Genomic DNA, 66,429 nt, shown 5'->3' on the forward strand with positions numbered 1-66,429 from the left:
ATATCAATCATCAGATAGAGTCTACCAAGCTCAATTGGTCAGCAAGGCAAAAGATAGAGTCTACTAAGCTTAGAAGGTTAGAAAAGAAGATTTACAATGTCTATCAAGCATTCTCAGGCTTTACCTTGTGTAGATAGTGGTTACCAAGATTTCAAGATTAGCAAAGGAAATTTAATTATTACCGAGCTCACTCAGTCATCAAAAGAAAATAGTGCGGGAAACAGTTCTTATGGAGCTCTCATGGACAGTGAAGGAAATTTAGTTCTTACCGAGTTAACTCGGCAGCCAAAAGATTTTGCAGACTTTGCAATGTTAACCGAGTTAAGATGGTTAACTCAGGAAATTATTTCTGGACGTAATGCTTACCGAGCAAGGTCGGCCAATGTTGGATTTCATTGTTTTGTGAAATAAAGTGTATTTTTTTAATGTAATATTTGTAGCTGACTAATGTATGGTTTATTGGTAAAATGTAACGTGTGAATGAGCCGACTTGATAATCTAAATGGTATATATAAGAGGTCAAGTTGTGAATTCTAAGTGTGTAATGGATTTGATGTGATATGAATGTGAAGGAGGACTGATTATTGTGAAAGCGAAGTTTGAAGAATGATCAAAGATCATTGAGGAGCAGCAAAACTATATTTGATCAAGGAGGATCTAATGGTGCAGAATAGAGATATGTAATTAGCAAATTTAGTTGCGTCTTATTCAGGTCAATTCATTGTTACTTTCTAATCATTGTAGCATTGATTTCAAATCTCTTAATAGAGTTGGTTTAACAACCATTTTGTAAATCCTCTAACGAGGTAACAGTTCAATTGAATTGTTCTAAAGACCTCTAGCAAGGCCACTCCTAAAAAGGTGATTAAATCCTCTAATAGGGTCACACCTAATAGTGTGTATTGTAACCTTTAATAGGGTTGGCTCCTAACAAGGCTCACTTCAGAAGAGTGAAAATTGGTAGCTAGTTACTTGGTGGTTTTTCCCATATTTGGTTTCCATGTTAAATCAGGTGTCTCTTGTGCTCATGTTATTTACTTTTTGCATGCATGCTAATAATTATGAATGCTAAAGATCAGCAATAAGTTAATCTACCGAGTTACAACATTTTTTTGTTTACTAAGTGACAACAGTAACTAGTTATTTAAGACATCTAAGGGATTGGGATTTATTTTTGAGGTAACCAATTCACTCCCCCCCCCTTCAGTTACCTCATTCATAATTCCAACACTTGTGATGGTTTTGGCTTTAACTATCATTGGGTTGTTTAGGCTCCGCCATATCCGCATGTTGAACAATTATTTCCTCTTCACTATTCTTCCTAGGCAGACTATTGATACCACCATTGTTTGTAACCTCATTTATCTCCTCCATGTCTTTGCACAGAAGAACATTCTCCATCAAATCTCTTTGGTGTTTGCTTCCTTCAATTTCATTTGAATGCTTGGGCTTTTCAATAGGAATCACATGAGTTGCATGCCACTGCTCTTCATTTGTTAATGGATAGGTGACCTTCTCATCCTTTACTAACTTGATCAGAGAGGTTAATTAACGACCTCCAAAATACATATTTTGGAGCTTAACCTTAACCTTTGAGACTAAAAGTTAAGGTTAATTATGGGGAAGAGAATACATGTTTTGATCCCCAAAACTTAACCTCTTTTTAGAAGGTTAAAATTTTGCAAGCTTATCTTAACCTTTTGATGGAGAGGTTAATGGTTAAGCTTTCGAAGTGAAATACGTGTTTTTGACAATTAATCTTAACCTTTTTAGAGGTTAATGGTTAATGATCAAGTTGAAAATATGTATGTTGGCTCCTTTCATTAACCTGTGAGAACTTTTGACTCAGGGACCAGATTTTAAAAAGTTGAAGTGTTGGACGGAGTTGGTGATTAGTTGGAGGATTCGGAGGGTGAAATTTTTCAAAAACATTGAGGGAAAGTGGCCATTCTAATGCTTAAAATGAGGCATGTTTTAAAAATAACCTTAGTATCAAAAAAGGTAGGAATTGGGGCAATTTTGATATCTGGGTAACACCTTAACTTTCTAATTTCACTAAATCATTTTATTAAACATTGGCTATAGTTGCAAGGATTGAAATTAGATGAGAGAGTGATGTGAGAAAAAACTTAATAGATCAAGGATTTGAATGAACAAGAAGGTGATTTCTTAGTCCAAAATGCCCCAGTTAAGAATATTAACTCTTCCTTTAAATAGAAACCCTCATATGTCTTTGTATGTGCTTTTAATGCTCAATCCCTCAAAAATCTTTTCAAATTCTATAGCATAGAAAATTGCAGATGCAACTGTATCAAGACTATGTTGAAAGCACAATTCTATGTAGTTTTTGTAATTTGAAGTTTGTTTACATTTCTATATTTTTATGTTTGGTGTGTTCATGAAATTTATGTTTGGTCTTGTCTATAAAAAAATTGGGTATGCTATTTTAATTTGCCTTCTCTTGCCACAGTTTTTTTGAACCACTGATGGATTATGGTTGTTTTTCTTTTAACAACATGGTTTCAAACTCTATACCTGATTAAAAATTCCATTAAAAGAAAAAGCTCTGAGTCTGTTTTGAATGGTGGAGGGTGTGTTGTAGAGTAAGGTGATGGCTATGGCGGAGATTAATGAGGGGGTATTGGTCGCCATGATTTACAAACTTCTATGACTAGTTTTGTGGTGTTCTTATATATGTAATCAATGGTTATGTATTCTTCTTATAAATGATAATTTATTAAATACTATATTTGTAAAAGCACTCTATCTTAATATTTAGAGTATATAAATATACATTATTACTTATTCTAGTTGGAATTAATTATTTAAATAATAAATATAGTTGTGAATTTAAAATTTAGAATGTTATTATTTTCAATTTAAATTTTTTTTCTAAGTTAGCCAAATTGTAAATTGTAAACTATTTACTTAATAATTAATTTTAAAATACAAAACTTCACATTTTAAAATAGATAATTATTGAATATAAAAACTTCCATTTCTAAATGTAGAATGTGTTTGAAAATTTAATTTAAAGATATTAAAAATTTATTTAAAGACATTTCTACATTATGCACAATATCATTATAATAAAATACATATTTTATGATAAAAATATATTTGAAATAAAATAAGATTATAGTTTCCTTTCAATATTTCTTATTTGCAAATTTTATGTCATTTTGCCCCACACAAATAATTTTATCTCCAAAGTGTACCTCAATGATTTTTAGGTAAAGAAGGTTTCTTGACACAACCAGTGAGGATAGTTAGAATTCATATACATAACAGAAATCATAAATTAGATAATAGAATAGAATAAAAATTTGGATAAAATTATTGTTAATAATGACTCTACTCATAAATCATAATCAATTTAGTAGTACAAAATATTTCAATAAAACATAAATTTTAAAAGATTTTTTTTAAATAATAAGTAAAAATTATATTTTTAAAATGAAAATTATTAAAATTGGAAATCAAAGTTTATTATAAAGATAACATTTTCTTTACCTTTAATTTTTTTGATTAATTTATTAAAATCAAATCAATAAGTAAACTATTTTTCAGACAGAAATAACAATTACATTCAAAAATAAATAATATCAAAAAGTAATAGATCACACATAAAGCAATACAAGACACCAAGATTTAACGTGATTCACCCAATCTCTGGGCTACATCCACTAAATAGCAAGTCCAAATAATAGATCACACATAAAAGAATACAAGACACCAAGATTTAACGTGATTCACCCAATCCTTGGGCTACGTCCATCAAACAGCAAGTCCAATATTATTACAATCTAGTGATTACAACCTAATTACAATCTATAATCCCTTACAGCTCAATACTGCCACAAGAACCAATTTTTGCATCACCTTATGAAAAAACAATCCCTAACCCTAAGCCCTTTTATACAAGTAATTTTACCGCTTTAGGGTTATAATTAATAATTACATGCCATCTCAAAATCCCAATAAAATAGGACCCAAAAAAATTGCTAAAGAATTTATGAAGTATGTATAGTACTTCCCTGATCAGTCACCACAAACTAACAACTTATAATCACAATACACTTATTAAAAATTATTTACTTCTAAATAATTTAGATACTAATTTGTTTAATTTTTTTTTTTTAAATTATTACTATATATTATTGAAAAATTACAAAATCTTTCACTAGCATAATATTGTAATGCAGGGACTCAAGCTCTTGTTTTAAATTGTCAACATATAGAAATTTGGTAATATTCATATAAGTCTTTGTTTTCAGCATATTTTAATGTTTATTCATATTATTATTAAAATTAAAATTTGGAGTGATCAAGTGTTTGACAATGCATTGAAACTTCAGCATATTTTGATTTTTATTCATATTATTATTAAAATTAAAATTTGGAGTGATCAAGTGTTTGACAATGCATTGAAACTTGGTCATTTGATGAAGAGTATTTCAATGGAGGCAATAAGTTTCCCCATGTCAAACCCTCCAACGATTGATTTAATGGATTTTATTACTTCTTAAAATCCCATTATACATTTGAAAAAGTTTTTTTATAATAAATATGGTGTAAATGAATAAAAAGTGTTACCTTTATTGCATGGTGTAAAGGAACAAGAGTTGTAGAGCAGCCAAGTTCCTGCCAAAGATTGGTAAAAGAGTTTTTGTTTTGCTCCATTTTCTTTTGGAGAAATAAAGGAAAGGAAATATAACAATTCAATTTCAAATGCTAAGTTTCATAAGGCTCTTTGTTTGTTTCACCACAAGCCAAGCCATTTAGATTTGTTGATAAGAAAAGAATCTTAGGATAAGAAGAATAACCACGACAAAATTATTGATGCAAACAACTATCGAACATCAAATTAATCTTTTTTAAGCCTGAGAAACATAGCCAGTGTGTGGAGAGCATGGTCAACTCATGTAATTAGCTTATAGACATAGACTTGCACTTGAGACATGAAAGCTATACTCAAAATGCTAGCACTAATAATAGATCCTTATGATGTCTCTTTTCATGCTATACAATGTCTTGGTTGTGGTGTAAGACTAGATTGATCTTCTTATGTAAATAGATTATAGAGAAAGATTGTTGAATATGGGACATAATTGTGTGCCCATTATTTAGATGATGTAGGCATATTTTTACATATGAAACATGGAAGTTACAATAAAAACACTAGTTCTTATTAAAATAGCTCGACTTAAGAAGATGTTACTTGAGGCAAAGTCACATTGATGCCATGGGATGTCCTAATTACAATGCTAACTAAACTAAAGTTTGCAAGCAAACTCTATTTTGAGTTTACAAAAAAAAAATTCATTAAATGTCAATGATATAAGCCCCGGAACAATATTTTAGAAATGACATAGTGGACTCAAACTAATCCCATGATGTAAGTTACTTTAGAAATTACTTGCATTAAACATGAGATAAACTTCACTATGCAACTTGACACTAAATTTTGGCAAGCTTTAGATACTATGTTTGTGTCAAAATATTGTTTATGATTTTAAGATCACAAAAGTGGAGGAATCAAACCTTAGCTTTAAGTTCAACAATAAACATATCAACCACCACTGAAGATTGGACATAATAGGTGTCAAAATGGAGAGCACCCAAAGCCTACAACAAATTGAGGAGAAAAGCATCTCTCCTAGGACAGTGTATCCATATTGAAGAAACCTTACCTTGTTTGGTCAGAGAAACCTGCACATCTGAAGTTGCACAACAATTTATATGGAATCCTTGAAGGTTGTAAAAAAATTTATTCTCTAGTCTTGGATATTTACAAGGTGGCTTTGTGTCTGTTGAGGTCCAACTAAGTTCCCCATCTAAAAATTGCATTTTGTTTATTTTTCCATCACGTCTTCCTACTTTTTTATCCACACACAATGACTTTAGTGAATTTGTATTTCTGGTACCAATTTTTATTTCCATTTGTTGGAAGTTTGCAGCTCCTCTACATGCTTCTTAAGTTGTAGATATTCTGTGGCATCTTCTAAGATCAATGTCTTGTCCATCTACATTCATATGTTTTGACATAATAAGTACGTGCAAAAGGTAATACAACAATTCTTGAATCTTTAGAGAAGGGTTTTGACATACTTAAGCAAATGGATTTTCAAATCCTTGACACACAAGTACATTCTAGAAACCTAGTGCAAGGTATAAGGTGTTCAGAGTTTGTGTATCCTAGTTATGAATTCATATCCAAGTGAAAGAGTTATCTCACTTCAAAAAAGAAAACCAAAAAAACTTCAAAATTCAGATGTGTAAAAAACACTCCAAAACTATAGATTCTTAAAAAATGCTCTTCAAAGCCTGCAATGATGAGACTTCTTGATGAGTTCGAAAATAAAATATTGTTTTAAACTTTTAAGTAAAATTTTTAGTGAAAAATCTATAATGCAAGTAAACTATTTTTTTTCAAGATGGTTTGAACTTTCAAATGTCAAAATTTAGTTTATAGTCATATTTCCTTCAAACATAACAAAAGTTCTGCCAATGAAGAATACAATTTATGGTTTTTGTTGAAAATCTAATTGAAAAGATCATTATTGAAGAATGAAGAAGATTGATTGCAAAGAAGGATATTGTTGATAAAGAATGTTTTCAATCATTGTATTGTCACTGATGTCAAACCTATTGGAATGAAAATTGCTTATAAGATCCAAGTACTATCAATTAGTTGATTGATGAAGAGGAATTAATCAACAAGATGTAACAAAAGCACCTAAGAGAAAGGTTGAGTTATGGTTTTGTAATGAAGTGCAAGGATCAATTAAGACAATGGTAAATGATGTATTGATAATATACTTGAAGATACAAAGGTTGGCCACACTTAGAAACTTCAGAAGCATAAGTTGCAACAAGGTTGTTTGCAAAGCTTAATTAAGTTCATTAGTGAGTGTCGAGCAAGCTAGTTCATGCTAAGTAGATTTTCAGTTAGTGTCGATCAAATGCAAAATCTAGTGTGTATTGAGTGATACAGAAGGAGTCGAGCAAAGTAACAAGTGTCAAGTATCAGAACAACTTAGTGGATGTCGAGTGAATCCACAATAGGTGCCGAGCATCAGTAAAACGTAGTTGGTGTCGAGTAACATAGTATGTGTCGAGCACCAAAATTTCAATAGTGTCAAGCTACTGCATTATTTGAAAAGTCAAAGATTCACCAAAATTGAGCTGACAAGTTTTTTATCTTGAATTTTGTGTACCAGATGGAAGATAAAGATGATGAACTGGAGGCACAAAATTTTAGGTAAATCATTTTTGGGTGAATTCAAGAGGATTCTTCATGGTGTTTCTAGAAGAAACAAGATATGGGTTAGATTCATTGAATCCTACCTAATCCATTGAAACTAAAATTAAAGGAAGGAAGAATCGAGTGGTAAAAGAATTTTCTAGACTCCTATTTAAGGAGTCACAGGCCAAGAAGTTAGAGTTGCTGGAGTGTCAAAATGTGAAGTTGGTGAAAGATGTCAAGGAGAAAGTATTAAGAAGGAAGAATAGAGCTCAAACACTCTGCTTCGATAAAGTTGTCATATAGGAGATTGCACTGGTACATCGAGCATGAAGACTCAAGGAGATGAAGCTTGAAAGGAGAACAAGCTGTCATAGCTATAGAGACTGAAAGCCTGTAGTGCCTACCCTCGTTCACATCTTTTTTGGACATTGTTGTTGTTATTATTAGACTATGATAGACTAGTTTTATGTTGATGGATTAGTGGTATTGTTTTGAGACTATCAGACATTATGTTATAGATTCAGTGGATATATGATGAGATCATTTAGACTTTATATTTCATGTATGCATGATGATCATTACATTGCTTTCAATTATTGTTGATGATTAGTCAGATGATTTATTATTTCATGTGCTTTATTATGGATACTTACCCCATACTTGCATGTGTATGGTGTGTGTGTGTTCTTATTGTATGGCGTTTCTGATATGGTTAAGGAAGGGAGTCGTAGTCACCTGCTTAGTCGGGATCTACATGATGCACCACTTCCTACCATTGTCTGTTTAGCTTAGCATTATATATATTGTATGTACATGCATAGTTTTTTTTGCAGGTTGCAGGTACTGGGTATCGACTTCCCTGAATTTGCCAGGATGAGCGTACCCTATTATACTATCTCAATGATAAGAGAAGGGAGATAAATTCTCAAGTCCAAATCCCAAACCCTTAAACCAATTGTCCTAGTAAGGTAGGACAAGTATCTGGATATTTTACCCACCGAATGTGTCGGATGACATAATTCGTGATTTTTAACCCTTTAGACTAATTTTGTGTGAATTGCTCTATGATGGATTTTCGTATTTTATTTTGGAGGTCTATGGTGAATTTTCAATTAATTAAGTCTTAATAAATGGATTTAATTAATAAATTAATTATTTGAGAAAATTAATATAAAATATCATGATCTTTGATATTTTGATTATAATTAATTAAATGTGAATTAATTGAGGAAAAAAGAATTAAATAAAAGAAAATTAGAAATTAAAATTAATAATAATAATAAAATAATAATAAAGTAATAAATAAATAATAATAATAAAAGTTATAAAAATTAAAATGAAAGTTATAAATATTTAAATAGAAATTAAATAAAAAGTAAATTGGAGTTATAAGCTTGCATGGGAATTAACGCACCTTTTCATTTCTTATATGTCAACAACACGGGGGTTAGTGCATCAATTAAGCACATGGTGTCTACAACCCTATGGCTCATCTAGAAGGTTGGAAAAGACCCATGCTTAGTTGGTGAGACCTTCTAACTGTTTCTAGAAGCATTCTAGATGTTTCCTGAGAGCTCTTTATATTTAGGCATTCCTAGAAGCTTAGACATAGCGTTGGAGAACAATTGGAGCATTGAAGGACTCGAGAACTCTGAAGAAGGGAGGAGCTTGCTCTGCGGGTTTTTCTGAGGAAGAGCGAATTAGCATCAGAATTCAGGTAGATTCTTGTGATTTTACTTATGCTATGTCCGCATCTTGCATTCCCTGTCTTCTTCGTGTCTTCCATATTTCTTTTGAGAATTTTCTTATTTTAATTGTATGCATTCTCAATATGGGTAGTTAAATTTATTTGAGAACTTTATATGCATAGATCTGAAAAGAACACGGGGCTAGGGTTTAGATTCATAGTCAAACCCATTAGATTAATTAATGGAAAAAGTTTGAGATCAAGGATTATAGGAAAATTCTGAGAATTGGAATTTATATTTTGTGTATATAAATGTTTATATTTTTAAATCTGCATACATATATATATATATATATATATATATATATATATATATACAATTATATATATGTGTGTGTGTGTGTGTGTCTATATGCTGTGATATTTGTACGTATATATATATATATACACACACACACACACAAACATATATATATACATATATATACTTATATATATATATATATATATATATATATATATATATATATATATATATATATATAATTAAAAGTCGAATGACATATATTTCGCAGCGAGCGAATGTTTTAAAAATCACATCGCAATTCATCTCTGAGAAAAGCATTTTTAAAATGCTATTGAAAAACAATATTAAACATGTCTTTGGGCATGTATATGACCCGTACCCTGTACATCGGGTAGTGACATCATACCTGCGATCGCAAGTACTGCGACTGCTGTCGCAGGCCTGCAATGGCAGGCATGGTGGCCGCACGACTTTTATAGCCGACAGTGACTATTATTAAACAGTAGTATGAGATTAAAATTTTAATATGACATCAATCGAAATTTTGTAATTCGATTTTATATTTCTTTTTTTTTTTTAAATGCAACAATTTTATATACATATATATATACATATATATATATATATATATATATATATATATATATATATATATATATATATATATATATATATATATATATATATATATATGTAAGTATGTAAATATTTTAATTAATAAATTTAAATTATTATTATTTGATAAAGATATATATATTAAAGGTTCATCTTTTATAACGATGAATTATTTTATAATATTATAATTTAATTATAAGATTTAATTAATTGTTCTAAATTATTAAAGAAAGAATATGCAATTTAATTAATAATTTGGTGGGGGACGTTTTCAAACAAAGATTATAATTGAAAGATGGATTTTAAGGGAAACTTTTATTCGTCTAAAATAATACATGTATAAAATGTTCCTCCATTTATTCTCTAAACTTGGAAACATAAACTAAGACCTCTACATTTAAATTCAAGTTTGTAAATTTAGCAAAACCAAAACATGTGTTTGTATTGGATATTCTTTATGCTATTGTTTTGGGTTTTGGGTTGACTAGTGTTGACCATTATAGGACATCTACCAGAGGCTTGGGGGTTATGTGATTGTGATGTCATGATGATGTTTTAATCTCGATCTTTATAAACCCAACCATGGTTATGTGATGGAATGCTCTATGTATTGGTTGTAATTACTGATTGTTATAGTTGAGATTCTTATGTATGAGACACTTGACTTAACCATTTTTGGTCATCGATCAGTTATCCTTGGTTATTTTCTAGTTGCCATGATGGGACTGAAATATGGATTTATTCTTGATGATGTCATGTTGTGACATGTTTTGACTCAACCATTTTGGAGTCTTGGATCAGTATGATTGAGATATATTTTGGTTATTGAGAACCATTGGATACTTTTGATTATCAGTGAAACTTCAATTGCCAATAGAGAGCTGTTGTGTTCATGATTTTTTATGGATATTTGCTCATGGAGATTTGATGCTTTTATGCATATTTGATGATTTCATTATGGATTATCTTTTCTGATTTTGAGATTTATGATTCCATGAGCTTAGGGTAGGATATCTGCATGTAGTTCAAAAAGTGGCGTGCAATGGGGGTTGGGGCCCTAAGAGGCTGCCAGGGTAACTCATTGTAAGTTCGATTAATAAGTGATAACATTCACACCTAATACTAAATAAATGAACCTAAAAAGATAAGTTTTTTGGTTCTCGCCCATGCCTTGAATGCTTGTATAGACTAGGATGGGAGTAGAGAGAACGCATGGTTGCGACCTTGCATTCCATAGTATGCCTCGTCAGTATGAGAGGATACTAGTGGCCGCATGAGATCAGTATGGACCCGTGGAGTTTAGCTAATTTCCAGGGTAACTTGTACGTGATAAATGCGATGACACTTTCCCACTTGCATAGTAGGTTCCTACATGTCTTTGTGTGGCTCTGGGATTAGATGTTAGTTTTTGTGCTTGGAACCTTTGAGTTAGTATACTTTTAGGATTCCTAGACTTGCTGAGATTTATGTTATGTGTTTTGGATAGCCTGTTTGGGACTTGAGATTATCTCCTCAACACGATGGGAGTGGACCACTTAGGTACCACGTGGTCGGGTGGTAGTGTTTTTCCACTCTTATCATTTGAGATTCATTGAGACATCATGGTTGATGTGTCCTTCGTGATGGTGGATATGTATCCTTTCATTAATCATTAGCATATGTTAGATGATGTTATCTTATGCTTCTATTTGCATGTTAGTTTACTTTCTGCATATGATATAGTATATGTTAGGAGTGACATTCCTACTATGTTAATACCAATGATCTCTTTGGTGATTTGGAATGTTACGCATGAAGGGATGGCTAGGGCCCACGATGGTCTAATGATGCTATTAACGGTTGGGAGGAACTGTACACTTAGTTTGTTATGTTTGATCTTTATGATGGATGTATATATGATGATGTATCATGGATTAAATAGAATGATGTACCTTATTCTACATATGTATATTCTTTTGAGCTTTTCATACCCTGTGACATGTACAATGGATGATTGAGCATTTGAAAATGTAATGTATAAACATTGGACTTATCATTATTATTTCATGTGGATGTTGTACTAGATGGATTCATTAATGTTAGTTGTTTAAATGTAATTCAACGTTAAGGGATCTTTAAAGAATGTAACCAGTTGTGTATGTTATGTTTACTTTTAGATGGACATTGCTATTGCTTCCATTATGGTTCATGAGTTATATGTGATATTTACTTTCGTGTTTTAAAAAAAAATGCTACCAAACTTAGTGAAATTCTAGGTTAATTCTTTGGATCCCTTGGCGGGGCATTACATTTGGTATCAGAGCCTGAGTTTCTACATTTGGAGCTCTGGGTATATTTTGGAACAACTAAAACTTTAAACTATTAAGTGTAATTTTTCAAACTTGAAACTAGGTGAACCAAAACAGAACTTGAACTGTTACTTGTATATTTTTCATACTTCAACACTTAATTTTCAAAACTGAAAATTTTACTTAAACCTAAACATAGAATTGAACTTAGTCTATTGCAAACATGTGCCTTTGATTGTAATAGTACTTTGTACTGTTGTAGGATGGTATCTGGGACTAGGTCTTCTGTTAGAGGTCATGGTAGAGGCCGTGGTAGAGGCCGTGGTCATGGCAGAGCTATCAGTGTCCATGAGTTTTCCCATGAGGGATCGGCTCATGTAGAGAGCAGGGAAGAGCACACTAGTAGGTAGCAAGAAGAGAGTCGTAGAGAGGACCAAGATGAGTCTGAAGAGGTTGGTTTGAGATAGATGATGCAGACTATTTTAGAACGTCTACCTCTTGTTCAAGAATAGCCCAAAGTGCATCAGACAGAACAAGAGCATAGACCCAAGTCTAGGAGTCCTTGAAAGGATCGTCAAAGGTCTATTATGTCCACTTAGATGAAGGATCTTTCAAGATCCAAGGTCAGGCCTTTCAATGGGCAAGGTTCTGGTTATGTGGCCGAGCAGTGGCTTATTTCCCTTGACAAGATTTTTGCCATGCAAGATTTTGACAGCAATGTTAAGGCAAGATTTGCGATCACTAATTTAGAGAATTTGGGGCCACTTGGTGGACAATTGAGGAGAAGAAGCTAGGAATCGATATGAGCAGTGTTACGTGGGAACTATTCTTGGAAAGTTTTTGTGAACGATTCCTACCAGAGGAATAGAAACAGCAAAGGGAAAATGAATTTCATAATCTCAGATAGTACACTATGTCAGTGACCGAGTATGAGCGTAAGTTTTATGAGCTCATGTCTTTTTTAGGGTTCAATGAAAATTTAGCTCAGTTGACACAACATTTTATTAGGGGTTTGAATAACCGTATAATTGGGGGTGTCAAGGTATTTGAGCCAAAAACCCTCAAGAATGCGATACATCAAGCAATCCTTGTTGAGAAAAGTGTCAACCTTGGTCAAGGAGGTTTTGTAGGAGTGCCAGCAACATTAGGATCTAAAGGCAATTACAATTCAGGTGGTAACAAGAAGCCTTCTTTCTCTAAGGAGAAACAGTATCAGCAACAGTCTCAGTAGACACAGCAACAGAAGGGATTGAATTCTCAGGCTCAAGGTGGTGGCAAAGGTTCTAATTCCAAGAGCAACCGTAATGCTCAATGCAATAAACAAAATCAGCCCAACCAGCCAGCTCAGAGTAGCCAGTCTTTTGTTAGCAAGAACAGTCGTCAGCAATCAAATGTACCACCTATGGGTAGAGGATCTGGCAAAAATATAGAATGTTTTTCATGTGGTCAAATTGGACATTATGCAGCTCAGTGTCCACAATGAGCACCTCACTTTTTAGGACCTAGACCTACAATTTCAAAGCCTACAGTTGGTGATGCAGGTAGAGCCCATAGATTTTTTGCAGTAGTTGATCACTGTCAGGCAGATCATCAGGGAATAGTGGTTGAGACCACAGGTGCTATTAGAGGTATATCTCTTTCAGTATTGTTTGATTCCAGAGCTATAGATTCATTTATTTCACCATCTATAGTTTCTAAGTGTAAGCTGGATGCGGTGAAGCAAGATCATGGTTGGCAAGTGGAACTAGCCTCAGGCATTAAGGTCTCCACAGATTTTGTAGTTCATAAGTGTGGGCTTAGCTTAGGAAGCTTTGATACTACAGTGGATCTTCGAGTCATACCCCTTGGTTCCTATGATGTGGTTTTAGGCATGGACTGGCTTGGATCTCATAGAGCTAGTATAGATTGCAGGAAGAAGACTATTATGTGCCAAGATGACCAAGGGAATGAAGTGAAGATAGTTGGGATACCAAGGCCTATATCTCTACGGATGATTTATGCTATGCAATTGAAGCGAAGTTTTCGTAAGGGATGTCAGATATTTGTTGTTATGGTAAATGATCTTGATGATGAAGATCTTGTGAGGAAGACTTTAGATCACCCAATTTTACAGGAGTACGCAGATGTCTTTCCAAGGGAGGTTCCAGGCATGCCTCCGAAGAGGGACATTGATTTTAGCATTGATCTTATTCCTGGAGTAGATCCTATCTCTAAAGCTCCTTATCACATGACTACACAAGAATTGGGTGAGCTACGTCTTCAGCTTGAGGAAATTTTGGCCAAAGGGAGCACTCAACCTAGCATATCACCATGGGGAGCTTTAGTGCTCTTTGTGAGGAAGAAAGATGGTTCTTTACACCTTTGTATCGACTATAGACAATTGAATAAGGTGACGATTAAGAACAGGTATCCTTTGCCTAGGATTGATGACTTATTTGATCAGATCAAGGAAGCTACAGTATTCTCCAAGATTGACCTTAAGTCAAGATACCACTAACTTCGCATCAAGGAGGCTGATATTCACAAGACCGCTTTTCAAATGCGCTATGGGCATTATGAGTTCACAGTGGTACCTTTTGGGTTGACTAATGCTCCATCAATTTTCATGAGTTTGATGAATGGTGTGTTTCGATCTTATCTGGACAGGTTTGTATTTGTGTTTCTTGATGACATATTGATATATTCTAAGACTCAAAAGGAGCATGAGGAACACATGCGATTGGTATTGCAGTGTTTGAGAGACAATCAGCTTTATGCCAATGTAGCTAAGTGTGAATTCTTCAAATTGAAGATTCAGTATTTAGGGCATGTTATTTCAGGTGATGGTATTTCAGTGGATCCTACAAAGATTCAGGCGATAATAGATTGGCCGACACCGACTAATGTGTCAGAGATTCATAGTTTCATGGGCCTAGCTAGTTATTATCACAGATTTGTCAAGAACTTCTCTAGGATAGCACATCCTATCACTTCTCTTCAGAGGAAAGGAAAGAAGTTCGCATGGACAGAGAAATGTGAGGAAGCTTTTCAGAAGCTCAAGGAACTTTTGACCAGTGCACCGATTTTAACCGTACCTAATCCAGAAGGTGATTTCATGGTGTGTACAGATGCTTCTCTTGAAGGGATTGGGGCAGTGTTGATGCAGAATGGACGAGTGATTGCGTATGAATCACGTAAGCACAAAGATCATGAGTTAAATTATCCTACGCATGATCTTGAGTTAGCAGCAGTAGTTCATGCTTTGACAAGGTGGAGACATTTCTTGTTGGGGCACAGATTTGAGCTACATAGCGATCATCGTAATCTTCAGTACATTTTCACTCAGCCTAATTTGAATGCTCACCAAAGGCGATGGATGGAGTTTCTATGCGAGTATGATTTTGAGATTAAGTACATTCAGGGGAAGGAGAATGTGGTGGCGGATGCTTTGAGTCGCAGGAGACATGTGGTATTATCTATGACTCTTAGTGTGGATTTGAGGAGTCGAATTCTTCAGGCACTTTCTACGGATTCTTGGTATCAGGAAGTGTGCAGAGAGATTGATTCAGGAAGACCTTTGGAAGGTAAGTTTGCAGGTTACGTTCGAGAATCAGATGGTCTTTTAAGACATTTGGGGAGGATTTATGTGCCATTACTGGATGAGCTTCGCACCTTGATTCTAGCAGAAGCCCATCGTACACCTTACTTAGCACATCCAGGTGTCAAGAAGATGCATGCTGATTTAAGACGTTTGTTCTTTTGGTCTGGGATGAAGCGAGATATTGTTGATTTTGTGGCTCAATGTCTTGAGTGTTACAAAGTTAAGGTAGCACATCAGCACTCGGCAAGACTTTTGCAGCCAAATCTCATTCCTTCTTGGAAGTGGGATATCATCTCCATGGATTTCATTGTAGGATTACCTATGACTATTCGTCGTCATGATGCTATCATGGTCACCATTGATTGGTTGACTAAGGTGGCGCATTTCTCACCGATCAGGTCTTTCTACACAACAGCTTCTGTAGCTAATCTCTTCATGCGTGACATTGTGAGATTACATGGTATTCCTAGAAAGATCATTTCTGATAGGGATCCTGTATTCACATCCACATTTTGGACACGCTGCAGCATGAGCTTGGAGCGCAATTAAACTTCAGTTCAGCATATCATCCGGAGACTAATGGTCAGACAGAGAGGGTGAATCAGGTTTTGGAGGATATGTTACAGATGTCTGTGATGGATAGGCAGACACATTGGGAGGACTATCTCTACCTAGTGGAGTTTGCTTACAACAACGGGTATCATAGTTCTATTGGCATGGCACCATTTCAGGCATTATATGGACGTCCTTGTCGTACACCCTTGAGTTGGGACAGCCTTGAGGATCACATCTTGTTGGGTCCTAAGATGCTTCATGATATGGAGCAACAGGTAGTGCGTATCCATGAGCACCTGACTACGGTACAGGATAGACAGAAGAAGTATGTTGATGCTCATAGGACTGATAAGTAGTTTGTTGTGGGTGATAAGGTTTTCTTGAGAGTGCGTCCGCGAAAGATTCTGATCCGATATGGAAAGGGTTCTAAGTTAGCACCTTGCTTTGTGGGACCATTCGAGATTCTAGAGAGGATTGGCCCGGTTGCTTACTGCCTTGCTCTATCGCCCAGCCTAGCTCGCATTCATGATGTCTTTCGCGTTTCAGTGCTTCGACAGTATATTCTTGATATTGTACATGTTCTTGATTGGAATGCATTGCAGGTAGAGGACGGACACCTGGCTTTGGAGCCGGTTCTTATTTTGGAGCAGCGGGAGTTGACCCTCAGGGGTCGAACCATTGAGCAGGTAAGCATCCAATGGAACCCTACTGATGATTCTTTAGCTACTTGGGAGGATGCAGCTAGATTAAGGGAGTTATATCCCTACTTGTTTGTAGGCTTCCAGGAGTAAGCCTAATCCAAGGAGGGGTGGATGTAGTGCCTACCCTCGTTCACATCTTTTCTGGACATTATTGTTGTTATTATTAGACTATGATAGACTAGTTTTATGTTAATGGATTAGTGGTATTATTTTGAGACTATCAGACATTATGTTATGGATTCAGTGGATATATGATGAGACCATTTAGACTTTACATTTCATGTATGCATGATGATCATTACATTGCTTTTAGTTATTGTTGTTGATTAGTTAGATGGTTTATTATTTCATGTGCTTTATTATGGATACTTACCCCATACTTGCATGTGTATGGTGTGTGTGTTTTCTTATTGTATGGCGTCTCTGATATGGTTAAGGAAGGGAGTCATAGTCATCTTCTTAGTCAGGATCTACACGATGTACCACTTCCTATCATTGTCTATTTAGCTTAGCATTATATATATTGTATGTACATGCATAATTTTTTCTGCAGGTTGCAGGTACCGGGTATCGACTTCCCTAAATTTTTCAGAATGAGCGTACCCTATTATACTATCTCAATGATAAGAGAAGGGAGATAAATTCTCAAGTCCAAATCCCAAACCCTTAAACCAATTGTCCTAGTAAGGTAGGACAAGTATCTAGATATTTTACCCACTGAATGTGTCAGATGACATAATTCGTGATTTTTAACCCTTTAGACTAATTTTGTGTGAATTGCTCTATGATGGGTTTTCATATTTTATCTTGGAGGTCTATGGTGAATTTTCTATTAATTAAGTCTTAATAAATAGATTTAATTAATAAATTAATTATTTGAGAAAATTAATATAAAATATCATGATCTTTGATATTTTGATTATAATTAATTAAATGTGAATTAATTGAGGAAAAAAGAATTAAATAAAAGAAAATTAGAAATTAAAATTAATAATCATAATAAAATAATAATAAAGTAATAAATAAATAATAATAATAAAAGTTATAAAAATTAAAATGAAAGTTATAAATATTTAAATAGAAATTAAATAAAAAGTAAATTGGAGTTATAAGCTTGCATGGGAATTAACGCACCTTTTCATTTCTTATATGTCAACAACACGGGGGTTAGCGCATCAATTAAGCACATGGTGTCTACAACCCTATGGCTCATCTAGAAGGTTGGAAAAGACCCATGCTTAGTTGGTGACACCTTCTAGCTATTTCTAGAAGCATTCTAGATGTTTCCTGAGAGCTCTTTATATTTAGGCATTCCTAGAAGCTTAGACATAGCGTTGGAGAGCAATTGGAGAATTGAAAGACTCGAGAACTCTGAAGAAGGGAGGAGCTTGCTCTGCGGGTTTTTCTGAGGAAGAGCGAATTAGCATCAGAATTCAGGTAGATTCTTGTGATTTTACTTATGCTATGTCTGCATCTTGCATTCCCTGTCTTCTTCGTGTCTTCCATATGTCTTCTAAGGATTTTCCTATTTTAATTGTATACATTCTCAATATGGGTAGTTAAATTTATTTGAGAATTTTATATGCATAGATCTGAAAAGAACACGGGGCTAGGGTTTAGATTCATAGTCAAACCCTTTAGATTAATTAATGGAAAAAGTTTGAGATCAAGGATTATAGGAAAATTCTGAGAATTGGAATTTATATTTTTTGTATATAAATGTTTATATTTTTAAATCTACATGCATGTGTGTGTGTGTGTGTGTGTGTGTGTGTGTTGTGATATTTGATTAAACTTTACACACACAAACACACACACACACACACACACACACACACACACACACACACACACACACACACACACACACACACACAAACATATACATATATATACTTTTTTTATATATATATATATATATAAAATTAAAAGTCGAATGACATATTTCGCAGCGAGCGAGTGTTTTAAAAATCGCATCGTGATTCATCTCTGAGAAAAGCGTTTTAAAAATGCTATTGAAAAATAATATTAAACATGTCTTTGGGCGGGTATATGACCCGTACCCTGTACGTCAGGCAGCAACATCATACCTACGGTCGCAGGTACTGTGACTAGTGTCACAGGCCTGCGACAGTAGGCATGGTGGCCGCACGGCTTTTATAGCCGGCGGTGACTGTTATTAAACAGTAGTATGAGATTAAAGTTTTAGTATGACATCAATCGAAATTTTGTAATTCGATTTTATATTTCATTTTTTTATAAAATGCAACAATTATATATATATATATATATATATATATATATATATATATATATATATATATATATATATATATATATATATATATATATATATATATATATATATATATAAGTATGTAAATATGTTAATTAATAAATTTAAATTATTATTATTTGATAAAGATATATATATTAAAGGTTCATCTTTTATAACGATGACTTATTTTATAATATTATAATTTAATTATAACATTTAATTAATTGCTCTAAATTATTAAAGAAAGAATATGCAATTTAATTAATAATTTGGTGGGGGACGTTTTCAAACAAAGATTATAATTGAAAGATGGATTTTAAGGGAAACTTTTATTCATCTAAAATAATACATGTATAAAATGTTCCTCCATATATAAACTTGGAAACATAAACTGAGACCTCTACATTTAAATTCAAGTTTGTAAATTTAGCAAAATCAAAACATGTGTTTGTATTGGGTATTCTTTATGCTATTGTTTTGGGTTTTGGGTTGACTAGTGTTGACCAGTATAGGATGTCTACCAGAGGCTTGGGGGTTATGTGATTGTGATGTCATGATGATGTTTTAATCTCGATCTTTATAAACCCAACCATGGTTATGTGATGGAATGCTCTATGTATTGGTTGTAATTACTGATTGTTATAGTTGAGATTCTTATGTATGAGACACTTGACTTAACCATTTTTAGTCATCGATCAGTTATCCTTGGTTATTTTCTAGTCGCTATGATGGGACTGAAATATGGATTTATTCTTGATGATGTCATGTTGTGACATGTTTTGACTCAACCATTTTGGAGTTTTCAATCAGTATGATTGAGATATATTTTGGTTATTGAGAACCATTGGATACTTTTGATTATCAGTGAAACTTCAGTTGTCAATAGAGAGTTGTTGTGTTCATGATTTTCTATGGATATTTGCTCATGGAGATTTGATGCTTTTATGCATATTTGATGATTTCATTATGGATTATCTTTTGTGATTTTGAGATTTATGATTCCATGAGTTTAGGGTAGGATATCTGCATGTAGTGTCGGGAAGTGGCTTGCAATGGGGGTCAGGGCCCTAAGAGGCTGCCAGGGTAACTCATTGTAAGTTGGATTAATAAGTGATAACATTCACACCTAATACTAACTGAATGAACCTAAAAAGATAAGTGTTTTGGTTCTCGCCCATGCCTTGAGTGCTTGTATAGACTAGGATGGGAGTAGAGAGAACGCATGGTTGCGACCTTGCATTCCATAGTATGTCTCATCAGTATGAGAGGATACTAGTGGCCGCATGAGATCGGTATGGACCCGTGGAGTTTAGCTAACTGCCAGGGTAACTTGTACGTGATAAATGCGATGACACTTTCTTGCTTGCATAGTAGGTTCCTACATGTCTTTGTGTGCCTCTGGGATTAGCCTTTGAGTTAGTATACTTTTAGGATTCCTGGACTTGCAGAGATTTATGTTATGTGTTTTGGATAGCCTGTTTGGGACTTGAGATTATCTCCTCACCACGGTGGGAGTGGACCACTTAGGTACCACGCGGTCAGGTGGTAGTGTTTTTCCACTCTTATCATTTGAGATTCATTGAGACATCGTGGCTGATGCGTCCTTCGTGATGGTGGATATGTATCTTTTCATTGATGATTAGCATATGTTAGATGATGTTATCTTATGCTTATATTTGCATGTTAGTTTACTTCCTGCATATGATATAGTATATGTTAGGAGTGACATTCCTACTATGTTAATACCGATGATCTCTTCGGTGATTTGGAATGTTACACACAGAGAGATGGCTAGGGCCCACGATGGTCTAATGATGCTATTAACGGTTGGGAGGAACCGTGCACTTAGTTTGTTATGTTTGATCTTTATGATGGATGTATATATGATGATGTATCATGGATTAGAATAGGATGATGTACCTTATTCTACATATGTATATTCTTTTGAGCTTTTCATACCCTGTGACATGTACAGTGGATGATTGAGCATTTGAAAATATAATGTATAAACATTGGACTTATTATTATTATTTCATGTGGATGTTGTACTAGATGGATTCATTAATGTTAGTTGTTTAGATGTAATTCAACGTTAAGGGATCTTTAAAGAATGTAACCAGTTGTGTATCTTATGTTTACTTTTAGATGGACATTGCTATTGCTTCCGTTATGGTGCATGAGCTATATGTGGTATTTACTTTCGTGTTAAAAAAAAATGCTACCAAACTTAGTGAAATTCTAAGTTAATTCTTTGGATCCCTTGGCGGGGCATTACAAAGCCAAGCAAATTGTGAAGAGCTGAACAGAGATCTAATATCTGAAAATTAAGTTGTGAGTTGTATCATGTCAAAAGCCCTTGTTGTTACTCTTTAACAATTGTGCAAGCTAGGGTAAAATCCTATGGACTTAGGTTGGTTTAACAGCCATTTGTAAATCCTTTAATAGGGTGGCATTCCAAGTGAATGTTCTAAAGTCCTCTAACCAAGCCCACTTCTAACAAGGTGGTTAAATCCTTTAACTAGGTCACATTTAACAGTGTGTTATAGCCTTTAATAGGGCAGGCCTTTCACAGGGCATCACTTCAGAAGAATGAGAATTGAGTAGCATGTTACTGGTGGTTTTTCTCAAACTTGGGTTTCCACGTAAATCACTGTGTTATGTGTTGATATTTCATGTGTTATGCTTGCATGTTGATTTATTGTAACTTGCTAAGTAGGAAATTTTAAGCTTGGATGAATGAATAGTTTGATGCGCTCACTTTACTTGATGAAAAAGTTTTAATTGGACATAAAGACCTAGAATAATTTATTCACCCACCCCCCCCGCCCTCCCCCTCCCCCTCCCAAGTTATTCTCAAGCATTTCTAACAGTCTTGGACATAATTTGACAAAAGGGTCTTTACCTTGGTTACAAAGGGAACTAGAAATTGGAGAGTAAAAGACTTCCCATTTTATTTTTCTCTCCGCTTCTACTCGGTAAGTACATGACTAATACCTAGATCATCCTACAAATTTTGTGACTGACTACTTTGCTATTGATGTCATCTTTCATGATAGCAAGGAGAATTTTGTCTTTGTATCTATTATGAAAATAATGAATTCCAAGCAAGACCTTTTTCTTTGTATCTATTTTGAAAATAACAGATTTCAAGTAAGACCTTTTCCAGTAGGCTCTGGAGCGGATGGCTTAAACATCACACACTAAGCTTCATTCAAACACTAAAAGTGTTAAATAGTCAAAGTTGGCTTTTTTTTCCAAGCGTAATTTTCTCCTTAGTGTGTTCTAGAGGGCAATCACTGCTTTTCCATTTGGCAAAACAACCTTGACAAACAACAAGTTGTGGGTGCCCAATTTTTGTTGGTTTTAGATTAATTGCCCCCAAATTTGTCAATTAATTGGCTTGGTGCTCTAGTATACTGGACAATGCCAAAGAATAGGGAGTGTCATCTAATGATTGAGGTGCTAATTCTAGGATGGTATCAACAAAGATACTTGAACTTTGATCCAATCCCAGAAGGGCATGCGTCTCAGGGTCTAAATAAATGCATAGATAAGGGTCAACAATGGACTGAGATATACATTCACTTGAAATACTAGACGCTTGTAGTCCATGATTCGTCTCCTCCTGCATATAAGCTCATCTTTCAAGTGAGGTTGGATCTACATTCACATGCTTACCATTTTACTGCTTGTATAGAACCTATAAGGAATCATTCCTATTACCAAAGAAAATTTAGGACCAGCAATTTTAGAACAATTTTCAAGATGTGTATCTTTTCTATGAAATGTTTTTTGGAATTTGGTAAAAACTGTCCACATACAACAGTTTGCACCAAAATATAAACCCTGGCAGTCAAAACAATTTGGGTATTGCTTATTTCATAATCTGTACACCAAAATCTTAAGTTGAATTTAGAGCTAGGAACTAGATTGTGATACCTGAATTGAAGAGCTCTAAAATAGGAAATAATGTCATTTGTAGGAAAATTCCATGCATGAAGCAATCAATCACTCTTTGTGGCGTACAGACTTGTCTGTGTTCTCCACAAAACCAAGATATTTGTATTTGCCTCGCCGGAAACAAATTTTATATGTCTATTTTTTGAAAATATGGTTGGGCTTTCTCAACAACCATGCATTGCTCTCTTTCCCCTTTTTCCTCAGCCTTCACCACGTTTAAAATAGTATGTAAAATGTCAAAGTTTAAATAGAGCATGTGGACCCTTGAAATATTGCCATCTTGTGCTTGGAAGGAGTGATTTCAGAATATAATTGCACTTCTAACAATCTACCCTCCACTTTGATAATAGTGTTTCGTCTATTATCATTATACAGAAATACATCTGTACACCTTCTGCAAGACCAATCTGAAGAGTACAAAATGTTCTTTTAACATAAGTTTTACTTAAAAAATTAGTAACATAATGGAAAAATAAGAGATACATTCAATCTGTCAGCATTTTAATTGGCCTAGTACATAAGAATGAAAATACACTTTTAGCCACCTATTGAAAACATTATTACCTGCTCAACACCTATGCTGAAATTCATCATCCACATGGCACGATTGTATTACATGTGTGGCATGCCATTAATACCTACATTCCTATTTTTTTATCAGATACAACAACTCCTGTCTACCAGAACGCCTCTGTATGTTCTGCACCTCACTGACAATCTGAAATTAGATATCGTTTACTGCGCCTTCTCATGCCTCATATTATGCATAGAGAAACTGAAAATCTGCATTTCCTTTGCTTTGGCCTATGGAGGTCTGCCAATGCTTACAAATTAGAGGGGAATATTAAAGGTCAGACATCTTTTGGTTGTAAACATTGTATAATAGTTGGGTGAAAACAGGATCAAACAATGCTATTGGTTGTTAGAAGAATGTTTAATCACCGTTTGAGAAAATGCCTTGGCAATAGTTCTGTCACCCCTAATTGAATGCAATGCATCCCATCTCAATGGAATCTAAATTCATAAAAATCCCCATAACTGGAACCTATTTTAGCGCAGCCTGTCTCATGTCAGTGCATTTCAAAATGGATTTAGGCCGATTGTGAATAACAAGAGGATATATCCCAAATGGAATGATTCAACAAAGCTAGTTTTGAACCTTTCTATTGCTATTTGTGTTATCTGTATTGGGGTTACAAATATAAACTTTTGTGTATTGTGGCAAAGAAGGCATGTGGCATGGTGACAATGGAACAAAATGATCGCCATCTGTTATCTCATATTCGAGAGTTGTCAAACAATCTATTGTGCATGGCATCAACATGCACAAGTATAAGAAGAACTTGCCCAAATATATGAAAAATGTTTCTATTGCCTTCTGAAAGAGAAGGAATACTAATAGCAAGAAGAACAATAACAAAAATGCCTACAGAAGAGGCAAATGCACCAACAATGGATCCAACTACAGTAGAACCACCCACAACTACGTCAGTGGATCTGGCCTCAGCAACTATTACAGAAGAGCCACCACCTGTAACAGTAGATCCAACTCCCATTAGAATTAGAAAACTGGAACATGTTACCATAGGACGCCAAGCTCCTGATCCTAAATCAATTTCAGTAGTTTTCTGTTCTTTGCATAAACTGAAACATAATTCAATTCAATCCACATTAATGATCAAATCTATATAAAGAAGCGGACTAAATTGTTATATCTAGGGCTCCTCCAATGCATCCAACGTTGCTTCCATAGACAGGCAGTTATTTGTGCAAAACTGAGTTGGAGAGTTTAAATTTTGGCTCCCGAGGACTATTGATGTGGTGCATGCAAAATCTTGTTTGTACACCACTACACAAGATGCATGACGTTAAATTCACACAGTCAAGTTCTAATTGCTAATTGTTAAGCCGAACCTCACAAAAAAATGACAGTTCCAAGACTATGATGTGTTTTATCAGTCCTGCATATAGAGAAATGTATAGGAAGATGTGCCTTCTCTTGCATACAGAATGTAAAAAGATCTCCCGACATCCTGCAACCTTCAATTCAGACCAATAATAAAGTGCCATGAAAATTCCAATTGATATAAAAATTTTAAAAATATGCATCTTTGTTTGTATAAAGTAATATATAAGATCAATATTTTAAAATGGTTGGATTTAATTGGTCATTTAAGTTTAGTTTAATCACTACTTACTGCAAAGCCTCCGCTATAGTTTCCTGCCTGCAAGGCAGGAACTAATAAGCAGTATAAACGTTTGGAATCAACTTATAAACTTAAACGATGTAATAAAAAAATATTTAAATTAAATATATAAAAATGTAATGGATATAATAATGATCTATAGTTGAACTAGTAATAAAGTATCAAATAATTTATTGGTGTATACAAATGCTAGGAGTAATTAAATGGGTGCTTCATTGTTTTCATAGAAATGTCTTCATACAACTATAGATTTAATGTCTACGTATTTTAGTTAGGAAAATAGTCTTTCAACCTTGTATTTACATAAGGTTACTATTTATACAAAGTTTACATTTGAGCATGGATAGGTCCAAGGTTTTCCCCAAAGCTATGAGTTGGCTAGATAAGTATGTCTATATTTTTTTGTTACAATATTATATCTTCGTTTGAATATATTTTTTGTTTTTCAAGTTGTCAATGAAAATTTTTAAGGCCTTAAAGGATCCTAAATGGCCCACACATATGTACAATCAACCTAGAAGGTTATAGATTGATAGCACATGCCACAAGCTTCTTGATGCTTTCAAAATTTTGTCAATTAGGTGCCCAACTCAATTTTATGGCCTTTAGAAGTTGGCTCTCCTAAAACAGTAAATATAAAACATGTTAGAGGCATAAATAAGATGTAAATGAGAGCTACATGGGTTGATGTGCATTTTGGCACATCATAGGCCATCATTAGAGATAAGATGAACATCACTTTTAATTGGCTGGTTTGTAGCCCATGGTTTTGCAATATTGTTTGATGGTTTCATGTATTACATATCCTATATAATAGGTGCATGAGCTCGAGGTTGTGTATGAGAATTTGATAATTCTTGAGCTACCTTTGGATCTCTAGTTCATGATATTATTGTAAGAAGCTTGCTCTACATGAATATTCTATTATGTTGTTTATTTCTAAATAATGTGTTGGACATCTATTGGTGTGTGGGATTTTTTTTCTCCCAATAGGGTTTTCCCCATATAATTCTTTGTGTTGTACATGCATATCATTTATGTTTAATTCTATTAATTTTTTGTAATTATTTATCCCAAGGTTAGTGGAGGAAATTTTTTTGCTACCTTATTTTCCTTACAATTTTGTAGTGTTTGCCCTTAATATATTCTAATGTATTTCCTTGTTGATTAAAAAAAATGGCTAGGTGATCAAGAGTTTGTAAATGCATAGAGTCTAGGTTGCACGATCAAGACATTTTCAACGATAGAGAAAATGTCTACCCTTGTCAAACTCTTAGGATAGTAAGTCAATTACATTGTAAAATGTTTAAGAATCATGTTAGAGTAATAAGATATTGTCTTATTAATTAAATCATGTTGATTTAATTACTAAGTCACTTATCCTCTCTAGTTCACTTAAGCTAGACTTTAGGCATATAATAATTAATTATTTTATTAATTATTATCATGCAACCTAGGTTAGTTACAATTACCTCTTAGGGTTTTGATCTCCTTTTATAAGGATTGATCTCTCTTTTTAACAATCAATTCATTCAATACAATTGCAATTATCTTTTTGCATCAACAATGTTTCCACTTCTGTGGATCTTTGAATTCCATCCTCCATAGATTTGTTTCTCTTTCTGTGACAAGTATTTGCATGCAACAATTCTTGGGAGATGTGGGTTGATCTTTCATAAAATTAAACACATACAATAGGCACAAGAGATATCCTAGATAATTATACAAATTGTAAATACTATTAAGACTAACATTTGTTATTCACCTTGCAAACTCCCATGAATTCAAGTATAACATCATTTAAAATGCTAAGTGTAGTTTACCAAAATACCAAAAAGGTTGCAATATAGTTTGATCCACTAGGCTGATAAAAATCCAAGGTCTATTATAAGAAATGAGCAATATCAAAAGTTAACACCACTATAAGTAAATTTGTAAAAGTCATGGGTTCTAAAAGTTTAAATTTTAAAGCTTACAAAGACATTAGGAAAATCATTTAATATCAAACACAAATATAGTCATTCCTAGCAATATCCAATGTTACTTTATACCAAATGTATCAATTGGGAGGTTATTGTGAATATTGTTGGAACCAATATCACAATCCATATCCATAAATTAATTTACATTCTTTAATATTTTTGCATTATTCTTCACATCTACTCCCACTATATCTTTTTCCTTTTAGTAGACATTTCCTTCTTAGGCAACTACAAAACTAAGAACAATATATTTTTGAATCATCATCATCATCATCATCATCATATATATATATATATATATATATATATATATATATATATATATATGTATATATATATATGTATATATATATATATATGTATATATATATATATATATATATGTATATATACATATATATATATATATATATATATATATATGTATGTATGTATATATATATATATATGTATATATATATATACATACATATATATATATATTATGTATGTATGTATGTATGTATATATATATATATATACATATATATATATATGTATATATATATATATGTATATATATATATATGTATATATATATATGTATATGTATATATATATATGTATATATATATATATATACATATATATATATATACATATATATATATATGTATATATATATATATATATATATATATATATGTATATATATATGTATATATATAATTTTTCCTTTTTCATATTCTTTACTCACCCATTTCTCATAGAGCAGTATTGTCCTAAAAAGTTTGCACCCATAGTTGGAGGTTGTAGTTACTATTAGACCCCATTTTGGTGAATTTGAGGCGTGAATGTTTGATATGATGATCACAACAACCTAGATTGTCTTCCCTTTCTTTTTTCACCTTCTTTGATAACTCCACAAAGTTTGGGTCCAATCTACCTAGGATAAGCCTTTAGGTTTTGGGCCTAGATTTAGCTAGAGGCCAAATGATAGGGCTTTCTTTTGCGTTCTTGATTTTTGGTTAGCCTAGATAAAGTTTGAATCCTAAAATGGAGGGAGTTTAGTATAAAATGACATCCTCTCCCCTTATTTGGCATAACATGGTATTTCAACTGAGTGCAAGCTATCATCAAGCAATCAATTTGTGCAATTGAGGATTTACATCCAAAATTGTTAGCACCTCATGGGATGTTGCGTACATGTTGTATGCAAAATTTCAAATGATGACATGATGATTTGAGTAAGTTATGGTGTCTTAGAGAAAGATTGTTTATTTCATTGTTTGATAGCATAATTATGTTATAGAGTTTTGAGTTTGCGTAAGAAAATGTGAAATTAGCTTTGGCCAAATTGGGGAACATGTAAATGACTTAGTAGTGTTTCTATCATTCAAAAGGTTTGTGATTATAATGATCCACAAGATGATTACAAGTATTTTGGTAAAAGGATTATCAATGTTCTTGAGAGGGAAAGAATTACCTATAAATTCATAAAGGATGATGATTTTAATTTTTTTAATGGTGTCTAATCTAGGATTATGTGCTTGATGTGCTAGTTGTTGGATATCTAATAGGGAAAGTGAGAACTGGGGGGGGTGGAGGGGGGGGGGGGGGGGGGGGGGGGGTGAATAAGGGTCTATAAAACTTTTCACACTTCAAATGTGAAACATATTTGATATCACCGCATAAATCCTTATCTTGATATTACCATAAATCACATCAACCATTTGCTACAATAAACTATTAGATCTAGTATCTAATTACATGAATGAAAAATCATAAAAACATAACACATTAACACATAGATTTGGTATCACAAAAACCCTCCAAGGCGAAGGTAAAATTGCAGTGGGCATGACACCCACAAAGTCTTTACTACTGCAGCAATAAATTTGTACCTATTAAGACTACAATGATTTAATCACTTCTGATGATCTACCATGTGAGGGGTATGCCTTGTTAGAGGTTAAAAGAATTGTTAGGTTCTACCTTGATTAAAGGATTTTTACATCACAAGTGTGTACTCTATTAAGACAAATTTTAAAGTCTGTTAAAGCTACTATGTTAAGAGTTTTAAACCATGAAGCACCTGTTAGAATGTTCAGTACATGATCCTTCAATTAGTACTTCAATGCTTGATAACATATCTCCTCTATGCAAATATAATATCATCTTATTGTGATTGATCTTCTTTGTCTCTGTTCAAAATTGTTCACTGCACTACTTGGTCTCTACTATCTTAACACTCTGATTCACCTCCAAAACTTTTCATTCAATAAAAATCTTCATCATACATACTCACACATGCTCGTCCATATGAACTAGGTCACAGACCCTCCTTAAATAGATGTTTGGGTGAACCTTCTAGATCTAAATCAATGATCTAGATTCATTTCTTTTGCCACTTGGTCCTTGCATTTTTCTGATAGGTAGATTTCCTCACATAGGGATTAATGATCTTCTTTTTGAGGTGTAATCGCCTCCTTGATTACCTCCTCAATCTTCAAAACATGTGTCTAGCTCAATTAAAATGGGTTACATAGGATTTAGTGTCATTCCAAACAAAAATGTGAAACTGTATTACTCGACACCTTCATAATATTGATGCTTGGCATAACATGTTTCATCATGTTGTCCCTCAGCCTTAAATGTGCTCAACATAAACTATATTACTCGGCTTCTATATTAGTCAACGTCAACTACTATCCCTGACAAACTCAGGAATTACTGGAGTACTCAGCAATCATTAGCTCGCTTGAAAACAACTACTGGTCAACAAATATCTTGAATTATTTACAAGTTTCAATACTTGGCTCAACCTATATAGGATGCCTTGGTTGCACTAATGATCGAATAATCCTACGTTATGAATGACTAAGTTTTTGACACTAGAATAGACAACATGAATTAGGGTTCAACAATCTTTCCCTTTAACAATAGTAGAAAAAAACACTTCATCATGACCTAAAAATATTCATTACAAAACCAAAACACAAGTACTCCCCCTTAGAATATAATCCATACCTTAACTCATTATTTTATGTTCATGTTTTGACTCTGCACTCAGTATATACATGTAAAACTACAAAACTGCAAAATTTGCAAACTCCCCTTGATCATCCTTATTAAATTTCCCCCTTGTTTATGTCACTTATGTCTGCTAGGGTGGGGAAGTCAAACCAAACTTATCCAAAAATGGCTTGTGAATTTACAAAATGTTGCTCAATGTGTTGTCCCAGTTAGTCCTAATGGATTCAATAGCCTAAATCTTTATCTCCAATTATGCTAAAAGATCCACCAGACTATCAAAAAATGATAAATGTGGGTCTACTTGGACTAAATCCTTGGCATTCTTCAAATACAACTACATAAACTCAAGGTGAGGTAGCATCATGGCTTGAATAGAGATTAATTTTTCTCTAATTCTGTTGTATTTAACAGTCAACTTTGTAAGCCTTCCCTGTTGAAAATTGACCTTGGATAAGTTCACATCATTGGAACTGGCATTCATGGTTAGTGAATTTGCACTGTACTACAAATTAACTTCTAAATTATCCATCCTCTCTCTAATATCTTTTGTATAAATTGAGCTATCACATAATTTTCTAAACAATATTTACATTATTTTAAACTTCTTCCAAGTTAGTCACAAGTTTGGACAACTCAACTTGCCTTACAAAAAAAAATTGTTGCTACCTTTTTCCATCATTTTCTTTTCAATCTTATTTTTTAACCATTGCATTAATTTATCATTTGCATCAACATCATGGTAATTTATCTTTTCCACCATTTGTACTAATTGATCTATAATAGGTGCATCCTCATTAAGATTTTCCACAACAAAATTTCTAGGAAAATATCTTTAATATCATGCAATACATGTTTCTATTGTTGTTCTCTCTTCATCTCTTGCTATCTTGTTTTTCTTTCCAAAAGATCTTGGAAATTTTTCATTTAATTATATGTTAAGTTATTAGTGTCCCAATTAGGAATCACAATAACTTCATCTGATGTCACTAGCTTTCTAGGTGACTTCACCACTTTTTTTAATCAGGGATCACAATAACCTATCATGTCATTATTTTATACTCCTCTTCCTCTTTGAATCAGAAGTACTAGAGCTTGGTACTGATAATTGCAAACTTTGAGTTTGGAGTTCTAGACTAGGTATTTGAATGACCTCAAACACTCTTTGGCTCTTGTACTAATCGTTGCTCCTTAGTCATTGTGAGTTCAACAATTGAACTTGGCTAAGCTATCCCCTTTGTCCCCTCAATCTAAGGTCCTAAGACATTTGGTCTCTCATTTCTAGTAATAGATTCCTCTACTTGCACATTTTGGCTCTCTTGATCCTTATGCTCATCTTGATTACCTTTGCTAGAAACATTTCTTTGATTTCTTCATTCATTTTTTGGCACACTCAGCTGTGATGGAACTCTAAATTTTCACAAATTTAAAGTTTCAAATCATGCCAAAGAAGTAATTTTTTTTCTTTGAACAAGCATATTCCTTTTTTGAATGTCAAGTTAGATGCATGAAAGGGATAGTATGTATGCATATTCGAAATTCAAGATTACCCCAGGTACGCTCTTTTGGACCTAAAATTATTTACATTCAGATATTTCCTACATATGTGTTTTTTTAGAACATTATAATATATTTACATTTGAAAGTTGATATCGGTATACACTTCTATTTTTAAAATGAGGGCATATAATTTGGTTACCTTGATTTTCTTTAAATCTAAGGATATGTTAATATTAAGATCAAAGGATTGCTCTCATTAAAGTCATGTTATTTTGAAATGGATTACAAACATGTTATTAGATTTCCTCATGCATTTATGAGTTTGAATGTAACATATTTTTTCTAAATAAATGCATTTGACTTCGTTTCTAATAGCTGTGTAAATGATGAAACTATAAACTTTAGAAGATTGTGTATTTCTTTTTATATCTCAAAATGTTTAAATAAAGTCTTAAAAGGAGATATAATTATAAAATATGCATCAAATCAAAATGGAATACATTAAGATACCATTTATTCAAGGTTAAATTTATCTATGTTTCTCAAATCAATATAGTACAATTGAATTTTTTAACAATGATTCTATTAGTTTTGGTAGCTTGGACAGCTATTCGTCCATATACTATTATTTAGTATATAATTATTTTTGCTAATAAATTGGTTAGAGTAAGGATATTTATTTACTAAATAATTGACTTCTTTTAGAAGCAACTAGAAACAAATTTTGTTAGGGTTGGTAAGTTGTTTTATATCTCAGCCATCGATTGTAAATCAATCTTGGCCATTGGTTTACCAATGAGAGAAGTATAAAAGAGGGTCCAGGGGGCATTTGGAGAAACATTTGCAGTGCTAGCAAATGAGTTTGTAAGTTTGCAATGTTAGCAAGGGTGCAGTGCTAGTGTGGGAATAGCAGTGGGGAATATCAGTAGGAGAAATTAGGAGATTGTCGGAGTTCTGCTAGTGAGAGGCAAGGAATTTTGTATCTCTTGATTTGCTGAAGTTTAATATAATTCCTCATTTATAGAATTGGTTTTCCTTTAGGGGTTTCTGAAAATATTGTGTTTATTATGTATTTCTTTCCATATTTTTATTGGTGAAGCAGTTGTGTTATTTTTTGATATTAAGCTGTGAATTTATTTTTGGCAGTTTAATAATCGTTTATGATAGGAGATTAATAATCAGTGACTGCAATAGTTGATTTTTCACACATTCTAAAACCTCATTTTCTCGATGAATAGGAGGGAGAAGTTTCACCTTGCAATAATGCAAAATTAAATACAAACTGGAAAAATTAAATGGTTCGATGTTATATTGAAGATTACCAGATGGAAAGCATCTTGCAGTATGACGATTGATGGCACACAAGAAATTCATCATCATGAGGACATTAATTTCTTTCATTCCATACATGATGGAATTAGTCGCTAAGGAACCTGGTACCAAGCATGGTGTCTTCTTCCAAAGAAAGAGTTTATTAGATTGTGTAATAAACAGATGCCCACTAATTTTTAGGGGGATAGCTCAATGATATAAGCTCACGAGTTTCTCCATGTTTAAATCTTATCGGGTATTAGCTTGTAACATTTCCTATGCATAATTCACAACTAGATATCGATCATGAGACATATGTGAATTATTGAGATATCATTTCACTGTTATATGAATCTGATAATGAAAGCATGGAGGTAGTGAAACTTTCAAAGAATGTATTACAGTTCCGAGTCGGGTATTGGAATAACTAGTAACCTAAACCTGATTTTGCCTTATTGGGAAACTCGCGTAAGGAGGTCATGATTTCACGTGGGTGAATAATTTAGCCTCTTAAGAATGTGAAAATAATATAGCATTAGGGTCTGTTTGGTTGCAGGCAGAGGAATATGTTAATCTTTCATTTGGTTGTACAAAATTAGAATTGGAATAAGATTAAATTTAAATTTTTTAATATTTTAGTTCCTTAATTATATATTCTTTTGGTTGATTTTTTTTATTTATTGAAATTGATAAAGAATTTAATATATTGGAACATTTTTAAACAAATAGATATAATCATAAAAATGTTATGCATAACAAAATACTTGTAAACTAGTAAAATGTGTTCATATTTATATACAAAAACATAAAAAACTAAGTTTCCATGATCATAATTAAGTACAAAATAACAAAATGGTCATTTCATTACTAAAATTATAACCAACATAACCAAAAGTGCAATTATAACAATTAGAACACAATTAAGTATGTGGTGAAATATGATTTCGGCTTTCACCATGGAACCAATCTCTCTGGCAGCAGTCTCTTTAACTATGCACATCTTGCAATCGTTCATTTCATCTTCTCTAGATTTTGATACAGTTAATGTAGATGGACCAACATCGACCCACTGAAAGTACCTCCAACCATTCTCACCTTATATTTGAAAACTACATTAGCTTGTCAGAATAATTTTGATATTACATAAAAATTAAATAAATAAAAAAGTAGTAACAACCTTTCATTTATTTAGACAACAGAAAAATTTATGCCTAGGATTATTCTCGGTGTGTGAGGTCTTCATTAAAACAGGGTCACCACATACACACATCGGCAAAGTTACCAAAGTCATCGACCTTATATAAATAATGAATAAATAGTGAATTAGCAAATAAATTTCAATAGTTTGTCAATACATTTATAAAAATAGATAGGTGTAGAATGCTAGGAAAATCAGAAGACCCTTGTAACAATTTACAAGTTTGATTAACATATAATAATAATAATTTAACGGAAATCACTCCTATGACACCCAAACATCTACCAAAGAATAATAGTTATACCAAAAAAGATGCATATGAGACATAAAGACATAATGTTTACAATAAAACTGATGTTTCTAGATTCAGCAAAGCATGCCACACACTAACCTTATAAGAAGTCCTCATATTTAGAGCTTTTTTCTAAAAACAAGTCCCCATACTTAGAGCTTTTTCTAAAAACAAGTCCCTAGACTTAATACTAATTCATTTTTCAAATAGTTTCAAACATGACTGGATATATTGGTAGACAATAAAATGGAACATGCCCTAGATACATGGTGAATTGCAGTGAATCTATTGTTCCTCACAGATCTCTTTTTTTTTGTTTTAATCTGCTAAATTTACTATCTTACATTATATATCCACCAAGGCAACCATATAAATGGTAGTAGCATGCCCAACATGTTATAAATATTTTTTACTCCAAAACTAGCAGATCATATCTGTCTTTGTTTGAGATCTAATCTATTAGAAAAAAAAATTATTATGAACACAAAAATTGAGGCTAATATAAGTAGGTCGTCCTTGTGTTGCATACATTCTATGCCATGTGTATCAGATAAGAGTTTTTATGCTCCTCAAGCATAATACAAGATATACAAATATTGAGGCTAATGTAAAAGTGAATCATGAGATTAAGAGATCTGAACTAAGACACTCTTAAACTACAAAAATGTGAGCTTAAGAATCTACACATCAAGGCATCTACAACATTAAGAGTCTAATGTGTACAAGGTTTTTGCTAAGTAGATGGCCTTGACTCTTGTGTAAGTCTACTTGTTTCATAATTGGAAGTTCCATTACATTGGTACTAATGGGTAGACTTAGTAGTGTATGGGCAGCATATTTGGTGTTTAACATTCAACTATAATCAGTGATCAGACCTTCTCCTACAATTGCAGGTTTGAACATCCTCAAATAGGAAAAGAAATGAAATTCTCAAGTGCTCCTCCACTTGATTTTACGGATGTGATGCACTAGCTTAATGCTTTAAACGGCTGAATTTTGTGTCTGTTGTGTGAAGATAATGTTCTCTTCAATCTGCAAACAACAAGAACCAATTGATAAATCAACTTTTGAACTTCTTCTTTATTTGCTACAATGCTATAGGTAATTTTGCTAGGCTTTGTGAGGTCAATGTTTTGAATTTTCTAATTCCTTGCATTTTTCAGTTCATTTGATAGGGAACTAATATATTTCATAAAGGAAATGAGAAACATGGAAGGAAGTTGTGTTTTTGGGGTGTGCTAGAGTTTTTTCTATGTTGGAGGGACTGAACTGCTAGTATCCTTCATGGCTATAATTTGAACTTTGGACTCACATCGTTAGTTTAGAGGTCTCTAGTTTCAATGGTAACATTGTCATTTGGGTCCATATATATTATCAAATGAAAGCAGATATGATAATAAAAACTTGAAAAATCCTTATTACCATATAAGGTACTGCAATTATGTATTCTTGTTACAATATAGCCAATAAAGTATTCTAAAGTAGACTCTTACAATGAGAGACAAGTTTTCCTCCATAGGAGGTGGGTCTTTTTTCGCACTGGTGTTAATAAGTGCCAAAGGGTTACTATAGTTCTCACACCTCCTTAAGAAATGACTATTTGTTGTCTATATGCCAATCAAAAGCTATTGGTTTTTTAGATTTAGGGTTGATGTGTAATGTTTAGGATCACTGCTAAAGGCTTATGTGCATTTGAATGGTTGAAATAATGAAAGTGATAAAATTAATCAAGTTGTTCAAATGATGTCACCCTCAATAATTATTAGCATGTTTTGTGTTTTTATCTTTGGCTAGTTTGAAAATTGTTATTTCAAGTTATTCTTTAACCTTGCATGCACCAACAGATGATTATGCCTCAATAAAATTTCTTGATTTTCCAAGTATAATACTATTTAGCTTTGTGCAATCCATGGAATTAAAGAGGGAGGAGGAGCCATAGCTAGGGACCCCTACTTCTAGGGTGCCTGATGCCTATCTAGTAATGTTTCAGCAAAAAAACTGATGATCTATAGTGAACAAAGGTTTGATTAATGGCTTCTATCTCATCCAAGTATTCGCTACATTTACAGTCTTACCCTTTCCTCTCTGTTGTGCTTCATATTTAAAATTTTAATATATAATGCTTTATTTTAATTTAAAGATTATTTGTCCTGGTCATTACTGGGAACAAGGCCCTATAAAGTCAACTATTGTATTATTGAGTTGTATACCCTAGTTGCTGCCCTATTTCCTTCATATAAATAGAAAATTCCAGATGTCTTAATCCTATAGATAGATGTTTTACTTAGTAGGCATTGCATCTTAGTTTCTGATGCAGACAATCCTTAAATCTTGTGAATTAGTAAACACATCTTGAAGATGTAATCTCATGAAATGAAAAAAGTTGCAGGGTATGCCTAAAATTACCATCTTGAAAACATTTGATAGACTAGAGCAATCAAATGCAAATAAAATTGTACTTCATAGTTATAATTGGAAGAAACCAATACATTAAAAATAGTAGCAATAGATGAAAATCTGATCATGTACAAAATATTAGGAGTAGATGAAAATCTAATCATGAAAATAAGTTATAATTGGAAGAAACCAATACATTTACAATAATGATATAAATGGAAGTAGATAAAAATCTGATCATGTGCACATAATAGTTGAAGCTTCCACAATTGTAAAAGTGTGATGAAGTCAAAATGGAAACATAAACTAAGCATGGAATGTCATGCTGGGAAATCACTACAATCCTCCAAATTTATACCGAACATACTCTTCCTTCTCCTCTAGACTCATCTCTAAGAACACCAAGGCTTTTGTAGGTTCTAAAGTAAAAGTTTCATAAGCCACAATCAGAGTTTGTTGACTAAGTCCATGTATGGCCTTGAGGGCTACAAATGCAACTAATATATCTCGCTTAGTGGCCTTTATGAACTTTGACAAGTTGAGAATCCCTCATGCCTTCTCGTATATCTTGGAAACTTTCACATATCACATCCAAAGAAGCAGCCATGCTTGCCTTCCTCTTCTTTGGCCTCCTTGATGATGGTATGGAATTATTTTGTCTAACAAATGTACTAGAATCACTCATCCCAAGGAACCCTTCATCAAACTCAAGAGTGTCATCCATAGGCATATTGAAGCTCCCATCATCATTAAGATCAACCACCTCATCAAAAAGGTGCCCATCTTCATTCTCTTGGGTCGTTGTAGTTGCAGTTCCATCAACAATGCCATTCCCAACAATTATTGCTAAGTCATTGTAATAGAGGAATGGTTGCCTCTTGTACAACCTGGCATTCTTGAAATCCTTTCGCTACATGAAGGCAAAATTAAGGTATTAGATATTTATCTTTCATCACAATTGATTAAGAGATATTTAACTTACTTACAAACATTGTGTAAAGTGCATTACCTTTAACAACTCTTCCCATACAGTATCATCAATGTCCACACAATAGTCTCATTCCATGCAAAGCCGCTCATTTTTCTCAAATTTTTTATCATTCAATAAGCTTGCTTCCATGTTTTAAATTTATTCTTGAAGTTTTCTCTTACTAGATTCATCTTCATATCCAAATTGAACCTCCTTTCAATGTTAGTCCAAGCTTCTTTCTGAAACCCCCCTTTGCCTTTTCTTCCTAATATGACTTGCTCAAGGAGTATATTGAGCAATTTTCACTCCATCTCTCGTGTCCAAACAAATTTCACATTTATAGGTGAGGAAGCAACATAAGTGACACAAACCCCCTCATCAATGCTCGTCAAGAGATTGGTGAATGAGATTTTCAACAATTACTAGCTGGAAAACAATATTTTTAGATGCATAAAACAAGATGAAAATTTATGATAGAATATTGGAGTATTAGATTGTGTTATTTGAAGACCAAAATTATCTGAACAATGAAGAGTATTCTCATTTATACATATGAACAATATACTTGAAAAATAATTCAACTCTTAGACGTCTACTGCCTGGATATCATAAAGCAAAAAAAACTAAGCAATAAGAAATTAATTTAAGATATCGATAGAAATACATAGGGTAAATGATTTAAAGAATCGGTTAAGAGAATCTAAAGTAAAGACTGATGAGTTCAAATCAATTATAAGATTGCATACATTGTGCAAGGATCAAGAAAGAACTATAACTTGACTCTGCAAGGCGCTAAATGATGAAATTGACGATATGCCCCAAGAAAAGAATGGTCACATAACAAAGCTACAGGATGAATTGTTAAGAGTCACTGGCAAAGAGTAGGTTTTGTAACTTTATTTGAAATAAATATGAACTTTTGGTGAATATTTTATAGTTTAGCACGTCACAATGAATTTTGATGGTTATCTCTAATTTGTCTATGTTGATAAAGCATTGCTCTGCAATATGGTAGGCCCAACATTTTCTTAATAAGCTGATACTCATCGTGGATTTTATGAAATGTCATATAATTTGATTTGTATCCTCATTTTTTGAAATGTCTCAAGTATGAATTTAATTGACTATGTTGTCCTCTCTCATATACTATAGTCCCTACTTAAAATTAACTTGTTTTTTTTCATTGACTATAGGGTATGTCTAACTAAATAGTAACAAAGCATTTTGGTGAATGTTGTTTTTAGGTTTAGCTTTGGCATGTTTATTACAATCTTCTCTTATTCACACTTAATAAAAATACTTATTAATATGGTGATTGTTGAGGTATGCATTTTGTTTTACTTGGAACAAGTTTACAATTATACCTTTCACTCATTAACGTTGTTATATTTTAGTTTATCTACCCTTCACAAGCCTTTTAATTGTAAATAGAAATTTATGATCCAGTAATATAACCTTTGAGTAATGCATACTCTGCTCAATTTTCTTAGTGTGCTTCTTTTAATTATTGTCACTATGTCTATGTTGTCATTCCATTTGTTTGTTTTTTGCCACAGCCTAGATGCTTTAGTTCTTCATCTATTTTATTTGTTCTATCAGGATGATGGATGAGTACTACAAGAATTGCAAGTGGAAATAAGGAGATTGAAAATTTGAGAGAGGCATCCTAATCTACAAAGAGATTTGTTCAAATGGCAAGGAATAATGCCATGATATCTATGACTATTTAACAAGGAGTATTTTCAGAATACCTCATATTCAAGCCACACTAAGGAGATTGAAGCTTATCATTTGAAGTAGTGTTTGTGTGGTTTTGTTAGGTATTAGTCACTACAAGACAATGCATTCTTATACAGATGACAAACTATTGTTTTAGAATTGAAATATAGCAAAATTTGTTGAGAAGACAATAGAACACACTTACATCCCCTCAATTTTCCATAATACAAATGAAAAACTACTCATATCAAATCTTCATATAAATATTTCTTAAACACAAAAAATGTCAAAGTAATTAAAGCAGATCCATACTATAGGTCATAGTAAATTTCCCTTCCTCCATTTAAGTACAAATAAATGCTCATGTTTTGTGATACAATTAAGTGTGAGTTTTGTAGTCTTCCCACATCCTTCGAGCTATTTCATCTCAAAAATTTGTCCAATCATCTTGTTGGTGTAAATACATATTTTCTATTTACACTTACTTAAGTTTACTTAGGTTAATGCATTATTTTATTAATTATTTTGTGAGACACTTAGGAGTTTGTGCACCTTTTTGAGTTGTCATGTTGACAACACAGAAGCACACAACTCTATTTCAGCACATGGTGTCTACAACACTGGAGTTTGCATCATTCACTGAGTTTTCATGTAGACAACACAATTATTCACACTCCCTTTTTAGCACATGTTGTCTACAACACTGATTTGTGTGTTAAACCTTTGTAGGCTTATCCTCTCATCGTTGCACTTACTTCTGTGCTTAATGAAGGATAACCCATATCTAGTGGACATGTGCCTGGTTGTATGACTTATCATGTAGTTGATTCTTAGGCATTCTAGATGCATCTTAGAGGCCTTTATATACAGGCACTCATAGTGTACTTTAATGCATATTGAATTGAATACATTGTTATTCGGATCATACTCCTTTCTGGTCTATGGTTGTGCTTGTGTTTGAGTTCTTAGTTCCTGGGTGAATTTTACCCTAAGGAAAATTCTTACATGGTACCAAAGCTGGGAGATTTTCTCTTCACATGGTCGTTCGAGACCATCTTGTTGCTTCAATACCTCAAACTAAATCTGGAGTACCGTAGAAATGGGAGTGTCTTGAGCTAAATCTAACCTCGCCATTGCACCTAGAACATTGATTTAGTGCAAATTGGCTACAAATTTGGCTACCCTAGCCCAAAGTCGATCATGAGGCAAAAAAAATTGCAAATCGACACCCATAGGCCCCGATTTGCAACATGGGTATGATATTTTAGATCTGTAATTTTTTAATTCGGATCTGTTAATCTCTGTAATTTTTTCAAATAGCTTTTTTCAAAAAAAAATTACGCCTAGTTGGGCTAATAAAGAAAAAAAATTGTAGAACCGGGCAGTCAAACCTCAACCCTACAATTTAGAGGGAATATTCCTTATTCCATTATTTAATCAGGATCAGACTGTACCATTTTTTGGTGGGCTTCAACAACAATTTTCAGACAACTTTCCATCGGCGTGCAATACTTTCCAACCAAAGTGGACAAATACATTAGACCAACCGACTCAAACATACACTAGGGGTTTTTATTTGAACAATGCCCGGTTGTTCTTTTAAACACCAATGTGGTTTATCCCACTAGCAATGTGGGATTAAACCCATGATTTTGGTTGCCACAACTTACTACTCCAGTGCCGCTTAAAAGCTTTTTTGGCCTACACTTATTTTCTAGCCATTTTCTGAATTCCAATGCGCACAGCTTGAAACCACCGTGGAATGCGCACTCAGGACAGCATTAGAAGTCTTCCCCGGTGATGTCTTATTGAACACCAGCATGCTATTATTTTTCTGGCCAACCATGAAGCATGACTCCAATCGAGCACTTGAAAACCTAACACATCATAAGACAAGCAAGTCTCCACCAATACCCACCTAACACATAGCTAATCCTCCCGGTCAACACCCTCCATGTAGAACTGACACCTCAGTAGGTCCATCCCGCCCAGTTGGTAACAGTTGTCAGACACGTGTCAACACTTGCATAGACAACCATGTAAGCAATTCGACTCAGCCATACACATTAGCTAGGACACTTTTTTGCCATACCCATCCTTACAATCCATACATAGATAACATCATGCTGACATCATTATAGGGATGACATTCACTAACGTCACCATTTCACGAGGTTAAATTTGATGGTCATTTGACTGTCATTCCCAGGCAATTTCTAACTACTATGATGATCGTTTAACTGTCAAATTTATGCATGCAATTTTTCTTCCAGACCCCTCTCCAAATTGCTTTTTGATTTGGCAACCTAACTTTGCGAGCCCATAACTTGCTCATTCGAACTCCAAATCAGGTGTAATTTTTTTTGAAATTGGGTAGAATTTCCTAAAAAATTTAGTGATGGTGTTCTTTTCTGGTTTTGGTGCAAGGATTTTTTAGAAATTGTATTTTTTGGTGATGGTACCTATTCAATCCTGCATTTTGTAACTTCAAACACTCAGTACGAGCTCATCTGGACACAAAAACAGGTTCTTTTTTTTTTAAAGTGCATTATTTTTCATCTACTTTCTAGATTTGTAGTTAAATTCTAGGATTGTGTGGGCAAAAATCTCACTTTCAAAATTAGGGTTTTTTCTGCATTATAATGCTTTGATTACTTTCCAGAATTGTTGTACATTTGAGCTATAATGCTTAGTGACAAATTTGGGCCTCAAAAGGTAGTTGTAAAAGAAAAATTAGAAGTTCACTTTGTTCATTTTGACAAGTGGCCTATTGTACACACACTACTTATAAAGTGCCAAAAGCATCTTTTTTGGGGGTTCTTTTGATTGAGTGAAAGGGGGGGGGGGTGTATTGTGTACTTGTGTCTCTCTTGTGTGCTCTTTTCATTTTTGCATCATGGGTTCATCTAAATTTCCACTTCTAACTTCACGTAATTATCTACATGGAAAGATATTGCATGGAGTAGATTAATGGAAAAAGGTTACAATCTTTATGTTGATGGTACAATACCCAAACCCACTGATGCTAAAGAACTCATTAATTGGAAACAAGACCAATAGGCTTTAGGAGCTATTAGGAATTGTGTACATAGAGATCTCTTCTTCCACATTGCCAGTTTCACATAATCTAAACCTGCATGGGACAAACTTGAATCATTGTATGGTAAGGTGGATGAAGAAAAATGATTTTAGATTGAGGATGATCTACTTCTCTTGGATCCAAAGAAATTTGACACAATTCAAGATTACATCGACAAAGCCAATGAGTATAGGGCACTACTTAAAGACTGTGGAAATCCCATGAAGGATGAAAAGTTGATTAATCACATCTAAAGAGACTACCTTCAGAGTATGCCTCCTTTGTTTTGAGTTATAATACTCACAAGTTGACCACGGGAACTGCTTATCAAAAGCCTACATTTGATGCATTTGCAGAAATGTTGATTGTTGAACAATCTCACTTGATAGATTTGGGACTTCTCACAACATCAAAAGACCAAAGCATTGGTGGTTAGTGATGAGCACCAATCAAGTCAAGGAGGAAAAAGTTCTAGCAAAAACAAGAAGAAGTAGTGGAAGCAGAAATCACAATCTGAGACACAACAATCCTCCTCACAGCAAGGCAATTATTCTTCCAACAAGAAGGGAAGTAATGAAAAGAAGGACAAACTTTTTTATGCATATTGCAAGAAGCTGAATCATGATGAACATCATTGCAAGACTAAAAGAATCGATGAGTTGGAAAACCTACTCAAGAAGAACAAAATTCAAGTGCCAAGTACTTCCAAGGATTCAACTCCAACCTCTTCAAAGGGAAAAGGGCAAGCACTTATGGAAAACTCAAGTTATTCTTCAAAATGGATACTTGACTTAGGTGCCTCCTACCATATGGGTTCTTCAAAGGGATAATTTTCTTCATTAAAGTAGTCACAGGTACTACACATCTTCATGGGAGATGATACTAAAATGGAAGCTAAAGGGAAAGGACATGTGGAAATGGAAAATGGGGAATTCCAAGATGTTCTCTATGTTCCAAATCTTAGCTCCAATCTCCTCTCAATTTACCAAATCACTCACCTTGGAGATGGTCACAAAGTTGAGTGAGTTCTAGATTCAATGATGGTGCAGAGTCTAAAAGATGATCCATTGGTTGCAGTGGGGAAAGTCAATCATGAGAATAGACTTTATTCCTTCTCCCACTTTGTGCCTAAGTCTCCTTCTCAAGTCTTGTTGACTCACTCTACTTCACAAATCAAACTATGGCATGAGCAGTTTGGTCATCTTGCCTTCCGCTATCTTCAACAACTTTCCTCAAAACACATGGTCAAAGGTCTACCTAACATCAACTTTTCTAAGCGTGAGTGTTCATCATGTTCAGTGGATATGCATCTTGAAGGGAAGTATGATAAAGGAAATTCTTCAAGAGCACCAGTTGTTCTTCAGTTGGTTCACATGGTTTTAGTAGGTCCTGTTGCAGTGACTTCAGTTAGCCAAGGCCACTGCATCCTTACTTTTGTTGATTACTTTTCACTATTCACATGGGTCTACTTCCTCCATCACAAGAATGAAGTGGTTGATAAGCTTCAAGCCTTCAAGAGTCATGTTGAAAAGAAATCAAGGAAAGCCATCAAGGTTCTACGAATGGACAACGAAAGCAGATATGTGAAAAAAAGACTTAGAGACTTTTGAAAACTTGAGGGAATTGATCTTCAAAATCCACCAGCATTCAGTCCACACAAGACAGATGTTGCAACTATGAGATTAGAACTCTTAAGACCGCGACAAGTTGTGTGATAAAAGCCTCTCGATACTACACTTGAAGTCAAAGCCATTAGCAGTACTACTCACATACTTAACAGATCTCCTCATACTGCCCTAGATAGGAAGACTCCTTTTGAGGCATGGTGTGGCAGAAAACCAATTGTGAGTCACTTCAGAGTCTTTGGTTGTCTAGCATGGGCAAACCTATCTTCCAGGGGATGCAAGGCACCAACACCTAGGCCTTTTACTTTCATCGAATACGAAGATAATGTGAAGGCTTATAGACTTATGGATCTAGAGACTCATGATATTTTTATGGAGAAGGATGTTCAGTTTGAGCAAAGTTCACCCAACTTATCCTCTAATCCTCTTCGCACTTCATACACAATGGAAACTGATAGTGACACTAGCAATAGTGCTTCAACAGATTCAGACACGTAGGGTTCTACTGACAGTTGCAATGAGAGGTCACATCATCAGTATAGTCCACATGCTTACATTGCCACAGTGAAAGGTCCAACACAACAGGGTACATATTGTCTTCTAGCTTGAACAACAGGGGATGACTACATGGTAGACATTTTAGGTTTATTCATGGAGTCACACATCGCAGATTTGGGAGATAGCCTTGATGATTTACATCTTCTCTTTGCTAAAGATGATCCTTCTACAGTTGTTGTGAGTGCTCACTCTAACCCTCATGTCCATTCTCTACATGATCAATCTTTACAGGTTGGCGTGATTGTGGATCCTTATGAATAAAAATTGGAGGAGGTCTCTTATCAGTTGAGGAGACAAATGGCTCATTGGGGCAGGTTCAATAGACATCCTTACCAGATCTACATTCATTCTTTTTAGCACAATTGGAAGGGGTGACCATCAACATCAACACAGGGATACTTGAGCAGGTTTCAGGGCCACCATACATCTTCAGGATTGCACCTTTGCCTTTGTTTCTTCCAAAGGGGAGGAACATCATTTGGCGCTCATGGACCAACTTCTTCCTTGGAGCAGCACTCACTGGTCGGCATTCTTCATTTGGGGGGGGACTCCCTTGTCTCTCTTCCTCTTCTTTCTTATGGAGGGACTTTTTCCTCTTATGAGGTTCTTGCTCTTCATTACTCTATCCATCCATGCATCATGTTTTCATCTCTCTTTTTGGGGGAGGTTTTTCCCATGAGGTTCTTCCTCTTTCTCCGCTTTATGAGAGATAGCATTTCATTATGTACATGGGTACCTAACATGGCCTAGTAGCCGAGACCCATCATGCATTTCATTCTAGTTTTGGTAAGCTTAAGGGCATTCCCCTAAGTTTCACTTAAGGGGGGGTGTTGGTGTAAATACGTATTTACTATTTACACTTGCTTAAGTTTACTTATGTTAATGCATTATTTTATTATAGTGCATTATTTTATTATTTATTTTGTGAGACACTTAGGAGTTTGCACACCTTTTTGAGTTGTCATGTTGACAACACAAAAGTACACAACTTTATTTCAGCACATGGTGTCTATAGCACTAGAGTTTGCATTATTCACTCAGTTTTCATGTAGACAACACAGTTATTTGCATTCCCTTGTTAGCACATGTTGTCTACAACACTGATTTGTGTGTTACACCTTTGTAGGCTTATCATCTCATCATCGCACTTACTTCCATGCTTAATGAAGGATAGCCCTTATCTAGTGGACATGTGCCTAGTTGTATGACTTATCATGTAGCTAATTCTTAGGCATTCTAGATGCATCTCAAAGGCCTTTATATATAGGGACTCCTAGTGTACTTTAACGCATATTGAATTGAATACATTATTATTCTGATCATACTCCTTTCTAGTCTATAGTTGTACTTGTGTTTGAGTTCTTAGTTCCTGGTTGAATTTTTTTCAAAGGGAAATTCTTACACATTTCTATCTTGTCAATTCATCTAAGTCTCAAGAATTGGCACATTTATCAAAGCACAACCATCATCATCTTCTAATTCCACTTCGAATGGGACGCCGCCTCCACTATAATGAAATTGTGTGGTATGGTACATACTAATACAATCTTTGTTTGGGTCATGATATTATAGGATGTCGCATGCTTCAGGATAGGAAACTGTTGCTTCAAAATACTAAATGTATGTTGTATTACATTCTTAAGAGAGGAGAGTCAATGGTTAAATAACTCTTGAGGACTGCAGATCGGGTTCACTCTACAAAACTCTTTTAGGTGATAATGAGTATAGCAATATGGAGCAAGAAAACTAGGTACATTTGGCTATCCAGCGTTAACTAAATAAAATTTTCCTACGAAAATAGAAAAAATGTTATGGTCAAAATATAGCATAGAAGTTCAGATTTCATATAATCATATAAAATATGAATTAATATACCAGGAGGAATGACAAGTGGATCTACTCTAGAGAGAGCCAAAGTAAGCACATGACCATCTGCAGCAAACCCTTCCCAACCAGCAAGAACGTATTGAAACTTATATCAAACAAACAAACACCTAAAACATTATGTGACAAGTTGCCTTTTCTATCACGATATTTTGCTTGGTTGTCCACTTCAACTGTAACTGGAACATGGGTTCCATCAAGTGCACCAATACAATCCTATAAAAATAAATAATATTATCAAATACATATTAATATTATTGATTCTATAGCAAAGAAATGCATGTCACTATGATATTTACCTTGAAGAAAGGATTGAAACGATCCTTCCCAACTATTTCTAGAGGAGTGGTTGGAGCAGGGAATCAAAGATAATCTTTATGTAATGCTAAGATAGCCTTCAAGACCTCGTTGAAGTATCGAATCACTATCTCTCCCAAATGACCAAATTTATGGCCAATCTTATGATTCTTTAAATTATGGCCAAGTGTATGCAAGAACATCACAAGTTGTACTTCTAATGTTATGTTTATTGTATCTTGAATGCTTCCCTTTTGTCTTAGAATTTTGACCAAGCAAAAGAAGGCTACTCTACTCGTGTATTTTGTCATGGCAATATGTGTGATTAGAATAGGTAATACGCTTATAAAAGGACATGTAGCTCTTCTTTGCTTACACCCTTGTCTTCTACCTTCTTCAAAAGATGCTACTATGCATACAACAAGGGTGGCAAGCAAAATAGCAAGCAAGCATATGACCTTCAACTTCCTAACAATGACTCCTTGAACTTTGACATCATAAAGAGGATCCATCGAATACCTAGAACCACAATATGGACAAAATATTTCATAAACATATAGCAAAAAGAGAGAAAAAATTATGAAAGTGAGGAAGCATAACTTATTCTCCCAAGATCCAACATAAGCAAGAGTAGTATATGCATGTAGAGAAACTTTCATGCAGATATCAGTGTAAAATCAATATGAATCTATATACATTGTAAAGTTCTTCAGTAGGTTAATAATATGTTATAAAATAAATAAATTTGGTGTCCTTGGTACTTGCCTACTTGGTATAAACATGCAATGGTGTTAGGTAAGTAGAATAGGGTGTACTTACCCAACATAGAAATGTGAAATAATGTACCATGTATCCATGCCATGCATATAGTAATAAGCATGAAAGGCAATTTTTTTGACATATTCTAATATGGAAATAACAACAGGTTCATAAACATTCTTTGATACTGCTAGAACTCTCCTAACACTCCCATTTTGTCACTGGCTAGGAGAATACACACCAAGGTTGTGGAGTTCGACTTTAGAAAGGTAGGGGAGAATACACTCCTAACATTTTTTTCTGTGGAGATATGCAGGGGGCTTAATTTCATGGTGGGAGAAAGGCAGAGTTTGGGAGACTGTGTTGAGATCCCCACTCAATTTTAAGACTTAGGAGTCGTGAAAGGTCTAGGAGACACATCTCCATTTCCAAGACATGTGTCAGAGGGAGGGGGAGACACATCTCCCAGTGACTATATATAATATGAATACCAACATTTGAAGTGAGATAGAAGACATAGAAATATTTACATGTTCAAAGCTTATGTTCAAGAATTTAGGAAATAATATACAACTTTTTCCAAAAGAGTTTCACCTTGAAATAATATAGAAAGAGCTTCAGATTTGAGAGATGACCATAGTGTGTGAATATACTCCTCAAACTATAGAGAAAATAAACAATATTTGAAAAATTGCAGACTTCATTTTATAATAGAATCAAAATATAGGATGACTGAAATACAACCAACTATTACAAGTGCACATTCCTATTATGTTTGGTTATAATTTTGGTGCTTGGAATCTCTGTACTAGATCCATTGCCAAGAGAAACGTATTCGCTATTATATTGAATTTACCGTAGTGTATTCCTCCTGCATTTGTTCCAAGTCTTAGAAACAAGACTGAGACAATGAACATTGTAGTTCTGCAAGGCCGAACCAACGGCAAACAAACGGCACATGTGATTGCTCTCATTTTTTTGCACTACAAACGGCACATTTACAAGCAAATTGCAATCTTTTCTGCAAATCATGCAGTATCAGATTAGGGTTTATTAGGCCTAATGTTAATATTGCACACTTTCTTTACTGTGAGGAGTGTCACAAAGCTCAGAAAATCCACCTTAGCCATGCTTTCCTCCAAAATTGGGACGAAGATATATTTTTTGAACCTTTTGTAGATTTCACATTGGAAGGAAGCGATGGAGGAATCACAAAGGCGCATAAAGACGTTCTGGTATGTTATAAACCCTTGTTGTTAAAAAGCCCTCATTTTTTATATCTGTTAAATGTTTTATTTAAATGTGAATTTTCAGTAGGTAGGGAAGTCCAAAGTATTCAAGGCAATGTTGAGGGCAAGAATGTCTGAGTCTATTAGCAGAAAAGTGAAAATAAGAGATATGATTGCTAGAGAATTGCATTCATTAATTGATTTTTAGTATTCAGGCAGTGTAAATTAGAGAAGCTTGGAATGTCATGACGTTGCACTTTACAAGGCTTCTGTTAAGTATGATTTGTCTCTTTTAACGACCATATGTGAGAGATTTCTGAAAATTAATGTGAGTACAGATATTCATGGAATTTTCGAGCTTGTTGTAGATTATGAAGTTGAGAAATTGCAGGAAGTTGTAATGCCTTTAATTTTCAATAGAGGTTTCATTGAAAGAAACCATCATTCTTTAGTGATGAGAATTCTGCAAGCGGCTTCAAAGTTTGAATGCTTTGTGGCGTACTAAAAGAAGAATAGTATATGTCCACATCCTACTTTAAAGTTTGTATGTTCGGACAAAGCGGTTGTGAGAAAAATGTTACTTTTTTCAATGGTGAGATGAATAACTGTGATTTAGGGAAGAGGTGCATTGATACTCTTTGTGTTGGTGCAAGTCTCAACAGTGTTGAATCCAGGGACAATAAGCTACCGATTTGTTTGGTGTCTGATGAGGAAGAAGACAATGATAAAAGAGAGGCAGTGGCTGAAAATCAACTGAAAAAACTAAAATCCTCTTCTTTTTGTCCACAAAAGGAAAAGCTCCGACTGTTTCTTCTCAGCCCACGCACCTCGTCAAATGCAGAGTCCAAAGCAAAAACCTTCAACAGATAAAATGATGCCTTTCAAAATGACTGTCAAAATGAAATAGGTCTTTGTCCAACAACGGACTCCGAATAATTATGTAATTTGGAAAAGTAATATAAAGAATAGGAATGGTCCATTCTAATAACAACTATTTTTTGGAATGGGCATATGCTTTTTTTTTGGAGTAAAATTGGTATATGTATCCCTATTTTGTATTCTAATTTGACACACCAAACAGAAGATACCAAACCAATTCCTATTTTCTTATTCCTATACCAGCAGACAAACAGGTCATAAGTGTTTACATCCTTCAAAATGCCAAACGATAAGGTAAGTATTATTTTGATTTTAATTTTTGAAATCAAGGATGTAATATCATAAAGTTTATTATCATCAAAATGATTGTTTATATATTTGATACTTAATATATTTTCCTAACAAAGTATTTTCCTGATAACCAAGGGGCTTTCCTATTAATATTTATCCAAATATAATTATTCCTTCTTAAGATAAACATTAGGGTAAAGCTCATTCTCGAGGAGCTCATTTCAAATTCTCGCAAGGTAAGTTCTTTGGCTCTTTCGAGATCGCGAAAAGATAAAAGAAAGAGCTAAAGTATTATTTTTAAATGTAAATATTATCAAATATATTTTTCCATGTTTCATTTTATAAAGAAAATACTTTTGGAGATATATTAAATTTCTGCAATATATCTATATCTCTTTGTAAACGGGTGGGTATTTTATTTACTTCTACCCTAAGTTTGTGAAGAATAAAATGTGTGTAGAGTATAGTTGGTGTCTCTCTTGCTATTCAATAAAGTACTTTCAAATTCAATTTAGGATAATATTTTCATTTTCAAGATATCTTATAAATTATGTATTTTTACCCTAAAATTAGAAAGTTAATATTAAAATCTCATTATAAGAATATTCTCCAAAGCAATATTTGAAGGTTAAATGTTTTTAATATCATATTCTGACAAAGTGCATATGTATAGGAGAGAGCTTCAGAAAAATTTAAATTAAAGGTAAGACTTTAATTTATTTACTTTATTAAAGTCTCTCATTAAATTATTTTGTGTGTATAGGGTTTATTCATCAAAATTATTAAAGTATTTGTTAAGAGAATCAAAAGGGAGATCAAAGAGTTATTAATGATTTAATTACTCCTTCAAATCCAAAGGACTCGACTATTCAGCAAATATGATGTTTCAGAAAGCTTTGCATTATAGCAATTGAGTGTTGCGTTGCATTTCGTTATAGGCTAGGAAGCATCGTGATGATCTAAAGCTTGTATGCATCCTTTGAATTTCTATAAAGGACACCAGGATCATTCGCATTAGAGATAGATAGTTACATAGTGAGAAATATAATGAGTTATCAGATACAAGATGGATGCTTATAGTAGTATGATTAGGTCATGCAACTTGAACACAACTCAATTGTAATTTTTTTTTTGAATCAATAAATGATGCCGTTTCTTGTCTAAAATTGGAAAATTTGTTTTATCAAAACTTGCATGCTATATTGTCCTCTTGGATGCATAACTATTGTTTGATAGATTGAACTTCATGAATACTCTTGTTTATCAGATATTTTCATATTGCGTTATGGTATTTGTCTAACTTGTCTCTTTTAGTCAGGGTTAAATTCATTTAGACTAGGATTTCATGTTTTGAGTTATTTGTCCATCAGTTAATGGTTTGGTCAACCATTTCCATAAGAGTTTGATGATAAGTTCTTCTAGTGTTGACTCAATTTGAACAATTGGACCTAGGGACTTGTCGTCATTGATTCATTTAAATTTGCAGTTACATGTTAGTGTCATTCTTTAACTTAATCATCTGCATATCATTCATCCATTTTCATCCTCATCTTCAATCATTATTTAAAATCATTTCAAAAGCATTCCCAAAATATTAAAAATACTCAATTTTACATTTGATTTCTCCTTGAGAAAGTGCTTGCCCACTCAAGAGTGTCAATTTCAAGTATGCGTTGGTGATTTTTCTCCTTTTTAAGAGTTGAGATAGAAGGTATAACCACCTAGGTCTAGCAGAGCCTGAAGTGTGGAGGTTGAGTAATTGCATTTTGACCTTCTTCGTTGACCAAAATTATGTCGATTTCCCAGCATCATTTAGGAAAGGCTTGCAGGTTTTCAACCATCAATTTTTTGCACCAAGAAGTTGCTCGACAATAGCGACATCAGCTTTTGCATTTCCTGGCATTTGAACATTAGAGTCAATAGTAATTTTAGATATATCAATTATACTAACTATTACTTATTGAGTTGTTGTTTCTCACCAATCTAAGGATATTCTTTGATTTGCACAATTGCTGGATTGGTTTCCATCAATGCATCTTTGATTGATTTAGGAGCTTTCTTCTTCTATTTCTTAGTTAACGTAGTTTTCTTGGACTCCGTTTCAATAGTAGTCACATCTAGCACTATATTTTTAGGAGTTTCATCCTCTATGGTGAATACTTCTATCTACTTCTTATTTTCCTAGGCCATCTTATGTATTGTTTCAACCAAAATTACTTGTCATTGTCATAGATATCTTCTTTGTTATCAAATTGTATTTCTCGTGTTCTTCTCTTCGTTATCTTCCTTCTCCTCATCTACAGGCATAAGACCAAAAAAAATTCTTCCATACTATCTTACACTCATGTACAACTTCTTCAATTTAACTTTTCAAAATCTTATATGCCCTTCTTTTTGGCACAAACCTTTTAGCATAATCCCTCATAGTTATTGACATGCAGGTATGTGTAGGTTCATGGTGTGCCAAAAAGTGTCGATGTGAAAAAAGTGGAGTTTTAAAATGTCTAACAGTGTTTCAAAATCTGTTAACTTTTTTCCACCCACCCTGATACCAAGGCAAAAGGTTGGGCCAAACCTTATCAAGTATCTATCCATTATCGGGTATCCATTATCATATTGTGTATCTGATATAAGATCGAAGATCCTAAACTTGTGACTAGGAATTTAAAACAAGAACCTGAGAGAAAATTAGGCATTTGCAGCCACGGTGTTTTGTTTGGCTCTATTTCGGGTATCAAATCCAAGAATAGGTATACGATATAGGTAACTATTTTATTTTTTATATTTTTATGATTTTGAATGATTTTTATTTTAAATTAGGTATTTTTAAATAGAAATTGTTGAAATTTAGGTTTTTTAAACAGAGATTGTTGAATATTAGAATTTTTTAATAGAAATGTTTTTTTGCAATTTAATAGGTATGGCTGACCTGAATGATGATACTAAGCCACAAAAACATGTCCCTCGAAACCCTCCACCAAACAATCCCCTACCCCCTCAAAATCCTCCTTGAATTGAAGATTTCCTACAAGAAAATCTTGCCAAATTGAGGGGTTTGCAAACCACATATAACGTTATACCTGCATTGGCTCCCATGTTATCCACATTAAACACCATAGTGGATAATATTCAAACATTTTCTCACTGGCATGAGAAAATGCATGCCATGTTTGATGATGGGTTGGACTACGATGAGGTTGCGGCCCTAAACATAACTAAAGATGATATGGTTAACCTTTTTGTGGACCCAAAAAATGGTAAAATAGTAGACCACAAAAAGCCCAAATTATCAATTAAATGGTGCACAAATGAGGCTATGCGTGTGAAATTTTGGGATCGTTGGTGGATGGTTTCTGACAAAACTCCACACAATAATTTAGAGGTGTCATTCTATTTCATTAGAAAATTGTATGCTGAATTTGTTTTGGGCCTCAAGATGAACTACTAGAGCATGAGGCCCAACATGGGTGTAGGAGGAGCTACTCATGACTAACCATTTTCCTAGCGAAAGAAAGCTAGCACTTTTGTCCCCCATACTGATATCTCCCCCTCTCCTCCAGTGCAACATCTTAAAATCATTGCAAAGGCTAGCTCTCAAACTATTAGAGCCATCCATAGATTGAGTATCCTATTGATATCCTAGGCTAGGTCAGTGTTGCCTCTCCGTGTTGATGATACTAGCGCAAGTTTATCATCAACGAACTCATCACATGTTTGTGTTCCTAATACTTGCATAATGTGCAAGAATATTTGGTTGGGTCCCCATAGATGATCTTTCTGAGTATCACTTTGTATTTGAGGAGGATGATAAACTAGACGTGCCTATAGAGACTACACACCTTGATGTGAGAGACGAGGGGCATGCAGAGACATGGGATCCTTCTGTGTTGGTATGTGTATACATTTTTTTGTTACGGCATATGTGATTTAAAGTTAATATTTATAATTAGAGTGATTTTAACCCATACTAACTTATACATGTATGTGACCTTCATTCATGTTTAGTTGATGACTAAGGAGGAGCTCAGACAGGTTGATGATGCCAAGCTCTTAGCTATTTTATTTGGCCTTGAGACATCTATGGTACATTATGTTGTGTTCTCATTGTTCTTCTATTTGATATTGAAACATATATGGTTTCTAATATTTCTTTTCTCTTGCAGGTATCACATGTCAGTGGAGGGCCAAGTGCGAAGGGTGAGGCACAACCCATTGACATGGGAAAGGTAATTAGGTGCTTTAAAAGTGATTAAATATCGATGCATTCTTGTAAAATGTTTGTACTGATGAACTTTAATTGCATTCTTTGGTGATGAGTCCAACCAGATTTGGTATTGCAGACCCTCTGGCATTTCCATTTGTAGCGAGAGCCCCATCGTATGTGTTACCTATGGTTTTGGAACCCTAAATATTTCCCTCCCATTCAACTATGCAAAAAAAGTAGTATTAAAAAGAAAGCTATTAAATTAATCATTTACTAATTATTTTGCTTTATATAATATTTAGTTCTTAAAAGAGTTAAATATTAATATATTGAAATGCAAGATAATTAAATGTCAAATTAATTTAAAAGAACATTAACCTCTCATATAATTAATTCTAGAAGAATTAATTATCATAATGTGAAAAGAAATAAATCAGGTGAGTTGACAAGAGTGGGTTAAAATTTGAAGAGGAATGTAAAGTAATTCATTCTTAATAGAATTAATTCTTATTATAGTGTGCATAAAGATTGTGAAATTGAAGTGAGGGGGGATATAGCAAAAGAATGTAAAATAATTAATTCTTTAATGGAATTAATTATTACAATAACGAACTTGGGGTTCGGAAAGAAGTTGGGGTAGTTGTCAAACTTTTTTGCAAATTTATTTAATGGGGGGAAACTGATTGTAAAGGGGTTCTTCTTGTTCTTGTTCTTCTCAGGTTGGGAAATGTCTATACATTTTTCAAGACAGGGAAGGTATTTTCAGTTTTGAGTATTTGTAACAGAGAAGGAAAGGAGAAAATGATATTTAGTTTTCAAATTTGTTTATGATGCAAGGATAAAATGATCCTATGTTTGTTTTCTTTACATATTTGGAATAAAAAGAAATTTAATTTTAGATCTTATGGTTTGAATTTACATTTCTCTGGCTGGAAATGATCTTGTGGTTACTCCAACCACATTTAGAATATTATCTTGTTCATTTATCAAGGTTCTTGTGTGTCATGGAATCCTAAGGTTTTATGCACCGTAAATGCAGTGAATAGCAAATTTCCCTTTTGTTTCTCTGTAAGTAGGAAGATTGATTAGATAGCTTTTGTGCTAGGTATTTGATTTCCTTTCAAAATTATTTAAATTAAGGTTTGCATTCATATCATATTGATGAATGAATGTTAGTGTTCCTTCTTTGCCTTCTAGTTAAAGGCATATCAGAAAATTATTTATTTTGAATCAAAAGGAGGGAGTTGTACCTCTATTTCAAAATTTAGAGAGCACTTGACAAGATAATTGCAAGTGACTCTATTGTTGGTTTCAGAGTTTGTCTTTCTTTTGGGTATTTGAGATTCATTTGTGAAGGTGTTTTTGGAGAGGACAAACCTATTTACTAACAGTTTTTGGTGACTCTACTGGGGAAAGAATGTGAAGTTCTAGTGTTTTCTTTCCTTAGAAATCTGAAGGTACCTCCTCGAGGATGAAGGTTGGCAACTCTAATTGATTGTAGTGAAAGAATTCTGGTGTTATGGCTTTGGTTGCAGCCTAGGCATGGGGGGCTCAGATTGGGCCATTTGCTTTGTCTGAATACTCAGCCTTGCCTAAAAGATCAATTGAACATCTCCAAAAGTTTTCTATTGATGTAAATCAAGACCCTGATGATCACATTAAAGCAACTACAGTCGCTTGTGGGATTCTTGGTGTGCAGGAAGAGAACATATTTGTCAGACTATTTATAGGAAATCTCATTAGGAGCGTTTCTAATTGGTTTCAAAATTTGCATAATGGTTGTATCACTTGTTGGAGTGATCTTGAGGTAAAGTTTCTTCAAATATTTAAACCTACAGTTAATGTTGCCAAGTTATGGTTAAATTTCTTTCAAATTCAAAAGAAAGAGATTGAATCTATGAGGGATTTTGTAGATAAGTTCAATAGGGGTACTGGTAAAATTCCCCAATATAGCCAACCAAATGAAAGTAATCAACTGTGTGTTTTCATTGTTGCTTTACAAACTGAAATCAAGTTTTTATTAAAGCGTCAAAAAGTGCAAACATTGCAAGATGCACAAAGGGATGCTATTAGTTTAGATGATGATATGATTCTAAGTGGAATGAAGTGTAAAGAAATTGCACAAGAAGGAATTTATCTCTGTGAACAACAGAATTATCCGAAAGAAAAGCCTAAACAAAAAAGGGTCATTCTCAAAGCAGTGAAATCAGCACCTCCTATTTACCAAAGTCTAATAGTTTTCAATGATGGAGGTTGGTTGTTTCCATGAAATATAGATTGAATGGCTTGAATATGTTCTTTGTGTCGAATAGGCGACAGTGTGTAGGTAGTCCTCAAGATCAACATGAAGAATAAAAATGTCTTGTTGTTGGAGCGCACAGGTCTATACACATGTTGTCAAAGTACCAGAGTAAGCCATCGGTGACTGCATATAACTTGTGAAGAAGCAAATCGAGATCAGTGAAAACATAAAGAGGATTGCACCTCAAACCATGAGCACAGAAATGGGAAAGAGAATAGATAATCATGTTAAAGACCAACTGACTAATAGATGAACATAGGTGTGGCTCCCGATTATAAGTGAGAGATTTTTTGTCAAAGGAAATGAAGTTTAGAGTTGGGGTTGCACTAACTAGACTCACCATTTTCAACTCTTGTTGATTGCTAAATCATCAAAGTTGGCAGGTAGATAGTTTTTGAAGTTTGATATGCACTCTGATTCAAAATCTAAGGTACTCATAACCATTAATTTGCAGTAGCAAGCATGTCCCATCATGGGAATGATGACACAAACAATGCTGAGAATTCCATAGATATGGAAAATAAGGGTATGAGTAGAAAAGAAATAAAGGAAGAAGAATCTAAAGAGTTTGAGAATCAATATGATGAATCATCTGTGCGTAGTTATTATTAATGTTTACATATACGATGAAGGCATGCAACCCATTCAAGGAATCAATCCATTTGTCAGTCGATTGTGATAAGAATAGAAATTGCTCAAGATTGCCATGAATATTCAAGTTTGGTTGCCCATGAATTTGAATAGTCCGGCACAAATTAGTCAATTTCATGAATTATGATAAGGTCAAGTGACTGTATTGCTGATATACTCTTCATGGATCTTGTACCTCCCTTTGGAAATGATGAATATCTATCTCCACAATGTTGCAAATAATTTGCTAATTTTATTGCTAACAAAAGTTGTTTCTGCCTAGTGTTAAAGGGAAATTTCTTAGTTGGAGTCTCAATTAATTCCACCAAGGTTTTCGCTCTTCTAGAAGCTCATAGCGTCATGTCCCTGTTCTTCTCAGCTGACAATTCAGAAGGACGTGCAATGGCGTGGACTTTACACCACCAATGGATATGTGGTGGTTGTTATTTTAATAATGGTCTGACTGAAGAAAGATTGCAGAGATGTGGAAACAAGGCAATCGAAAAAGATGTTTTTGGTGAGGCTTAGGTACATTCAAGAAGATCTCTTTCTTAAGATGTTAGCCTTTTACAATATAAGAATTCAAATTAGTGCAACATCTATTGGAAAGAAGAAACTAAAGATATTGGTAAGGATTTTATCAAATATATATTGAAATGATACAAGTTCACTGTGGTCAATGACTCTATGACCCAATCAGTAAGACACTAGATAGCAACAGACAGAGATTCCATAGTTCTCTGTATCTTGACACAAAATGCAGCCTCCAGAGAGAGCCATTGTTACCTAGGGTTTTGGAACCCTAAATATTTCCCTCCCATTCAACTATGCAAAAAAATAGTATTAAAAAGAAAGCTTTTAAATTAATCATTTATTAATTATTTTGTTTTATATAATATTTAATTCTTAAAAGAGTTAAATATTAATATATTCAAATGCAAGATAATTAAATGTCAAATTAATTTAAAAGAACATTAACCTCTCATATAATTAATTCTAGAAGAATTAATTATTATAATGTGAAAAGAAATAAATCAAGTGAGTTGACAAGAGTGGGTTAAAATTTGAAGAGGAATGTAAAATTATTAATTCTTAATAGAATTAATTATTATTATAGTGTGGATAAAGATTTGTGAAATTGAAGTGGGGGGATATAGCAAAAGAATGTAAAATAATTAATTCTTTAATGGAATTAAATATTACAATAATGTACCCGGGGTTCGAAAAGAAGTTGGGGCAGTTGTCAAACTTCTTTGCAAATTTATTTAATGGGGCAAAACTGATTGTAAAGGGGTTCTTGTTCTTGTTCTTCTCGGATTGGGAAAAGTCTATACATTTTTCAAGACAAGAAAGGCATTTTTAGTTTTGAGGATTTGTAACAGAGAAGGGAAGGAGAAAATGATATTTAGTTTTCAAACTTGTTTATGATGCAAGGATAAAATGATCCTATGTCTGTTTTGTTTACATATTTGAAATAAAGAGAAATTTAATTTTAGATCTTATGGTTTGAATTTACATTTCTCTGGCTGAAAATGATCTTATGGTTACTCCAACCACGTTTAGAATATTATCTTGTTCATTTATCAAGGTTCTTGTGTGTCATGGAATCCTAAGGTTTTATGCACTGTAAATGCAGTGAATATCAAATTTCCCTTTTGTTTCTCTGTAAGCAAGAAGATTGATTAGATAGCCTTTGTGCTATGTATTTGATTTCCTTTCAAAATTATTTAAATTAAGGTATGCATTCATATCATATTGATGAATGAATGTTAGTGTTCCTTCTTTGCCTTATGGTTAAAGGCATATCAAAAAATTATTTATTTTGAATCAAAAGGAGGGAGTTGTACCTCTATTTCAAAATTCAAAGAGCATCTGACAAGATAATTGCAAGTGACTCTATTGTTGGTTTCAAAGTTTTTCTTTCTTTTGGGTATTTGAGAGTCATTTGTGAAGGTGTTTTTGGAGAGACAAACCTATTTACTAACAATATGTATATCATTTATTTGTTATTTTCTTTATTTTCACAAACAAATTCAAATTTGATTTCCATAATATTAACAACTAGGCTTTTGTATCTCATATGAAACACCTAGTGCACATGACGCTAGACGTGAGAGTTTTGTATCTTTTCTCACACGGCCATTATATCCAAAGGAGTCGACAAAGGTAAGTTTTAGTTTGAATTCTTGATTGTATGTTATAAACTTAGTGTGATATGAATTATCATGTTATATTTTAAGTTGTAGATCCATTTGACAAACATATTTGAACTTATACAGGCCACAACCAACTAGGTTCCAGAAATATTGACATATGAGAGGACTCCTGACCACCAGAGGATGTCGACAAGAGAGGTATTTATGATGAAATTTTAATACTATAAATCTTCATTAAACCAATGATCATAATGCATTTGAATAATTCAATGTTAGATACATCGAATCATATAAATTTAGTAGTCTTACTTTGGGTTTTCCTTTTTTGTTTATGTAGGATGAATCTGATCCGCCTAGTTCAGCGAAGAGGCTGCATTTTGATCATCCACTAGTAGCATAGGATAGTATAGTTGTCATAACATGTGTCATGAGACATTTTGAAATGGCATATGCCACATTGTATACAGAAACATTGATATTATACACATTTCAATGGCATGATCAACCACATTTTGTATGTGGATCTATGTATTTTAATATATATTTGTGTAATTTGTCTATGGGGATACATGTATTTTGATATTTGTCATTTATGTGCACAAGGATATACATATTAATTTAGTATATTATTGTTCAATTTATTGTGGATCATGTATATTGTTCATGTTTATGGAATATCATTCATTTTGATCATGTTTGTTATATTCGATTCAAATGCAATAATTTGTGAAGAACATTTTAACAACCTCTATTATCAAATTTTTATGCAATGTTTAATTTGAAATTATATCATTTATGTTTAATTTGAAACAATCTCTGCAATCCCTTAAGATGTCTATAATTAGCCAAATCCATGGCCAATTTGGTCTTAGGAGCCCATCTTTGGTCTTACGAGACATTTCAGTACGTATTGGTCGCAAACATTATTGGGTATATGTGGTCAAAATAGGGGTGTCACTAGGTTATTGTAGACCTCGACATGACCATCCTATAGCATTCAACGTTTCACCAATATCCCCCACAAGCTCTAAGTTACGACCCTCGTAAGATCGACCTCCAAATGAACTTAGAGCACCCTGGAGACTCTTCAGTATGGGGTGGCCACGAATGTTGGAAGCTCTTCGTGGCGGGAAAAACGGTGTCACTATGGTTCACCTGCCCATCTAGAGCTAATGGCGATGATGATTTGATGCCAATATCAGCGGTAAGTTACGCAATGATGCACTGATGAACTTAGGCACACTGCAAGTGTTGGCATCAAGCGAGATTGTTGTGCTAAATCCAAATGGAATGTGATTTCTCCAAAATGAGATAGGTTATTGTAGACCTCGACATGAACATCCTATAGCATTCGACATTTCACCAATAGCCCTGATGAGCTATGAGTAACAACCCTCAGAAGATCAACCTCCAAACGCATTTAGAGCACCTTGGAGACTTTGGTACAAGGTGGTCACGAACATCAGAGGCTCTCCATGGCTGGAACAAGGGTGTCAGTAGGGTTCACCCACCCATCTGGAGCTAATGGTGCTAACGATTCAATGCCAAGATCAGTGGTTTCAAAGTTGCATAGTGATGCACTGATGAATTGAGGCACACTACAAGTTTTGGCATCGAGCGAGATCACTGTGTCGAATCCAAACAAAATGTGATCTCTCTGAAATTAGATTGGTTAACATAGACCTCGACATGATCATTTTGTAGCATTCAACGTTTCACCAATATCCCCCACGAGCTCCAAGTTACGACCCTCATAAGATTGACCACCAAACACACTTAGAGCACCTTGGAGACTCTTTGATACAGGGTGGTCGTGAATGTTGGAGGCTCTCCGCGGTCAGAACAAGGGTGTCACTATGGTTCACCCACCCATCTAGAGATAATGGCACTAAGGATTTGATGCCAAGATCAATGGTTTCAAAGTTACGTAGTGATGCACCGATGAACTAAGGCATAATGCAAGTTTTGGCATCAAGTGAAATCGTCATGTTGAATTCAAATGGAATGTGATCTCTCCAAAATAGATAGGTTATTGTAGACCTTGACATAACCATCCTGTAGCATTCAACGTTTCACCGATATCCCCCACGAGCTTCGAGTTACGACCCTTGAAAGATCGACCTCCAAACACACTTAGAGCACCTTGTAGACTCTTCAGTATGGGGTAGTCGTGAACGTTGGAAGCTCTCCATGGTTGAAACAAGGGGGTCACTATGGTTCACCCGCCCATCTAGAGCTAATGACATTGAGGATTCGATGTCAAGATCAACTATTTCAAAGTTATAATTATGCATCGATGAACTAAGGCACACTGCAAGTTTTGGCATTGAGCAAGATCATTGTGCTGAATCCAAGCAAAATGTGATCTCTCTGAAATAGATAGATTATTATAGACCTCAACATGATCATCCTATAGCATTCAATGTTTCACCAATAGCCCCCACGAGCTTCGAGTTATGACCCTCAGAAGATTGACCTCCAAACACCCTTAGAGCACCTTAGAGACTCTTTGGTATGGGGTGGTTGTGAATGTTGGAGGCTCTCTGCAATTAGAACAAGGGTTTCACTATGGTTCACTCGCCCATCTAGAGGTAATGGCACTGAGGATTCAATGCCAAGATCAACGGTTTCAAAGTTACGCAGTGATGTACCAATGAATTGAGGCACACTACAAGTTTTGGCATCAAGCAAGATCGTTGTGTCGAATCCAAACGGAATGTGATCTCTCTAAAATAGATAGGTTATTGTAGACCTCAACATGACTGTCCTGTAGCATTCAACATTTCACCGATAGCCCCCATGAGCTCTGAGTTACGATCCTCAGAAGATTGACCTCCAAACGCACATAGAGCACCTTAGAGACTTCGGTACAGGGTGGTAGCGAATGTTGGAGGCTCTCTGCTATTGGAACAAGGTTGTCACTATGGTTCACCTACCAATATAGAGCTAATGGCACTAAGGATTCGATACCAAGATCAACGGTTTCAAAGTTATTCAGTGATGCACTGATGAACTAAGGCACACTGCAAGTTTTGGCATCGAGCGAGATCATTGTGTTGAATCCAAACGGAATGTGATCTCTTTGAAATAGATAGGTTATTATAGACCTCGACATGACTATCTTGTAGCATTCAACGTTTCATCAATAGCCCCCATGAGCTCCAAGTTACAACCCTTGGAAGATTGACCTCCAAACACACTTAGAGCAACTTGGAGACTTTTCGGTACAGGGTGGTCGCAAACATTAGAGGCTCTCCACAATTGGAACAAGGGTGTCAGTATGGTTCACCCGCCCATCTAGAGTTAATGGCACTAAGGATTCGATGCCAAGATCAATGGTTTCAAAGTTACGCAGTAATGCACCGATAAACTGAGGCACACTACAAGTTTCCGCATCAAGCGAGATCATTGTGCCGAATCCAAACGGAATGTGATCCCTCTAAAATAGATAGGTTATTGTAGACCTCAACATGACTATCCTATAACATTCAATGTTTCACCGATAGCTCGACCTCCAAACGCACTTAGAGCACCTTAGAGACTCTTTGGTGTGAGGTGGTCACGAATGTTGGAGGCTCTCTGCGGTTAGAACAAGAGTGTCACTATGATTCACCCGCCCATCTAGAGCTAATAGCATTGAAGATTCGATGCCAAGATCAACGGTTTCAAAGTTACACAATGATGCACCGATGAACTGAGGCACACTGCAAGTTTTGGTATCGAGCGAGATCGTTGTGTCGAATCCAAACGGAATGTGATCTCTCTGAAATAGATAGGTTATTGTAGACCTCAACATGACTATCCTATAACATTCAATGTTTCACCGATAGCTCGACCTCCAAACGCACTTAGAGCACCTTAGAGACTCTTTGGTGCGAGGTGGTCACAAATGTTGGAGGCTCTCTGCGGTTAGAACAAGAGTGTCACTATGATTCACCCGCCCATCTAGAGCTAATAGCATTGAAGATTCGATGCCAAGATCAACGGTTTCAAAGTTACACAATGATGCACCGATGAACTGAGGCACACTGCAAGTTTTGGTATCGAGCGAGATCGTTGTGTCGAATCCAAACGGAATGTGATCTACAATCAGACAGATATTTTAATATTGTTACTTGTTTAGTATTTGGTTTTGTTCATGAGACGTAAACATTTTTGTTTATATAAACTTCTTGTCTTCCCTTCCTAAGGTGGTATTTTGATGGTATCAGAACAAGGTATCAAAACACCTGAGTAGACCTTTGACTTCCTATATCACCTACTTAAAACACTACCAAACTATTAGGAGAAGGAAAATAACAAGGCCAACTCCAACTTCTTCTTTATATATGAATACCAAAGATTTATTCATCGATGTCATATTATATTGAATCCAACTAGCTTTTCCTTCTGTTGGTTAGGAAAGGTTTAATTTCCTTATGTAGGGATGGATTTCTTAATTAATTTAGGAGCTATGTTCCCCAAGAAAGTTTTTTTTTTGTTGCAGAGAAAATCACCACTATCACCATTGCTTGTTATGTTGTTGCTTCAAACAAATTACTCATTCACAGGTGGCTCTTTGGGCACCAAAATGTGTAGTTTTCTAATGAAATCATTTGCCTTGATGCAATCGTAGGCATTAATTTGCTTGTGTTTACACTTTGTCAATCTACAATGGCAGCTCTCACAGAACGGATATGAATCTGCCTTGAAACGCATCCTCCACAATTTTTACCATTTCAAATCCTCCCTAGTCCATTGTGTTTCCTCTCATCCCACATTTCTCGAAAATGTTGAATCCTATAAGGTCCAATATATCACAACGAAAATAACAAGTGTTACAGAAAAAGAAAAAGAAAAAACACTCCATTTTCGATTCTTTGTTCTCATAAGAGAAGACAAGGCAAATAATTAAGGTCGTCACTCAAAGGATGGTCTCTCCAAAATCAACTGATAAATGAGGACAACGCAAGAAGTGGAGCTAAAGTTGGCTAGAAAATGATAAATATGCAAATTGTAACGATACACATTTGGCATCTGAGTTTTTTCATCTTCTTGTAACCTCAAGAACCACCCTATTTTTTTGTAAGATTTTGGACTTATCGACGACCAACACCTTTTTCGATATGAGACATCACACCCATCGGCCGGAGTCTCCCATATAATAGCCTATCCACTAACTAGAATCAAGAATTACTAACTCAGCCTCCCTTAGTATGAGAAAAAAGAGTCATCTCAAAGGATCCCATCTTTTCTTTCCTTCTCTTTTTGTTGTTCACAATGTGCCAACCATCCTCCAATCTAGCCACTTCATTTTGCCAATCTATAATGCAAGCCATAGAATCATGGGTCTAATCATTTAAACATCCCATCTCTTGTTGGGATTGACCCCCAACTACCAATAAGCCATTCTCCATATCTTGAGCCCTAAGTAAATTTTATTTCTCCCTCTGAATGAAGCAGTAGCCCCATTCCTTTGTTGAGCCTCCCTTTCACAACCCACACCAATCATACTATCATTGTTCTTTGTGGATTATTTTGTGTCATCCATCAGAGTGAACTACCTATTCCTAGAATAGCTTGAGTGAAGCTCTTTTGTTGCTCTACCTCCTCCACTGCATAGGCAAAAGCATCCTTCCACCATGAAGTCGACTTGCACACTTTTCCTTTGACGCACTTGGTTGCAATATATCCAATCTAAAAACATGTTCTACATCTAAAAGAAATACCGTCATAATCCAAAGGTTGAATTTCGATGCCCTTTTAAGGTTTTGATCACAATATTTATAAGAAGTCTCTTATTGATACCCATTTCCACAAGGATTCAAGCAAAAGTGAAGTAGAGCAGATTTGAAGATCCTTTGCCCACCAACAAAAAGTTCCTTAAAGCATCCCCTATTGCTTCAAAGCACAAAGCAAACCAAAGATGTAGAGATAAAATAGGAAATCTCACCCGCAATGGCTTTAACATCAGAGCAAATTTGTTCTCCCAACACCATTAATAATCACACATAAACACACACACATATTCTCAAACACCACAATAAGAAACCCTTAGTTACAGGTAAATCTCAACTTTCAAGAAATAGGCTCCCAATAGTCTAAAATCCATTTCTGAAGATCACTCAAAGCAAGCTAAAACGACCATCCAAACCACTCTGAAAAGACCACCACATTATGGTCCACCACCTCCATTTCGACCTCTAATACTATGAAACACACAGGTCAAAAAGTAATATGGAAATATAAATCTGCCTATCAACAAGTTCACAAGGATCTTATCCCATTTGCTCATCACTCGTAGGGGCTTCATGAGGGGGAGAAAGCCCTAAAAGGGCCATGTGTTTGTTCCAAACCCCCACCCAATCCAGCGTTTAAGAAACCCTTATTCTATAATTTCGAGATTTTAACTCAATCAACATTTACCTTGAGATGCTCCATCTCACCTCCATAAAAACCACAATAGCATGAGCAAGGTATACTAAAACCCTAGTGCCCGTGGAGTTTCCATTGCTCTGAAACCCCATCTTCAAAATCATAATACTCCACTAGTATTATTAGTGATCATAACATGTCTCTTAAACGTGTCTCCAACATTAATATAGCATCCATATCAAATATATGGTTGCACAATTTGCTAATATAGTTAGAAGGACCTTTCATACATAATAGTACATTGTGCATCACATTTTACCTTCAGGGAATGTCTTATAAAGCTTTATAAATGATCATACAAATACTATATTTCC

At 34.2% G+C, this 66,429-nt stretch overlaps 2 pseudogenes; one reads left to right on the forward strand and one right to left on the reverse strand.

Moving 5' to 3' along the window:
- Window positions 1-5,538: 5,538 nt before the first annotated feature.
- Window positions 5,539-38,199, reverse strand: LOC149563898 (uncharacterized; annotated as a pseudogene).
- A 703-nt stretch (window positions 38,200-38,902) lies between these two features.
- Window positions 38,903-50,109, forward strand: LOC149563899 (uncharacterized; annotated as a pseudogene).
- The last annotated feature ends 16,320 nt before the right edge of the window (window positions 50,110-66,429 follow it).

This window comes from Cupressus sempervirens, chromosome 4 (assembly GCF_028749045.1).
Source record: "Cupressus sempervirens isolate cs-2001-9-10 chromosome 4, ASM2874904v1, whole genome shotgun sequence".
NCBI lineage: Eukaryota > Viridiplantae > Streptophyta > Pinopsida > Cupressales > Cupressaceae > Cupressus > Cupressus sempervirens.